The following is a 70,359-nucleotide window of genomic DNA, read 5'->3' as shown; positions in this document are numbered from 1 at the left end:
GTGGTGTATTTATAAAAACTCTTGCTACACCACACATGAGGTCAAGGTTCAATCCCAACTGATCTCATGCTGTAGCATCCTTAAGTAAGGTGCTATAAACGGTATGAACTTCTGCTGAGCCAGCATTTAATCAGCAGCTTAATTATCGGGCAATTATAATCTATAATATCCCAAACCGCGTAAGTTACGTAAGATTTTGCGTAAGTTACGTAAGATTTCGTAAAAGAGAACTCGTAAAGTTACGTAACGTAAAGCAACGCAATGCAACGTTACCTTGTCGTGTGAACAGGCCTTAAAGGTCAAGAAATAATGCGAAGTCAACTATAAAGCGCAAGGGAAGATTAGAAATGGTTTAAAATTCCGTATTATTCCGTATTTAGCGATTTTTTTTTGAGGACCATAGTGTAATTATGTTTTGTGTCAAATTTTTATGTGTTCTTTCTACTTGTAAAAGTGTAACTACTAACATAATAAACATCAGCTATAAATTACTATGGACCGTAGTGTAATTATGTTTTGTCTAGAACCTGACAACATACGTGACCCGCATTTCCTTATAGTAATATTCTGTTTTTTTACTGTTATAAATTACAAGGCAGCAGTGGGAATCGAACCTATGCTACCAAGTCTCATAAAGACAAACCACCACTGCGTTTTCATTTTAAAAATTATTATTTAAGCTTTGTTTGTTCTGCTTTAAAATTATTTAATTTTTTTTTAATGTAGGTTTTTACATTTTTGTGGAATGGTAAAATTCTAAGTTCAAAAATGTTGAATTTTAAGTTATTTTTAAATAATCATTAAATGCCTATTAAACTTTAATTATAAGAAAATTACAAATTTTTACCGAATTTAAAAACCGTTAATATTGAGTCTTATTTAAAAATATAATCTACTAGTAGTCGACATGTTTGGTTAAAACCTTTTGACAACATTTTAAATGGATTGTAAAATATTAATATTCCAGTAACAAAAATCTTAAACTAAAATGGTTAAAACTGTTGTGTATTCACATGGTTTAGTATATAACATATATTAATATAAATAGTAGAACTACATTTTTCACGCTATAACAGGAAGCTTATAGTATTTACTTAACTTAAATTGTTTTTACTTATTTTTTTTCACTTTATTTAAACTACAAACTGATTAGTTACAATATGAACAAGTTAGTTTTAAGTTTGATGATTTTAAGTTTAAATGTTGTAAATGGGCAACAATGTTTTATAAAAGCAGAAAATGGGCGTCTATGGTTTGCGTATGAGAATGAAGAATATCATTTTAGTTTAACTGGGGTTAACTACACAATAGCAGTGACAAGATGTGCAGAAATGAACTCAACGTTGGCAACTCCTAAGACATCGGGAATTCGTGATTTTATTAAACAAACATTATATTTATTTAAAGGTATGGTTTAAAACTTGTTTAAAACTTGAAAATTATTTTTTATTGTTATATGTTTTAAACTAATTTAAAACAACTTTTAAAAATATGATTTAGTTACAAAAATATTATCTTTTATGTTGTAGAACAATATACCTATTACTGGATTGGCCTAAAAAGAACAAACTTCTCTAATGAGGATTCCTTGTGGAGCGATAACACAACTTTGCTGAGTAACCAATCTAACTGGAGAGATGGTGAACCTAATAATAGGGGAGGGAATTATAATTGTGTTCGGTTATGGGGTGTTGATACAAAGTGGGAGGATTATCGATGTAATGAAAGAAACAGATATATTTGCCAACGAGATTTACCAGCATGTAAGTAAATTATAAAATGATCCCAAGTTATTTATTTTATTCTAGTTTTTAATAATTCTAAATTCTATTAAAACTTTTGTTAATTTTTACTTGTAGTTAATATTTTGATATTGTATGTTTTTAGTAATATATTGTATTTAAATAAATATTTAAAATCTAAATATTTTTTCACTTAATCATTAGGGGATACTTTATTAAATTTTTGTTGTTGTACAGCTATAACTACAACCACTATTGCTAGTATGGCTACAGACAAGAAAAAAACAAGTTATGTAACAACTAAAAACATGAAAACAGAAAGCACGAGCAACGATGGGCAACAATGTATAAAAGTAGTAAACCGGCACTTTAAGTTTACTCATGAGAATGTAGAATATTATTATGGTTTAACTGAGGTTAACTACATAACAGCAGTGACAAGATGTGCAGAAATGAACTCAATGTTGGCAACTCCCAAGACATCGGAAATCCGTGATTTTATTAATCAAACAATATCTTTATTTGGAGGTATGGTTTAAAACTTGAAAATTTTATTTTATTGTTATATGTTTTAAACTAATTTAAAACAACTTTTAAAAATATGATTTAGTTACAAAAATATTATCTTTTATGTTGTAGAACAATATACCCGGTACTGGATCGGCCTAACAAAAACAAACTTCTCTAATGAGGATTCCTCTTTTAAGTGGAACGATGGAACAACTTTGCTGAGTAACCAAACTAACTGGGATCGTGGTCAACCTGATAATAGGGGAGGAGATGAGAATTGTGTTTCGTTATATGATCGTAATACAAAGTGGTTTGATGTTCGATGTTATTATAATCGGCGATATATTTGCCAACGAGAATTACCAGCAGGTAAGTAACTTTTATTACTAATTATTTATTTTTAATTAGTGTCTTATTTATTTAGGCTAAAACTAGTTTAGTTAAATTCAATTCATTGTTTTTTTTAGCATTTACATTGTTTAAAGATTTTAAAATAAACTATTGTTGTTTTAATAAATACTGACGACCATTTATAAATTGTTAGAACGGAGCGAATTATATTTTAAAATATATGACGTTTCAAAAAAATATAATTACGAAAATAATTCCAAGTTACAATGCGAAAAATAATACAAAATCAGCGAAACACAAATCACGTGACTTTTTAAAAACGCTAGAAAAAAGAAAAACCCAATAGCCTAGTTCAGGGGTGTGCAACCTTTATTACAGGAGGGCCAGATGCAAATGACTGGGTAAAACCGCGGGCCGCACCTTAATTTAACACTTTTGCCTATCAGCTGGTGCTTTGTCAATGTCTGTGGTAAATGGCGAGGAGAATATTTCGAACAAATGTTTATAAAATTTAAAGTCCTTAAAACAAGCCAAAAATTAATACAACAATTTTTAAAGTTGGTCTGAAAATTCAGTCTTCTTTTCAGGTTGCATTTCAGAGTTTCTCAAAGTTGGAAAGTGGAGAAGATTTCCTGTCTCTATGTGAGATTTCCAAATTCGTAATTTGTTCATAAATGCTTTCATATGACTATACATATTATTCGCACACTGGCTTTTTCGCTGCAGTTTTGTATTGAGTATATTCAGGTGCGAATCAATTAAGAAAGCTAGATCGCACAACCAAGTTTCGTCTTTCATTTTAGTTATTGGGTGCTCTTTAACTTTCAAAAAAATGTGTCTTCTTTCTACTGTTCGTAAAATCGTTGCAACATGCAGCCCTTGCTTACCCAACGCACCTCGGAAAAGTACACTAGATCGTGATGTGTGGTGTTGAGATCACCCAGAAACTTTTAAAACTGGCGATGGTTAAGCCCTCGTGCTCTAATAAAATTTACTGCCTTAACTGGGCTTAATATGTATTTAAATTTCAAGGATTTGCTGGTGGATGATGCAATGAAAAATTTAAATATTGTCATTAATTTCTCTCTCTCTTAATAGACTTTAAGAAACCTCCCAATCTAATGCTAGTTCCTAACATGGATCGAGCACCATTCAGTTGCGATTCCGCATAAGCTGGATAAGTCTAGTCCAAACTTGTCAAAAGCATCTTTAAGTACTTTAGTAAAGATATTAGCACCAGTAGTAGCCTTCATTGACTGTAGTGACAGAAGCTCTTCCGTTTCGTTTAACTCTTTTTCCACTCCTCCGTTTCGTTTAACTCTTTGTCCACTCTTCCGTTTCGTTTAACTCTTTGTCCACTCCTTCATTATCGATACGTCTCGCTATCGTCCATCGTGACAGATTTATTTTCTCGGACTCACTTTTTATTCTAGGGCACATTTCTTCTGCGTCATCAATAAGACACTGCTTTACAAAATTACCGTCAGAATACGGTTTCATAGTTTGGTAAAACAACTAATAATAACATTAACCGGTTCTTCTTTGCAAGTATAAAACAATTCTTAACTCTTTGTCTTTAAAATGCTCATTGCTCAGTTATTGGCAACTGTGTGAATCGCGTGTTGTTCCCAGTGCAAAAGCTTGTGAGGCCATTGTTACGTCTGTAGGGAATGAGGTCAAAAAAATTCTAATCGTAATAAATTCCAAGTATCGACTCCTAAGGGTGCTCTTAAATATAATGGTAGTTAAGTATAAAGTATAGGTCTTTAATGTCTAAAATAGGGTTTAAGACCCGTCAGAAATGGTCAAAAATAGCAAACCGAATCTACAGATAACATCTATTTATTAAAAAAACACATTTATCACATAATTATCCCGAAAATTACATTACACATATACAAAAACGGTATTTACGTACACACAACAAAAACTGGTCTTTAGGTTAACGAGTAACATAACTACGAGTACATTACACACAAAAAACGTCTTTCGAATATCGACTACAACCTTTATTATGGTATTTAACTGTTAACTAATTCTAAATAAAAATTTGGCGAAGTAAAAATAGGTAGGTGTTCTAGGAACTAAAAAAATACACCAACTGTCAAAAAAATAAAATCGCGCGGAAAAAACACAAAAACGGACAACTGTCAATTCACATTTTGTATATCAAAAGGGTTACACTATTAACCCATATTCTATGAAATTTATAAAATAATACAGTCCAACTAAACAGGAAATTAGGCACAGTTTCTATTGACTCTACATAACAAATAGGCACGCGAAAAATACACAATTGGACCATGTTCAATATAATAACGAATAATTTAGAGCGTCCAACTGCCTTATGGACGTTAGACTTGTCCTTGAATAATAAGGTTAATTTGTTTGTACCCTTTATAATCTGTATATACTTAAATATACATAAATACAGTTTTTATGAGTTTTTTCATATTTATAAGTCTTTTGTACAAGGTTTAAACCGCACGGGATGGCAGCGAGTTTGCACTATTTCGGTTCGCCGAACGAAAGTTATTATTGCACCTGTGAAGAGGGGTTTCTTTCGTATTTCTTTTGTTTATCCCATCGATATCAGCTAATTTTGATGGAAAACGTTTTGTTTTTGGTACCCCAGTGGCCGACAGGTGTGTGATTATCCAAGGCCAACAGGTCATACGGTTTTCTTGTCGTTCGGTGTGAACCGGCATTAAGTCTGGTTTGAGGCTAGGAAAGCCTTGGCATTGGAATTGGTGGAGATGCTAAGCGCTTTTCTACACGTCATAGGCATAGATAATACATACGTAATATATTGGACTAAGGTGTAAATTTTGCAACGCAAAGGTATAGAATCACTCGCACGTACCAGATTATAAAATAAATTAAAAACTCGTTTCGTGGGCTGCACACCGTTTAAAATTGGTACTTCTCCGCGGGCCGCACAATTTTTCTTTGCGGGGCGAAAGTTGCACACCCCTAGCCTAAGTGATAAAGCGATAAACACAAATAATGCATCCAATTATGTTAAATTTGCATTCGAAATTAAAAGGAGAAATTGATTTTATATAAACTGACTCAACAAAATGTAAAAACTCCTTTTTTCGATAATAAATTCAAATTTTTTGTTATTATACAGCTACAACTACTCCCATTATGACAACAACTACTACAGCAACAAAACCTTTGACAACAACTACTATGACAGTAAAACCCCTTACACTAACTACCGTGGCAACCAAGCCTTGGATGACAACAGCCATGACGTCAATCACCATGACAACGAAACCCATGACCTCAGCATCGTTTAAATCAACTACTTTAACAACGTACTCTTTAGCGACATCTACCATGACAACAACACTTATAAATTCTACAAAAGTAATAACACAAAAACAGTTTTATAAAACAACGGGAGTATATACTAAGTTTAATTTTAACTTTCTGTTTAGAACAATTCTCAAATAACTGGGTGGATAGTTACTGGAGCACTTCAGCTTGTTGTTATTCTTTTAATTTTCTATCTTATTCGTAGAATGAGAAACAAAACTGCATGTAAGTAAAATTTATTGTGTCATATTATTCAACTTTCAAAAGTTTTAAAAAGCAAATCACATTTTGCCTCTTATTGCTTCGATTACGTCTTGATTTGTCGTCATCATTTTAAGATATTACTAGATTTGTCTTATTCAATAACAGGAATTCACAAGTTAACTTACTTGTTAATATATTTAACAAATAGTTAAATCATTTGCATTTAGGTATATTACATTAATGGTGATGTCTTAACTATTAAGCGACGCTTTATTTAGTAGTTAACAAATTTGTCTAATTACAAAATATTTTTGTTTTATATTTCCCATTATTATTTTACTTATAGCCGGATCGGAACCAAACAATGAAGAAGTTGTTGCAGGTGAATGATAGTGTTTTGTGTGATATTATTACATTTCTTTAAAAAATTGATTTATTCTTGTTAGACTTTGTAGACTTGGTATAGTTTTGGTAACATTAAGTTCAATAATAATCTTAAGTAATGGTATTTGTTCCTTAATCACTTATCCGTACTTAACTAGTTTATTTTTGATTGATTATGTAATAAAGAGTTTGGTTACATTTTTTATTTTAAATTCAAATCTATATTACAGCCAGAAACAGAATACTTAGACCACAAGAACCAGACTATATTGACGTTGTTGCAGGTACCTTATATTTATTGTGTAATATTATTTTATTGATACAGTATATAATTAAAATTAACATTTTATATGATTTTACAGTCGGGCCAGGACCACAGCATATCGATTTTGTAGCAGGTAAATTCTACTTTTTTGCATGATGTTTTTTTATTTCTTTTATATAAAGAAATATTTATATCGTATATTTAAATTTAACTTTTACATCGTATATTTAAATTAAACATTCAATATAATGTTACAGCAGAATTAGAACCACAGTATCTTGACTTTGTTGCAGGTAAATTTTAGTTTTTTGAAATTTACATTTATGCTAGACTTTTTAAACTTATTTGTAGAGTAACTTATTTTCTTACCCGACTTTTAGTCTTAATTTTTGTCGAGACATAATTCACCTTCTCTGTTGTTTATTTAAATATTTAATGACTAATGTATTTTACAGACGAACCAGAATATGCAGAAATTGCAGGTATGTTTTATTTCTGAATGTTTTATGACATTTAACACCTAACAACTAAACCCTTAATGGATTTATTTTAAGGGGGTTTAAATGTTAGTGTTTTATATAAGGGGTTTAAATTTTATGATTAGATAAAAGGGTTCAGATGGATATGTTTAGATAAGGGTTTAAATCTTAGGGGTTAAGATAAACGGGGTTCAAATGTAAGGTGTTCAAATATATTGGGTTCAATTAAAGTGGGGTTAAATGCAAGGGTGTAGATAGTGGAGTTTTATTTGTTAGGGGTTTAAACAAAGGGGTTTAAATGTAGGGGTTCAGATAAAGGAGGTTAAACGGTAAGTGTTTCCATAAAGAAGTTTAAATGTAAGGGGTTTAAATGAATGGGTTAAGTGAAAGTATTTTAAAAGTAAAGGGTTTAATTGTAAGAAGATTTTTTAATGCATAGGTTTTAAAGAAACTTGTTTATTTAGAAAGGGTTTCAACTTCTGGCTACTATTTAATTAATGGTTAGGTTTAGGTTAGCATAGTCATCGCATTAAGTGGTGGTGTTGGGCAAATTAACCACTTTGTCATACTATTGTTTATAAATATGATCTTACATTGGTTATTGAGGCTGTATTATACTATTTTTTGTTTTTATTTTAAATTAATATTAAATTAAACTTTACAGACGAACTAGAATATGCGGACGTTGAAGCAGGTATATATTAAATGTATTTTAAAATATTTTTTCCTTGTTAAAAATTATTTGTTTTCAAGTTCGTGGTTATATTTTAATAATTATCAACAAACATTTGTTGCCCTAACCCAGTTTTGAGTTTTGGTCGCAAGTTTACATATTATTGAATTTTCATTTTTATTAATTTTTTGTTTATCAAATCAACGGTTTATAAAAATGTTAACACCCTTAAAACTTTAAGTGGTGGTGGTATTACCTTACTTAACACCAAGCCACTTATAACTAAATTGCTTCTAAATTAGAAGCAATTTCTAAATTAGAAAAAATTTAGTGAAGTTAATGTTTTTATTTATTTTGCAGGTAGACCAGGACCAGAATATGTTAACCTTGTTCAAGGTAATTTTGATTGTTTTGTATGACAATATTTTATTTTATACTGTGTATTCGAAATTAATATTTAATCTAATTTTACAGCACTGCCAGAATCAGAATACATTGATGTTGTTGCAGGTAAATTTCAATGTTTTATGTCAGATCTTAACGCTTAACTGGCAGCGTGATATAGTGGTAAAAACACTTGCTACACCACCATGAGGTCGTGATGCAATTCTCACTGCTCTCGTGCTGTAGCGCCCTTGAGTAAGGCGCTTTAAGCGATATGAACTCCTGCTGAGCCAGTATTTAATCAGCAGCATAAGTTTCGGGCAATTATAATCTATAATATCCCAAACTGCCACAGCCAACTCGAGACTGGGTCGAAGTAACAGTTGTTACTTTATGTTTAGGTCGCGCATTTGACCTTCCCACATTAAGGATAAATATATATACAAAAAAATAAATAAAAAATACTTTAACTGTAGTTAACAACACTACTGTTTTTTCATTGTTTATATTATTGTTTAGAATAGATTTTTTCGGCGTACTTTTTGTTCTAAGTTAACACATAGGCTGTCACCTATAATTTAATTAGCAAAAAGTAGATGTTAAATTTGTTTAAGTTATTGTTGCTGTGCCTTAAGTAACAACCCATATTAAAAACAGTTATTTAGAAATTTAAAAATAATATTTCAATCGAAGCCTCTCTGTTAAACAATGACTCATGTATTGATAACAGATTTTTAATTGTACAACAAACGGGGGTAATAGTTATGTTCTATTATTTATAGATTTTTTAAAGTCTTAAGTTCAAAAAACTTAATTTTAATTTAATTTTACAGAAAACGCGGAAGTACTTTACTTGGCCCCTTTCAATTGAGAGTTCGTAAAGCAAAAAACTTTATTATTTGATTATATATGAACTATTTTTTCTTTTATTTTGAATTTAATCGATTTATAAACCAATTTTTGCAAATTATGACCTGTCACTAGGTGTTGTAACCTATTAATAACATTAAAAGCAAGTCCGGTAGTGTAGTGAACCGGTCGTAGCGTCAGACTACGAACCGAAATGTTTCGGGTTCGATCCGCACCAATACTACACTATTCGCTCTTAAGCCTGGCGTTCCCGGATAGCTCAGACTTGTCCCAAACTGCACACCCTTACCCGATAAAAACTATTAAAAAAACTTATGAAATTTTTAAGGAAAACGAAAAAAATTAAAAAAAAACAAAAAAAAAACTTGAGGGGATATGAAAAAAACAAAAAAAAAACATTAAAAAAAATTAAATTCAACATTTTTATATTAGATGGAAACTATTTTTGTTATCGTTTCACAATTTCATCAAAACTTAAACTTATATTTTCTCTTTTAATCTTTAACTTGTTTTTAAAATCCGTAGTTTTCTTTTTAAATGTTATTCCACTCTGTACTATTCTTATTAATCAGATATTTATGTGTCTTGCAAGTAGTTATATCACGCCTTGCTGAAAAGCAGTTGTAATTTTGGAGATTTGGATTTTAACATTTTTGTTTTTATCGGTTTTGTTTTTATTGGTAAGAAATTGCCGTATAATATAATTAACTGTCAGTAACATTTATCTAAAAACTTTCCAACTAGGTCGACAGAGACGGCTACAGTGTTAAAACAACTAATTATATTTTTACTAAAAATGTGACGTTACATCAGTAGGAATCGAACCAACGACACAAAGTTATCTAACAACTCGAAGTTCGCATTTTTAACCCCAGCTTTGGCGGGAAAACATTTTTGAATTCTAAAATTTTTTTTTTAAATTATGAACATTTTTCAAGTTGTTATCGCATTGAACTCCAGCAAGTTTATCATCTATTGCATACTACATCGCGTGTACTAAAAATTATCAAAACATGTTGTGATATACATTCAAATAACGAAATTAGAGTTTACTGAATTTGTGTTAGTTTATTGTTTTATTCAATAATGGTTTTGTTATTGTGAATTTTAGGTTGTTTGTTTACCCCGGGCTTGGCTGGGATGATGTAGCTTATATATTTTGTATTACAATATAACCTTAACTTTATATACTTTTCTAACATAAAAATACAAATAAAAACTCGCATAATTATTTTGATTTATTTTATAAATTTTTGTTACACTGTATCTCTTTTTTACTGATGATTTTTTGACAACTAGATACGGGTAAAATTGTTTTAATATCTATCGCATGTATTCGCTTTATGTTAAAACTTTATGTGAACAATATAACAAGATAAAAAAAACTTATGGAGTGTTTGTTATAAAGTTTTAACAAAATATATAAACTACTTTTGTATTTTATATCCTTAGACAATAAATCAATTTAAATACTTCCGCTATATATAAACTAACGACAGGCTAATAAACAAGCAATATTTGCTTAAATTATCCAAAATAACCAAAAAAATACATTCATTGTATGAATTTTTAAAATAAACATAACTTTTACTTTCGTAAATAATATTTTTCGGACATTTACAAGTAATACTTTACATATTAAGTTACAATATGTGCTGCTAGCGATGTAGCCTTGTAAGCAAGTACAATTTACACAAAGCATGAGCGTAGATGCCTCCAGTCCTTCAAGTTTACTTAGGTCGCTGTGCGGTCATTGGTGCGTGTTACTAGTTGTATACACTTTTATATTGCTTGATTTACTGTGTTGTTGAGATATAGATGTGGTTTACTATTTAATATACACAGAGTGTACGGAATGCCTGAAACAAACTGGTGACAATGGTTGGCATCTACATTTAAGAAAATGGAATTATTAGTTTTTATTTACATCAACCGATGACTAAATATGACGTCACAATTTCCATATTATGATGCAACAGATATAAGGTAAATATTTTCCCAAAAAAATCGAATTTATTTTTTTAACCTTTTTTTAATATTTTTAATAAATTGCTTCAAATTAACGCTAACTATAAGGGCACTGCAACGTGGAAGCAGTGTAAAACCCGGGACCTTAATTTTAGTTGAAAATACGACGCTGGTTGTAAAATTAATCAAATATTCTGTCAACTTTAAAACACAATAAAAGTTTCATTAATTTAATGTCGATTTATTAAGCAAGTTATTAATTATCTATTCACGCTATACCAGGAAGTTATAATAGTTTTTACCCAACTTATATTACTTTCACTTATATTGACTAAAACCATCAATTTTCGGCTCCTAGCTCGCTGCCAGCACCGGTATACCACACTACCGGACGCCTATTTTGATTGATTTTCGAAACTTTTTGTTCCCAGTATTAGCCCCTTTTTTCTTATCCATCATTTTAATCGTTTTATACAGACACGTAACAGTTAAGTTCGATTTTTTATGGATTTTGTATTACATTCTATATAACGTTTTTGCGCGCTTTTTATAAACACAATTTAAAAAACAATCTTTAAATATTACATTATAAGCAACGTATAGTGACCATAGCATTAATTAAACAAACACTCATTAAAAAATAACTAAATGTATTTTGATAGGAAAGTAAATACGTAGTAATTACTTTTTTATTTTTTAATTAAAGCCTTGTAAGCAAGTACATTTTACACAAAGCATGAGCTCATATGCCTCCAGACCTCCAAGTTTACTTAGGTCGCTGTTCGGTCATTGGTGCGTGTTACTAGTTGTATACACTTTTATATTGCTTGATTTACTGTGTTGTTAAGATATAGATGTGGTTTACTATTTAATATACACAGAGTGTACAGAATGCCTGAAACAAACTGGTGACAATGGTTGGCATCTACATTAAAGATAATGAAAATATTAGTTTTTATTTACATCAACCGATGAATAAATATGACGTCACAATCTCCATATTATGATGCAACAACACAACAGATATAAGGTAAATATTTTTCAATAAAAATCGAATTTATTTTTAATTCTTTTTTGATTTTTAATAAGTTGCTTTAAATTAACTCTTACTATAAGGACACTGCAACGTTGAAGCAGTGGGAATCGAACCGATTGCCTCAATTTTAGTTAAAAATACGTTGGTTCAAATTTTATATTTATTTAAATAAAAACTGAACAACAATGAAATGATAAAATACAACGTTAAAATTAACTCAATTATTTCTGTTAATATTTAAAACTCAATAAAGGTTCCATAATTATTGTTCGTAGTATTGAACAGGTAATTACATTAACGCTATAACAGGAAGTTTTAGGTTGTTCATTGACTTATATTGGCCTTCACCTGAATTTTTTTTTCACTTTATTTAAACTACAAACTGATAAGTTACAAAATGAACAAGTTTGTTTTAAGTTTGATGATTTTAGGTTTAAATGTTGTAAATGGGCAACAATGGTATACATATGAGAATGTAGAATATTACTTTGGTGTTGATAAGTTTAGCCAAGCAGCAGCAGAGCAAAAATGCGAAGCATTCAATGCCAAGTTGGCAACTCCCAAGACATCGAAAGTTCATGATTTTCTACATCAACAAATTCAAAAGATTGGTATTCATTTCTAATTTTAAATTGCATGATATAGTAAAATTAAAAACCACAACTTACCGTTTTTAACGAACGGTTCTGTTAGTAAAGGCTGTGTTTTTTGAATCAGTTAATCCATTTTAAATTTTTATTTTATCAACAGTGCTTTAATATCATTAGAACAAAATAAATTTGAATTTTATCTTAAACATAAACTCAATAGCTACAAAAATTTTTATTATTTAGGAAAGAAAGCTTTTTACTGGATCGGCTTAAAAAGAACAAACCCAGCTAATAAGGCTTCCTCTTTTAAGTGGAACGATGGAACAACTTTGCAGAGTAGCCAAGCTTACTGGGATGGTGGTGAGCCTAATAACGCGGGGGGGAACGAAAAGTGTGTTTGGTTATGGGGTGCTCAAAGCAGATGGAATGATGCTCCATGTCAAAGAAGTCACCGATATGTTTGTCAAAGGAATTTACGACCAAGTAAATTTTGTTGTCAATTTGTTTTATTTTTTTTAACTTTTTTTACTAAAAAAATGTTAATGTTTTTATATCGTGGGCGATATTACTAGTATTTGTGTTTTATATATTTTTTTAAATATTAAAATAAAACAGATTTTACAGTTCTATATTAACATTATTCAAATTTAATATTTAGAACTCAAATTCTTGTGTGTTGTTAATTACTTTAATTTCTAAACGTTACAGCTCCACCTTTTGTGACTTTTGAGAATGTAGAATATTACTTTGGTGTTGATGAGGTTAACCAAGCAGCAGCAGAGCAAAAATGCGAAGCATTCAATGCCAAGTTGGCAACTCCCAAGTCATCGAAAGTTCATAATTTTCTACATCAACAAATTCAAAAGATTGGTATTCATTTCTAATTTTAAATTGCATGATATAGTAAAATTAAAAACCACAACTTACCGTTTTTAACGAACGGTTCTGTTAGTAAAGGCTGTGTTTTTTGAATCAGTTAATCCATTTTAAATTTTTATTTTATCAACAGTGCTTTAATATCATTAGAACAAAATAAATTTGAATTTTATCTTAAACATAAACTCAATAGCTACAAAAATTTTTATTATTTAGGAAAGAAAGCTTTTTACTGGATCGGCCTAAAAAGAACAAACCCAGCTAATAAGGCTTCCTCTTTTAAGTGGAACGATGGAACAACTTTGCTGAGTAGCCAAACTTACTGGGATGGTGGTGAGCCAAATAATGCGCGAGGCGATGAGAACTGTGTTTACTTATGGCGTGCACAAAGCAAATGGAATGATGCTCCATGTCAAAGAAGTCACCGATATGTTTGCCAAAGGAATTTACCACCAAGTAAGTAACTTTTGTTGTCAATTTGTTTTATTTTTTTTAACTTTTTTTACTAAAAAAATGTTAATGTTTTTATATCGTGGGCGATATTACTAGTATTTGTGTTTTATATATTTTTTTAAATATTAAAATAAAACAGATTTTACAGTTCTATATTAACATTATTCAAATTTAATATTTAGAACTCAAATTCTTGTGTGTTGTTAATTACTTTAATTTCTAAACGTTACAGCTCCACCTTTTGTGACTTTTGAGAATGTAGAATATTACTTTGGTGTTGATGAGGTTAACCAAGCAGCAGCAGAGCAAAAATGCGAAGCATTCAATGCCAAGTTGGCAACTCCCAAGTCATCGAAAGTTCATAATTTTCTACATCAACAAATTCAAAAGATTGGTATTCATTTCTAATTTTAAATTGCATGATATAGTAAAATTAAAAACCACAACTTACCGTTTTTAACGAACGGTTCTGTTAGTAAAGGCTGTGTTTTTGGAATCAGTTAATCTACTTTAAATTTTTATTTTATCAACAGTGCTTTAATATTATTAGAACAAAATGAATTTGAATTTTATCTTAAACATAAACTCAATAGCTACAAAAGTTTTTATTATTTAGGAAGGAAAGCTTTTTACTGGATCGGCCTAAAAAGAACAAACCCAGCTAATAGGGCTTCCTCTTTTAAGTGGAACGATGGAACAACTTTGCTGAGTAGCCAAGCTTACTGGGATGGTGGTGAGCCTAATAACGCGGGGGGGGAACGAAAAGTGTGTTTGGTTATGGGGTGCTCAAAGCAGATGGAATGATGCTCCATGTCAAAGAAGTCACCGATATGTTTGCCAAAGGAATTTACGACGAAGTAACTTTTGTTGTCAATTTGTTTTATTTTTTTTTAACTTTTTTAACTAAAAAAATGTTAATGTTTTTATATCGTGGGCGATATTACTAGTATTTGTGTTTTATATATTTTTTTAAATATTAAAATAAAACAGATTTTACAGTTCTATATTAACATTATTCAAATTTAATATTTAGAACTCAAATTCTTGTGTGTTGTTAGTTACTTTAATTTCTAAACGTTACAGCTCCACCTTTTGTGACTTTTGAGAATGTAGAATATTACTTTGGTATTGATAAGGTTAACCAAGCAGCAGCAGAGCAAAAATGCGAAGCATTCAATGCCAAGTTGGCAACTCCCAAGTCATCGAAAGTTCATAATTTTCTACATCAACAAATTCAAAAGATTGGTATTCATTTCTAATTTTAAATTGCATGATATAGTAAAATTAAAAACCACAACTTACCGTTTTTAACGAACGGTTCTGTTAGTAAAGGCTGTGTTTTTTGAATCAGTTAATCCATTTTAAATTTTTATTTTATCAACAGTGCTTTAATATCATTAGAACAAAATAAATTTGAATTTTATCTTAAACATAAACTCAATAGCTACAAAAATTTTTATTATTTAGGAAAGAAAGCTTTTTACTGGATCGGCCTAAAAAGAACAAACCCAGCTAATAAGGCTTCCTCTTTTAAGTGGAACGATGGAACAACTTTGCTGAGTAGCCAAGCTTACTGGGATGGTGGTGAGCCTAACTCGGGGGGTAACGAAAAGTGTGTTTGGTTATGGCGTGCTCAAAGCAGATGGAATGATGCTCCATGTCAAATAAGTCAAGGATATGTTTGTCAAAGGAATTTACCAAGTAAGTAACTTTTGTTGTCAATTTGTTTTAATTTGTTTTAAATTTTTGGTTCACGTTAACTGTCCGTAACTCAACAAAAAAAAGTTACGTTCTCAAAACCAGTGGATTTAGGAGTTATGTAATATTTACGAGATAGCTCTCTCGCAATGTAGCCTATGCGAATAATAAACATTAGCTATAAATTACTACATTTTAGTGTAATATAATTTAATTAAACTGTAATATAGTTTAATTAAGCAGTTATAAGTTCGATTATGTCCCAAATTAGGCAGTACGCAGACATCATCTTAGTCTTTAAATATATATACCCTTACCCCAAATCTATCTAAGTTTAAAACAAAAAAGGCGTTGCGTAGAAAAGTTACATAAAAGCTTCGAGTAAATTTGGGAGGTACGTAGTGTTTATCAGTTTTGTCTGGGTACGGACAGTTAACGTAAACCAAATTTTTTTTTAACTAAAAAAATGTTAATGTTTTTATATCGTGGGCGATATTACTAGTATTTGTGTTTTATATATTTTTTTAAATATTAAAATGAAACAGATTTTACAGTTCTATATTTGCATTATGTAAATTTAATATTTAGAACTTAATTTTTTGTGTGTTGTTAATTACTTTAATTTCTAAACGTTACAGCTCCAACTTTCGTGACTTTTGAGAATGTAGAATATTACTTTGGTGTTGATAAGGTTAACCAAGCAGCAGCAGAGCAAAAATGCGAAGCATTCAATGCCAAGTTGGCAACTCCCAAGACATCGAAAGTTCATGATTTTCTACATCAACAAATTCAAAAGATTGGTATTCATTTCTAATTTTAAATTGCATGATATAGTAAAATTAAAAACCACAACTTACCGTTTTTAACGAACGGTTCTGTTAGTAAAGGCTGTGTTTTTGGAATCAGTTAATCTACTTTAAATTTTTATTTTATCAACAGTGCTTTAATATCATTAGAACAAAATAAATTTGAATTTTATCTTAAACATAAACTCAATAGCTACAAAAATTTTTATTATTTAGGAAAGAAAGCTTTTTACTGGATCGGCTTAAAAAGAACAAACCCAGCTAATAAGGCTTCCTCTTTTAAGTGGAACGATGGAACAACTTTGCTGAGTAGCCAAGCTTACTGGGATGGTGGTGAGCCTAACTCGGGGGGGAACGAAAAGTGTGTTTGGTTATGGCGTGCTCAAAGCAGATGGAATGATGCTCCATGTCAAATAAGTCAAGGATATGTTTGTCAAAGGAATTTACCAAGTAAGTAACTTTTGTTGTCAATTTGTTTTATTTTTTTTTTACTTTTTTTTCAACTTATTCAACCAAAAAAAATGTTAAGGTCTTATTTCGTGGGCGATAGTTTTTGTGTTTTATATTTATTTTTTATATAATAAAAAAAGGTTAATGAAATATTTTTACATTTAAAATAATAATTTTTAAACTTAAACATTTATAATTTAAATAATTGTGTGCTGTTAATTACATAATTTCGGTTTATTGTTTATATTTATACCCCAAACACCTTGATTTTTCCATGCTCGTTTTGATACATTTTTTTTATTATCTTAATATGCTAGATTTTTGTATTTTTATTGTGTAAGGGTGTGCTATTGTGACGTGTTTTTTAACTATCTTTTAACGCTGACTAAAACCATCAATTTTCGGCTCGTAGCTCGCTGCCAGCACCGGTATACCACACTAACGGACGCCTATTTTAATTGATTTTTAAAACTGTTTGTACTCGGTATTAGCTCCTTTTCCTTATTCATCATTTTAATCGTTTTATACAGATACGTAACAGTTAAGTTCTACTTTCTATAGATTTTCTAATACACTTATTCTTATTCTTTTGCGCACTTTTTATAAGTACAATTTTAAAACAGTTGTTAAATACTACATAGTTAATAATTTAAAATGACTACGGACTGGTTTTCAAAATATAATTAGTATTTTGCATATATTGTAAAGCTTTTAATTAGATCAACTTATTAAAGAAGTACGTAACTAAATTTAAATTTTTTTTACAGACAACCATTAAGGAGATAACATGGATTCTATAATTGAGAAAAAAATGAATATTTATTTTTGGGAACTTTTATGTAACTTTGTGTAGAAATGGAAAAATATAATTTTTAATTGTCACAGAATATTTAAAAAATGTTTGGTTAATTTTTTTTTGTTAATTTTTTAATGTTATTCAAGAGTTTAATTATTATGTGTGAATTATATTGTTAACTGTATAAGAGCGCAACTTGCGTAGATTAAAATATAACGTCAGGTTTTGCTAATTACTGCACATGACTAAACAGAACTTAAATTTGAACAATTGAACTAAAAACCTAACACCTTCTTTCTTAAATGGATTTCTATGCAAACATTCTGTGCGATCTTGTGCAGGAATTAGTGAAACCGCATTTAAAAACTATATAAAAATTCCCAAAAACACTTAAAAAAAATAAAAAAAAATCACAGAAATTTTGTTGTGCTTATGTTCAATGTAATGGTTATGGAAATTTTTTGTTACCCCGGGCTTGGATAAAATGATGAAGTTTAGATATATTGTATTGCTATATAACTTTTAACATAATTACATAACTGAAAACTTAAAATATATAGAGTTGGCCGTCGTCTATTTTGATTTTTTGGCAATTAGATTAAAAATTGTTTTGAAATCTATCGCATGCGACAGCTTTGCGTTAAAATTTTTTATGTAAAGAAAATATAACAAGATTTGGAAAAGTTATTAGGTGTTTATTATTAAGTATTAAAAAAGTGTATACAATCTAAAACCTATTTTTATTGCCATACAATAAATTATTTTTAAATACCAACCACCACATATAAATAAATGACATGCCAGTAAACAAGCAATATTTGCATAAATTGTCCAAAATACACAAAAATGAATGGTTTTTGTATAAAATAATCAATGTACTTAATTTAACTTTTGTATTTTAATAGTTACTATACATAAATACGCTAGATTAAAAAACCTAAAAAGCCGCTAGCGATGTAGCCTTGTAAGCAAGTACAATTTACACAAAGCATGAGCGCAGATGCCTCCAGACCTTCAAGTTTACTTAGGTCGCTGTGCGGTCATTGGTGCGTGTTACTAGTTGTATACACTTCTATATTGCTTGATTTACTGTGTTGTTGAGATATAGATGTGGTTTAATATTTAATATACACAGAGTGTACAGAATACCTGGAACAAACTGGTGACAATAGCTGTGCTCTGTATAGAGAATTGATTTATTTGTTTTTATTTACATCACAATGAATTCATATGACGTCACAATATCTATGGTATGATGCAACAACACAATGGGGTAAGAATATTTTCAATAGTTAACAAAATTAAAAACTTATTTCTTATTTAAATAACTTTACACAAAATTTTCAATTACTGTTAAAACTGTGTTTAAAATTTTTGTATGTAGTAGAAAATATTGTGATAATATTTTATTTACAAACAATAATATTGTTTTTGTGTTTTTATTTTTGGTCTGGAAAGAACGACTTCACCTAAACATAGAGTAACATTTGTTACCCTAACCCAGTCTCAAGTTGGTTCTGTCAGTTCAATATATTATTGATTATTAAAAAAATTCAACCGGCAGCGTGTTGTATTTATAAGAACTCTTGCTACACCACACATGAGGTCGTGGGTTCAATCCCCACTGATCTCATGCTGTAGCACCCTTGAGTAAGGCGCTATTAACGGTATAAACTCCTGCTGAGCCATCACTTAATCAGCAGCTTAATAATTAGGCAATTATAATCTATATTATCCCAAACTGCCACAGGCAACTCGAGACTGGGTCGAAGTAACTCATGTTACTCTATGTTTAAGTCGCGCATTCGACTTTTCCACATCGAGGATAGAGATATATACAAAAAAACCTGATGAATAATTTAGCGATTAGTTTTTGGCTTAACATGAGTAAGTATTGTCACTGCCCTTGCTCAAGGGCGCCAACACGCGGAAGCAGTAGAGATTAATCCAAGGATCCCGTTCCGAAATTAGGAATCTAATTCTCTTCTTTGTTTTATTTCTTGAATTGTTGAGACACAATACCTAGAAAATAAAATAAACATTTTAAATAAAAAATAATTTAAAAATATTTATTTTGTTGTCTTAAAGGTAAATTAATTTTAATTTATTATTTTAAAACTGTAGCAAATTTACTAACACCACTAAGGCTACTGTACTGAAATAAAGGATCAACATTGTTATCCCTTAAATAACCGAAAACCATTTGACTAAATAGATATTGGTCTAAAAACCAAAATTTACAAAAAATTATTTATTTTTCCAAAAAATAAAAAATTAATTATTTTCCAAAAATTAAAAGTTATTTCATAAAAAATATTTAACATTCGGTTAATTAAAGTTTTTGGGTATATGGTTTTCGGTCAATTTTTCCAAACATTTAACGGTAATCCTTTAAAAATGTTGCCAGAAATTGCATTTAAAAAAAAATAATAAAAAATTCTTATTTACAAATTAATCATTTATTATATTTAATTACTCAATAACCCACCTTACATACTGGATTTTGATTTTCGTAATATGGCCGTAACTCTTAACTAATATTTGCCTGTGTTAATTTACCCATGCACCACAAACGAAAGTTTTATTTATTTTGTGGGCCTTTAAATTAGACATTTTGAATCGTCCACTAAACTCCATTAGATGATATTTATAAAAAAAAGTTGCAATTATATTTAAATAAAAACAACCTAGTAGTGTGGCGAGCCTATCATGGCATCCGATTACAAGCCGAACGGTTTCGGGTTCGAGCCGCGCCAACGCCACACTATTAGCCCTTAAGCCTGGCATTTACGGACAGCTTAAACACGCCGAAAGGTTTCGGGTTCGAGCCGCACCAATGCCACACTATTAGCCCTTAAGCCCGGCATTTACGGATAGCTTAAACACACCAAAAAGTTTCGGGTTCAAGCCGCACCGATGCCACACTATTTGCCCTTAAGCCCGGCATTTACGGATAGCTTAAACACGTCCCAAACCGCACACTCTTACCCGATAAAAAAAATATAAAACCTATCACCTTAAGGGTTAATGGAAAAAAAATTACAAAATATTTTGATTATTAATTACTTGAAAAATAGTTCAACCAATATGCTGGACCAATGCAAGTTTTGCGAGTTCTTAAGGCTTATATTCCTCAATAATTTCACAACTGTTTCTATGACGTTTACACTGATCACGTGATCGTCACGCTTCATGATTCTGTGCCGAAACGAATTTGTTCCGCTAATTGCAAGGTGAGATTGAACGTCTCTCCAGTTCTAGAATTAATTAGTTTGTTTAAATAGTTAAATTAAATTAAAAAATAAAATAGCATTTAACACAGAAAAATATAAAAAGGCAAAAAAATTCGGAATTTAACAAAAAATATTCCCCTTCAAAATTTTAACAACTAACTAAATCTAAAAAAGGTTATGGTAATGTGGACTTGTTTTTAAATTTATGTCGTAACTTTTTACTATTTTTTTAAGGTTTTTCGCTTTATCTTCTAATTTTTTTTCTGCTTTAAGTTTTACAGGGAAAAATATTTATTTTAACAAACAATAATTTAATAACTTTGAAAAGGGTAACAATTGAATCGATAAAACAAACATATTTTACTTAAAATCATTTTTGATATTTTTATATTTTTCTAGTTGTACCTAGAAAAATATATATTTTAAAATTTACCTAATATTTTTACAAACTATAGGGTATAAAAATGTGAAGTTATTTTTTTATTTAACTTTTTTTTATTATTTGAGACAAAATTAAATTTAAAACTTTTTACTTTTAAATCTTCTTCTTCAAATCCAAGCAGTAAAAATGTTGCTTTCATAATAAGGTAAACCTCATTAGGCGGAGTTTTATAACTTCGTACTTCTGATACATACTAAACAATAAACTCTTGTTAATTCACATACTATATTAATTTAGTTGTAAAAGTACAAAATTTTTAAAAATATTGTATTTAAATTAGTTGTTTTAATGTTTAATTTTTTTGTATATCTTTATCCTCGATGTGGGAAGTTCAAACGACCTAAACATAGAGTAACATTCCTAGACTCAATTTAACTATTGCAGTTTGGGATATTATAAAATGTTTTAATACTACTGATTGTTTTTTTGGCTTAGTAAACGTTTAATAACTTTACAGCGCCTAACTAAAGGGCGCTTGAAACGGAAGCAGTGTGTAACGGAACACTTGGTTTTATTACATGGGGTCTTGGGTTTAATTCCCACTGCTTTTATGCTAAAGCGCTCTTAAGTTGGATACTACAAACTACTGCCCGACCAACTTTAAATTAGCAGTTTAATTATTGGACAATGGTATTCTATATAATATCCCAAACTGCAAAAGGCAGCTCGAGACTGGGTCGGGGTAACAGATGTTACTCTATGTTTAAGTTGTGAAGTTGACTTTTTCACATCGAGGATAAATATGTAAAAAAAAGGTTAAGAAAAATTAAATATTTACCCTTGCTGGTATTTCTGCCACACTTCTCATGAACGCCTCTCTTTCCTTCAACTTCTTTAAATAGGACTCCGCGTCCCTTATTTCAAATCTTAACTCAACTTTGTATTCCCCGTTCGTAATACTTGATAACGTAGACTCCAATCTAGAAATCGAGTTCGATCGCATCGCGTCTTTGAGTTCTAGAATAAGGAAATATTGTTTAAATTGGAATTTTTAAATGCAAATAATTTAAATTTTGACGAAATTGAAACTTGATTATTTTTAAAGTTTTTAAAACCTTTTTTAAGTTTCTCCAGTTCTAGATTTTTCAAAAATTTTTCTTTTTTCGTTTCATCGGCGATTATTTTGTTAGTTAGTCTCCACGCAGCCGCGACCTCGTTAGCTAAAACGTCTTGTAGATTGTCTTCTTTTATGACGTCAATGTCACGTGTTATTTTGGCGCGATTTTGACTAAACATACTTTTTTGCAAATCTAAAAAACAAAAAAAAAATTTGTGACATTTTTTAACAAGATTTTAAAATAATTTTGGTCAAAAAAACTAAAATCTTTATATTTATTGTTTCTTTGAATTGATTTTGTATTTTTATTGTGAATAATTAATTTTATTTTGGTATTTAGTTTTTGTCTAACAAAAGTAGAAATATTTCATGTTTTAAAGGTCGGATTTTATAATGACTTAAACTTTTTTTCTTTTTTTTTGTATATATCTTTATTTCCGATGTGGAAAAGTCGAATGCGCGACTTAAACATAGAGTTACATCAGTTACTTCCAGTTTGGAATATTATAGATTATAATTGCCCCATAATTATTCTGCTGATTAAGTGCTGGCTTAGCAGGAGTTCGTACCGTTTATAGCGCCTTACTAAAGGGCGCTATAGCATCAGATCATTGGGGATTGAACACACGACCTCATGTGTGGTGTAGCAAGTATTCTTACCATTACACCACGCTGCCGGTTGTGTTAATATGCAATAAACTTACCTTTCTTTCTTGTTTTAATTAACTCTAAGCGCTCATAGTCTGGTGTTTCAACTTCAATTGAAATTTTTTCACTAATTTCACTAATGTCACTAACTGATTCGACTTCGTTGTGTATATCTTAGTACAAGAAATTAAAAATTAAAATTTTTAATTGAAAAAAAATAAAATATTTTTTGAGAGTTTTTTAACAACTAAAATTAAAAAATTATAAACATAGTTTTATAAAAAATATTTACACTTATTTATTATTATTTTAATTGTTTTTAATATCTTAAAATTAAAAATATTTTTTAAAAAATTATTTTTAATTTTAAATCGCCGGCAGTGGGCGCTAGATCTCACCTTCTTGCTTGTTTTCCTGCGCTTCTAACAGTAAAAACAAACCTCTCGCGAAATCACCGTTAGTGTTTTCTAAATTCGCATTTCGAAACTCATCAACACATTGTTGTAATTCAAAAATATCGATGACGTCATTGGTGACGTGGCGCCTCAAGTTTTGGCGGATTTTTTCTTCTTCGAATCTGTTAAAATAAAAACTGTTATCATAAAAAGTCATTTGAAAATAGAGTAGATTATTAAATAAATGCTTAAAGTTCTATATTGGCGATATTTTTATACTCTAAATATAATAAAGTTGGTGTCACTGAACACAAAAATGATTTTAACTTTAAATAATTTCACCTACTTTTTAAGTTATGCAACCAAAAAAAAATAATTTATTAAAAAAAAGGAAAGGGAAGCCCTGTTTGTGATGACGTAGAAAGTACTAGTGTGTATACGTTCACTACGCTACTTAGTACTTTCTACGTCACACAAAAAAATATTGTAACCTGGTTTTTGGTAATGATTATTTTTCAATATTTAAAAGAAATTAAATTGTAAGTACCACATATATTCTTTAAAAGGTTCTAAAGCCATTTTATGATTAAGTGTCAACCATACTAACGTGCTATATACATCACTTACAAAATTGCAAAACTTTCCATTATAGCACTTTAATAAAGTTTTAATTAATTTATTTTACTTGTTTTCTTGGTTATTCTCATGTTGTTCTTTATCTTGAAATTCTACTTGATGGGTTTTCTCAATTTTTATTTCGGGTTCAAATCTTTCGTTTGTTAAAGGTTTCATTTCATTTGTGGGTTTTATTTTTTCAACAGTGTTTAATTCTGTAATAACTTCTTCTATTGCATTTGCTTTTATATAAAAAGTAAAATTTTTAAGTATTTTAATAATATTGCCTTTAATATATTTGCTATATTGCTGAATATAACTTTAATGGATTACCGTAATTTTACCAAATAATATATGCCCGAAAACGCCATTTTTATATACAATAAGACAATTTCAATTAACCTTTATGTACCCTACTTCATTTTTTGTGACATGCATTTTAAATTCTGATAAGATTTGATCTAAATTTCGGTAAAATGCTGGTTTTAAAATTTTTTGGAAATGTGTTACTTTGGTCAAATGGTTTTCGGTAATATGAGCGAATACAATTTAAATGGGAACACACGACGTTACATAACATTATGTAAATAATATCAAGAGATTTAAATAATTGTTTTTAACTAAGTGTAAAAGTTATAAAACCTTTAGTTGGTTCGGTATTCGAAACATGTTTAAATTTGGTTTCTGTTTCTCTGTCTCGTGACGTCACCTTGTAACGATTACGTAGCCAATATTGATCGACTCCAACCCAGTACGAAAGGTTATAACCAGCCTGTTTGAAAAATATGTTTTTAACGTTTTGAATTAAATTTCAATTTACGTTTACGTTTAATTTAAGAATTAAGAGTTTGCGTTTTAAATCAAGAAATCGATGTTATTTTTCTGCGGTACTCTTTACATTTATTCGTGTAGGAAGGTCGACATCACGACCTAAACACAAAGTAACATCCGTTACTCCGACCCAGTCTCGAGTTGCTTGTGGCAGTTTGGGATATTATAAATTATAATTGCCCGATAATTATGCTACTGATTAAGTGTTGGCTCAGCAGGAGTTCATACCGTGTATAGCGCCTTACTCAAGGACGCTACAGCATAAAAGTTATGGGGATTGAACCCAGGACCTCATATAGTTAAGCCCAGTGTTTTGACTACTACACCATGTGAAATCTCCGTTTTTTAACCTGGTCAGGTTGATATTCAAATTTCCAAGTGCTTCCCTTTTTCAATCGTTCTCTTTTCGCGATGTATTCCAACATTCGCTCCGCTCTGCTTAACTCTTGTTTGAGGTCACGTGACAGGGGATTTTTCTCATACACTCGCTGGATCACGTGACTCAGTTTTTCGGAGTCACGTGACTCGATTGCATTTAGAAGTTCTAGATTATTTAGGGTTAAAAAATGTATTTAGTTTTTTTTCGTATAAATTTTCTAATTACATGTTGTAACATTTTGGTTGAATTTTTGAACACATGACATGCAAAAAATGTTAATGTTTTTAGTTTATTAAAAAAAAAATTAAACTCTAAAAATGTTCTTTAAATATATAATAAATAAAATTGTTTTAATTCAATTTTTGTTAAGTTACTGTTTTTACTTTTTCTATATTTTTCTTTATATAAAATTCGATGAGCTTTTAATAAATTGGAGTCTTCTTGATTTAAATTAATTTCTCGATATTCTCTGCTTGTTTTTTTGAGTTCTTGTATTTGGGAAAAACAGAATTTTTCAGTTTCTTGTAATAACTTTTGCTCGAAATAATTTACTTTGTCGTAATCGTCGGCCGACTTTTTTGCTTCTGAAAATTAAAGTTTTTATTGCAAAGGTTAACTATGTTCGGTTTATACTTGATATTAATAATACATCGTTACAAGTTACTTAAACTTAACCTATAGCACGTCCTCAAGTTAGGATTTTAATTGTTGTAATATGGTCACAACTCTTAACTAATATATTTGCCTGTAAAAATTAACTCATGTACCACATATGGCAGTTTTATTGATTTCGGAGCTACAAAATAAACGTGGACACATATCGTTACCTAGGTTCTATACACAGATAATTATTTAATGTAAGGGTTATTATTACCATGTTAAATCTAATTTAAGACTTACTTTTTGAAAAATTAAAACACGATTGGTTTTGGCTCATAGCTTTTTGCTCTTTTTTCAATCGTTTCACCAGCTTAGCCCCTTTTTGTGAAATTAAGAATTGGTTTTCTGTAATTTTGTAATCGTCGAGAGCTTTTTTTAGTTGTTTTTTTAACTTGATAACTTTCTCGTCGTCTACTGGAATAACTTTATTTTTGTTGGTTTGCAACATTTTTATTGTTTTTTATACCTTTAACTTAAAAAAAATATAAGTGTTGTTGTATATTGTTAAGCTTGTATACAGCTTGTACATTTTTGGTTCTGTTAAACGTTACTGCTAAAGCTTAGTTCTGTCTAAAATGTCTTATAAAGGTTACCTATATTGACTAGACATTTAATTTAATTTGATAAAGCCTTTGAAAATTAATTGAATTCGTTTTTATTTATTGCGTAATTTGTCTTAAACCAACAAAATTTTAGAAAACAAAGGGATAAAAATAAAAACAGCGCGAGTAATTTTACTTAAAATAACAGAAACACAATAGTTTTCAGGTAGGGATAATTTAACGACGTTGTTTTCTTTGATTTCTAAAACAATGTTTTGTTTGGTTTTCGTTTTAAGTTTTTTTAAGACTGTTTTGATTTAGCAAATTAAATATAAAAAAAAAACGATTTAAATTTAATAGAATAAAAAATTATAAAATAACAAAATTTTAATTTTTTAAAGTAATTTACTTTGATATCAATATTTCTAAATCAATTTTACGATTTTAAAGCGCCTGGGACATCATAAAGTAACTTGACTTTGATAAAGCCGTTGGGTCTTCGAAAAAAAAAATTTTTGTTATGACGTGTTTTTATAAAGTTAGGAGCGGTTGAAATCGTACTCCACTAAAATCCTAACAAATCCATTGTGACGTCAGAGGTGGCCTTTGGCCTAAAAATATCAAATATTTTGCTGTCTGCACTGTGTTTATTTTAACTTTAAACGTATTTTTAATCAAATATTTTATGAGTTTTTCAACAAAATGTTTAACTTGTAACTCGGCTAGCCTTGCCTACAAAAATAATATCGTATATGGTAAAAAAAAGCATTACAAATCTTATTAGTAGTGCGTGCGCACATTTTTATTCAAAACGGAGCGTAATTGTACAATTGCGCAGTTTACAAATAACAAAAGTTGGCAAATGATTGATTTTAAAGTTTGTTATCTTGTATTTACTACATTTATGCAAAATTGTAAGTTTTAGTTTCGTATAGAAATAGTTTGTTCAACGTGAGGTAAAAAACAAAAAAATATGAGCTACTCAAAAATATTAAAATTGTCACAACAAATCCTCTGTGACGTTAACAATAATTACAAAGAAATACGCAGAGGACAAAATATTAAGAGTCATGGCAAAAAAGTACCTTATTTGGTCTAAATTTAAAAAGTTTCGTTTAAATATTTTGTATTTAATAAAAACTGAAAAAAAAATACAGTGGAAACATATCTGGTCGGGGGCCGTAAGAATGCTGATGCATTAGGCAAAATGTTTAGTTTCCACGAATTCCCGGGAATCAAAAATTGTGCGTCAAAAGATTCAGTTTGTGCAAACGATACGATTTTAAAAGAGTGGCAAACATCATCACGTTGTAAAATTCCCTTTTTTCTAAATATTTATGTTAATATTTCAAACATCTTCGTGTTTTATTATTTCTTTTAATAACTCCAAGATTTTTTTAAATAGCCCTAACCCCATCGCATAAGTTGTCAGTACATGCCTATACTTCTAATAATTAGTAAAAAAAAGGATAAAGCATTCTTTTAAATAAATCTAAATTAAAAACTAACTTGTGATAAGATCCCTTAATTGCATGACACCATAATTTTGTTCTAAACCAAATTGGCTGTTTCTAAAACTCATTGATTAAGGCAAACACCTTTAAAGCCTAGGTGAGCAGTTTTGCAAGCAAGCCCCGTTGTCTTACTGTTCAGTTTTCAAATTTCCCTACAGCATACTGATTGGAAAACTAAACTTATAGAAACCCAGTTGTCACATGGCACTTTATTTACATAAAAACTTATTGTTAAATAAATAAAAAAACAAAAAAGACGGCCTAGCTTCGCTGTTTAGCAGTAAGGCTAAGTGATACTAAATATTTTTTAAATTGTTTCTTAAAAAGCAGGAGCTACTTATAATATGTATTTATTTTAACTGATTTAAGTATTTTGAATAAGTTCACATATATTATAAACATCTTACTAGTTCGTATTTTACACCCTGCCTTCACGCAAACTTGATTTAAAATCCTCAAACACGTGTGTACTAACAATTTCAAATTTGTTTACCCTTCCCAATTCGGCGTCAAAATACTCGGGTTATAACATATATTAAATAAAAGTTCCATTTTCCAAAAGAGATTTATTAAAAGAAACTGAATCATATTTGCTTTCTTCTTGGCAAAACATATTAACGCCGATAAAATAAAAATATTTCTGCACACGCGCTTAAATCAAAAAAAAAAAAAATCTTTCCAAAATGGCCACGTTAGGCCACTTCTGACGTCACAAGTAAATTCACAACGGTTCGTGGGATTTTAACAGTATTTATTTTTAAATTACTGTAACTTTCCAAAACTGAAATAAAATTAAGATATTTTTTGTAAATAAATTACAAAAAAATATAAACTTTTGTCGTAAATGCAAAAATATACTTTTACTAACGTTTGCAAAATGCATGTCCCAGGGGCTTTAAAGAAAAAATATTAATTATTTTTGAGGATAACTAAAATGTAAACAACTTTAATAATAGGGGAAAACTTTGGTTGCCGAAATTTTTTTTACACGTTTGCATATTCTTACATTTTTTAAAGTTGTTTATCGTTTTCGTATTTGTAAATACGAGTTTAACAAGTTTTATATGGTCTATGTGATAAGCATGCCAAATAGCAAATAGTCCTAATATTTATATTTATAATACCTAAAAGTTTCGTTTATTTGTTCAAGCAAAATTTTGTTAATTGGAGTTATAGAAACTATAAAACGGTTTTTTAAAATTAAAAAAAGGGGCTGAATAGGATTTAAATGCAGTAGACCTGACTGGAATTTTATGTTTTAAAATACTACACAATTGAAATAGGGGTTGTAACTAAATATGGGACCGGCAGCGTGGTGTAGTGGTAAGAACCACTTGCTACACTGCACATTGGGTAGTGGGTTCAGTTCCCACTGACCTCATGCTGTGGCGCTCTTAAGTAAGGCGCTATAAACAGTATGAACTCCTGTTGAGCCAGCACTTAATCAGCAGCATAATTACCAGGCAATTATAATCTATAATATCCCAAACTGCCAAAGGCAACTCGAACTGGTTCACAGTAACTGTTGTTACTCTATGTTTAAGTTGCGCATTCGACCTTCCTACATCGAGGATAAAAAAAACGTTTTAATAAATTAATAAAATTCTTTGTTTTTTAGAATGATTACATAAGTTATTTTTCTTAAGTTGAAATTTTACCAATCTTTAAATAATTTGAAAAAAATATTCAAAAAACTAACAAAAATGGGCAACAACGGCCCAGTTGAGAATATGAGGTCGTTTCTATCTTCTCGACCCCCTCTAGTGGTTTTTATTTTTTGTGTCGGGATGATTGCTTTTGCTCTGATTTCATTTGCATATTACATTAAACTTAATAACATTAGAAACCCAGATTCACAGCGGGTAAGTGTAATAAATTGAACGTTTTTTAAATATGTATTTTTCACCAATTGAACCAGCAACATGGTGTAGTAGTTAGAACACTTTGCTTTACTACATAAGGTCATTTGTGCTCTTGAGTAAGGTGCTGTATAGAAAATGAAATTTGCTTATCCTTAACTAAAAATTAGATTTTTATCTGCCAACTGTTCAATAATATCCCATACTGGCAAAGTCAACTTGAAACTGAGTTAGAGTAATACATTGCCCTATGTTTAGACCATGAAGTTGGCCCTTATAAATCTAGGATAAAAGTATTTAAAAATAATTCGTTTGTTATTATTTGTTGGAGTATATATAATTTTGTTGTTATCATAATTAACTATATTTTTTCATTTATATATGTACTAAAAAACAATTAATGTTAATATTACTTCGTGTTTTTTTTTAATAAAAGATTATCTTATATATGTATATATAAATTTTTTAATATTTTAACAAAAAATTTCAGTATTAATTCTCTGCTTATAAGGTTAGCCTTTATTAGGATTAATTAACTTTGAAAATTATTAAATTAAGTTAATTATATTACAGGACTGGAACAATTTTCTGGGCAACATCTCAAAACTAAATTTCTGTTCCACCCCTAACAACAACACAGATTTAATTTCAACAAATTATTCGAATAATTACCAAAATATTTCACTAAGATTAAAAATGTCGTTGTTATTGAAACCGGGGGAAAACCCGGGACTGATCAGCATGTTTTTTACAACAGTAAATGGCTCAGATTTAGGATTTTCAGGTTTGTTATAATACTACTACACAACTTTTCTTAAAGTTAATTTTAGAAACAAGTCGGCAGCGTGGTGTAGTGGTAAGAACACTTACTACGCAACTAGGGTCGTAGGTTCAATCCCCACTGCTCCATGCTGTAGCATCTTTTCATAAGGCGCTATAAACGGTATAAACTCCTGCTGAGCTAGCACTTAATCAGCAGCATAATTATCAGGCAATTGTAATCTATATTATCCCAAACTGTCACAGGCAACTCGAGACTGGGTCGAAGTAACTAATGTTACTCTATGTTTAGGTTGCGCATTCGACTTTCACACAACAAGGATAAAAATATATAAAAAATAAAATTTTATTAAAGTCCTAACTTAATTTTAATAAAGTTTGCTTAAAATCATATATTATAAAAAAACTATATTTTAATAAAGTTTGCTTAATAACAAGTATATATGTATAATAAATATTGTATCTAATAGCATATTTTATTGTTTATTTTATAAAGCTGTTTCTATTTATGCCATTGTGTTTGTTTTTGTTACCTGTTTAGGTCCATACCTTGTTTTGCTTCCACTTTAATAATTTCCATATTTTGTTGTTAGTTGTTAAAACACTTTTACTATTGTTAATGTTATAAATGTTTTTTAGGCCAATTTGCGAATGAATCGGTCAAATTAAATATATTCTTGGATTCACCAATTCAAGTTCAATGTGAAGATGAAATAGAATGTGTAAAAACTTTTTCAACTTGCATTACGTTTATGGCCCCACACACTTTAATTCCATTCTTACCGTAAGTTTTGTTGTGTTAGAAGATTTTTAATGCAACTTTGCATTAGCTGTCAACATGCGGTTGTGGTCAGAACACTTGGCTTCACAACATGAGGTCCTAGGTTCAATTCCCACTCCTCTCATGCTGTAGTACCCTTGAGCAAGGCACTATAACTGCTATAAACTCTTGTTGGGTTAATACTTAATTACAAGCCTATTTATCGAGCAATTATATATAATTTATACCTTTCAAACTGCCAAAGTCAACTAAAGACTGGGTCCGGTTAACAAATTTTACTCTGTGTTTAAGTCAGAAAGTCAACTTTCCCACATTGGAGGATAAATTAATAAAAAAAAATGTACCACGTTATACTTTTATATTTGTCCGAAAGCCCATTTTTCAAGCGATGATATCCGTTCCTTTTTTTCCTGTTACCCCAAACCCTCTTCAAAAATGATTTTTTATTTCCGACGATATTTTGACCTGAATTTTGGGTAAAATGTCAATATCAAAATTTTAGTTTTTTTTTAATTTTTATTTGGTAAAATAGTTTTTGATAGAATGGGAAAATATCTTGTTGCTAACATTCTGTTCAGCTTTTTGGTTTTGTATTCACAGCCAGCTTAGTGTGCAATCTGTGTTTTGTTATCATCTTACCACTAAGAAATCCCAAATTTTAATTCAAATAAAAGAATGGGGTTTTTTGTTGCTTTTATATATAATAAAAATTTGATATTTTTAAATGGTATATTTGTTTAAAATATATATTACTTAATTTAATTTTTTGAATGTATTATTTTTTGTAAGCTTTTATCCAGTTAAGCCCATAGCCCATTAGTTTTTAAATTTATGTTGAAATCTTATTTTTTGTAGTATTTTTTCTTTAAAATGAAGCTTCAATTAGTTTAAGAATGTTTTTTAAGAAAAATTAAAAAATGCTCATTCTTGAATAAGAGTTTGTTTTAATAAAGTTTAATTTTTTTAATTTTAGACGGCCTTCAACATGCTCTATTAATAATAAATCCACTTTATCAATCCACCAACTTGTTCCTAATAGCAATGGACATTGTGATAAATTCAAAGCAAGAATAAACAGGGTTGAAGAAGGACAACTACAAATTATGTTGAGTTTGGTAAGTAGAAGAAGTTTAATAAATTTAGCAGTTTTATTATACACTTAACTTCATGAGATCCTGGGTGTGATCCCCACTGCTCTCATGCTCCAGCGCCCTTAAGTAATGCGCTATAAACGATTTAAATTACTGGCAATTATAATCATTTATATCTCAAACTGCTAATGGAAAATTGAGATTGGGTCAGGGTATGTTTAGATCGTGAAGTCGACCTTCCCACATCAAGTATAAATTAATGTAAAAAATAAGGTCATTAATAATAAAATGGTAATTATAAAAAGCATATACATAATTTATTTTAACTAACATCTTAGAAAGTTAGTTTTTTTCAGAATCCCAAATTTAAGAGAAAAATCAAATTTAAATAAAAAATTTTAAATAAATACATAATTTTAAATAAAGAGCACTAGTTCATTGTCCACCTTACAATTAACATTTAAATTGTCATAGTATGGTCACAACAACTCATAATTAATAGTTACCAATAATAATTTACCTCTGCGCCGTCAGTGACAGTTTTACTTACTAATATATAATTATATATAGGTAATCATATTTAGAATTTTAAAACAACTTTTTTATAAATTAAACTTAATTTGGTAGGAAACAAGGCAACTAGTTTACTTGAGAATGATGCACAGCAGCTATTTCTTATTTGTGATCATCGTAACCGTGCTAATATTTGGAATAATAAGAGGGGGACCGCATCATCACGATAAACATCCTGGTCACCATAACAACGGGGGCATTAGAACTAGTTTACTAAGGTAATTTTAAAGCTATAAAACTGGGTCGTAGATATGTCTTTTTTGCAAATATATTATTTTAGGATATATATTTTAATAGGTTATATTAGATTGCTGTTTTTTAAGTTTTATTTTGGGTAATTTCTGCCCAATACAGTGTGGGTTTGTTAACTATTTTCTGAAGATGTTTAATTTTATTTAATATAAGGCCTAAAAAATTTCATTTAATAATAACTTATTCAAATATTAAATAAATGTGCAAACAATGTGTTTTAAAATCTTTTAATAAACAAAAATATATCTTTTAGTTTTACAAAGCCATTTAATAAACAATATATTTTGTTTTTATTTTTACTTTAATGTTGTTGATCATATTATATGTTTATTATTGTTTTTGTTTAATATTATCAAAACAGAAGGTGGTGTTATTAAGTGCCTTATTTATATGATGTACTTTTATAGAGTGCTGAAAAAGGGGTTTTTATTTAATTATTTTAAAGTTCTTTTATTCAAAACAGTATATATAATTGTTTGTTTTTTATTTTAAATATATGAAAATAAATATAATCTGTATGTATGTATTTAAATTGTTGTATTAAAATTAAGAATTTTTCTAACTATTCTTTTTACAAATTTACAAAACATAATTTATAAACAATAATTTATAAACAAGAGTGTAATTAGTGATTGCACATTGTATGCACTTTCAAGTTAAAAATGTTGTCTTAGTTATATTTTGTAATGTGTAGTCGGTTTATTTGTGCAAATTAAAAACTATATCTTGACTTCTTTTAAATATTTTTATTTTAAGAAACTTTTAATAACTGTAAATATAAAGCAGAATTGCCAAATTGTACAAAAAACGAATATTTTAATAATAATTCAAGTTACAAAAAAACATTTTTCCGTTATTAACATTTTGATAGCTCTTTTAAAAATGGAAAAAAAATGTTTGTAACGACTTTTAAAATGTATTCGAATACTAAAACCTCGATAAAAATAATTTATTAAAACAGTTATTTCAGTTAGGAGGAGGAGTTGTGGTTGAATATTTGTTATATAGTTTAAGAATTTGTAAAATCACATTCCCGACAGCTCCTTCGTACGCCCAGTTGTTTCTTCTCCACGGATTCTCGACCATATCCTCAAGAGCTTCTAATACTTTCTTATCATGAAGCCCCACGTGAATTGTGGGGTTGGATAACAAAGCTTTATATAAATCACTCTCAGGACTTAAAGGCTCGTCTGAATCGGACACAGTTTCATCTTTCTGGTCGCTTAGCAACCATTCACATGCTCGGTTAGGGTTGTTACCGTTGACCTTAAGCGCCCTTGTGCTATCTTCTTTACTAAAACCCATGTCCATTAATGTTGCGAGGTGTTTTGGGTTTGGTTTAAACGAACGTGTCCGAGTTTGAATCCCGCTGCTTGATTGTTGGGATGTATCCATAGCTTCGTCCACAACTTCCGGTTCTGGATGTGTTAGAATCCACTCCATTGCTTGACTGCTATTCATATTATTAACCCTAAATGCATGGGTAGCGTGTGCTACCGAAAACCCCATGTCAGTAAGTTGTTTTAACTGTTCGGGTTCAATTTGTGGAAGTTGTGGTTTTGTTGTTACATCTTTATCGAAATGCATGAATTTGTAAGATAGCTCAAGTAAGGCGAGTAGGACTTTACGTAACGTTTGTTCAACATGAAGAGGGGATGATGTTTGTAAATCGGGGGAGATTCTTTTTGGAACATCAACCTCAGATCCTTCATCATGAACAGGTAAACCCTCAGTTGCCCTTTTAATCGCAGCTGCCGACGGGCCTTCATGTGACGTCACCGCGTCTTTAACCAATGAGCTAACTGGTTTCGCGTTAGGACTTTTTATCAATAAAGCGCAGTCACCTTCAGCCAAATCTTCTTGCTTCGCTGTTTTATCATCACATAACGTACGTGGTGTGTTATTAACCAGTACTAGACGATATAGGGAGAAATTACTGTTACTTTCCGAGTCAGAGCTTAGCAGTTTGATTGCGATTTCTTTAATTTGGTCGACTGAAGTTTCTTTTGAAATGTTGACAACCGAATCGTTGCCGTACAAGTCACTAACATTCATCGAAAACAAGGTTGGTGTCTTTGTATGTGAGCTTGATAAAATACTTGACTTTAAATCCATTTTTAATATTCTAAACTCAGTAAAAAAACCTAAATATTGTGAAAGCCGGTTTGTAAATAAAAACAAACAGCTGAATCATAATTCGCTTGAGTGAATCAATGTTGCGTCATTTATCGGATGTATAATTACCAGCCGAAAACCGCTAGGGAGTGCCCGACGGGGTGTTAAAGTAGTTGTTTTTGTTACCACAACACGTTTACCGATTATTTTAAATGTAAAAGAACAGCTTTTCGGAGTAAATAGAAACTTTTGCTTATTAAATTGTATATTGTTATGTGCTCGTTTTATTATATATAAGTGCAAATACGCAGAGCAAATACCGACGCTGTTGTTGCTACAAAAAGAAATTTTAAAAGTCCGCCAAAATGAAAAACACATAGCAATTAAAAATAATATATTAAGAACGCATTTTTTAAAAGGTTGGCTTGAAATTGATCATAATTTACAACAACATGAACCTGTATTTGATGGGAAAAATTTCTTGTTTGAATAGTTATAATGTATTTTTAATATTTTTGTTTGTTTTTGCGTAGTTATGCGTACTGCTACTTTACGTGCCAAAAAAAAAAAATACCACAACACTACATGAGGTTATAGGTTTGATTTCCAATGCTTCTATAGTGTATAGTCTTTGAGTAAGGCGCTGATAACTTAAAAACTATTGGCAGGTTAGTTTTTGGGCAACTATGATTAATAATATTTCTAATTAACAACGGCAACCCAGGACTGGGTCGGGGTAACAAATGTTACTCCTTTTTTTTTCATTTTCGTAACCTTTATTTCTTCTTTGGCGACTTGTTTTGGCAATTTTTAACGTCCAAACAAACTTCTTTGACGTTAATTAATGACGCAACAATAAAAAACAATGACGTGTACCACGTGATCCACTCAAAAGTATTGAGTTTCTTTGCTTACACTAAAGTGTTGGTTACACATTTCAACAATTGATTAAGAAAATTCAAACAAAATAGGAATTGTTTTTGAATTCTAGTATTGCTTCACCAACAAAAGATTAATTATTCTATAAACTAAAGACTGTATTAAAACCAGTTTATATTTTGGAGTAAAAACTTTGTTAAAATTAAGTTTTAAAAATCGTTTTAAAAGTAATTTTTTAAACAAATACTACATGTCATGTAGATAACGCTAAGCTTGTTAAATAGTTTACAACTTAGCGTCAGTTGTACACGTAATTTAAGTGGCACTACAACTAGCTTTATTCAAGTTATTAGGCGACAGTTGTCAACTAGTTTTTACGTTAACTCAACCGTTTATGTTGATGTTTTGTAGAATTTAAGCTGGGTTAAGCCTAACATGAATTTGTAGAAAAGTATTTTGTACGACAAGGTCTTAAAACTAGATTAAAAGATGAAGTTGGATGAAAATAAAAGCAGTGATAATGGAGAAGAGGTGAAGTAATAAAGATTTACGTTTGTGTATTGTATGGTTGACTGTGTACCCCATGCTATCTTTAATAGATATGGTTTTATTTTGACTGTGTAAGTTAAATTTGTAATATAGAATTATATTTATATCGACATTTTAAAATATTTATTAGTAAGCTTAAGTATAAAGTGTGCAACATCTACTTAACTAGTTTAGATACATTTATCGGTTGTGTAAAAATAAGGAATTTTTTTTGTAATTTTTATGATCTAATATTAATAGTTTATTGTCATTTAATCGAGAGCTATTTGACTAAAAAGACATTTGGCCTAAAACAATATGTCAAAAATTCTATTTTACTGAAAATGTGACATTTTTATTGAATTTCTTCTGTAAGAAATTATTTGAATTTCAAGAAAAAAAGGCTGACTTTAATTTTAGAAAAACTTGTTTCGAAACTTTGTTTTTGGGTATTTGTATATTAAGTCAAATAGTTTTAGGGTATATTGCGGGACAGTCCTACTATTTACTTCATACGACTACACAGGCCATATGACATACAAGCCATACAAAGTAGCACTTTTATCATAAAAGAAAATATAAAATGCAGAAATCGCGTAGACTGTTTTTTGTATTAAGGGCAACTAAAAGCATTTCCAAAAAAATGGTTGGGGTTGGAGTTAATAAAAAGTGTCCCAATGTCAGTATTTGAAGGTCGGTATTCCCGAATAAACAGTCAACGAGTTTGTGTGGTTCTGTGTGACAAATAGTCACTTTCTGTGTGGTCCTATGTTATTTTATGTGGTAATTAGTAAGACCCTTTGCGGATACCACTTTTAGTGTAACAACAACCGGCAGCGGCAGCGTGGTGTAGTGGTAAGAAGAACACTTGCTACACCACACACTGCCACAGGCAACTTGAGACTGGGTAGGAGTAACTGATGTTACTCTATGTTTAAGTCGCGCATTCGACTTTCCCACATCGAGGGTAAAGATATATAACAAAAAAAATTTTTTTTTTAATTTATGAATTACGTTTTTAAACTTAGGACCCTGAACCAATTCCAGAAGTTCGCGAAATGAGTGAGATCGACATTCAAGTACAAGCACAAGAACATGTTTACCGCACTATTCTAATGAAGGAGAAATCGAAATCGGGTAAACACACTTTAGAAGAAGTTGGAAGGTCATTAAACGCCATTGCACAAAGAAGAAGGCAATATTTTTTGGAGTACAAGAATTGTGATAGTATTCGTTGTGTTAGACAGTGGTTCGCATGGGAAGTAAAGGTACAAGTCTTGATTGATTTTATTAAAGAGTTTTAACGTTTTGATAAGTGATTAAAGTTTCAATTGTACTTGTTTTTAATATTGATAAAAAACTTGTTGTACTATTGCGTTTTTTTTCATAATTATTTTTTTTCGTTGTGGGACCTAAACATAAAGTAACATTAGTTTGGGGTAACTCACGTTACTTTATGTTTAGGTCCCACAACGAAAAAAAATAATTATAAAAAAAAATGCAATAGTACAACAATGTTTAGGAAGTTTTTCCTTTTTTTATTTATTTATCTTTGATGTGGAAAGGTCGACTTCACGACCTAAACATAGAGTAACATTTGTAACCCTGACCCAGTCTCAAGTTGATTTTGGGAGTTTGGGATATTATTGATTATAATTGCCTGATAATTAAGCTGCTGATCAATTGTTTAGCAGTAGTTCACACCGTTTAAAGCGCATTATTTAAGGGCGCTAAAGCATAAGGGATCGAACCCAGGACCTCATGTAGTAAAGCCAAGTGTTTTGACAACTATACCACGCTGCTGGGCGGAAAAACCCCAGAGTTAAAGTTTTTGCGAGACTTGAACTAAAAACCTTTTGTGCTGCTAGCTGTACAATGTATTAAAGGATTGTTTATTTTAAACATTTTTAGAGAAATTCTGAAACTAATGCTAGTGAAGTTCGTACTGAAAATGCGGCCACTAGGGGCGTTAAAATGTTTCTGCATCGAATCGATTTCTATGGGACTTTGTTAACAAGATTTGTTGAATATATTTTACGACCTTTGCAATCCCATTATGCAACCGCTCATGCTAGTAATCAAGATTTAGAAAATGTGAGAAGTCAGATGAAGCAATTAAAGGTAAAATTGCTCAATAAATATTTTTTTTATAAATATTCGATTTTTTATTTTAATAATTACTTAATTATTTATTTATTATTAATATTCTTTTTATATAACTTATGTATATGTTTAAAAAAAATTCGTTTAGAAGAGCACATTATTTTTTAATAATTACGTTATTAAGTTTAAGTTAAAAATGCCAGTGAAGATTAACATTTGTTACCCCAACCCAGTCTCGAGTTAGTTGTGGCAGGTTGGGATATTATAGATTATAATTGCCCGATAATTGAGCTGCTGATTAAGTGCTGGCTCAACAGAAGTTCGTATTATTTATAGCGTCTTACTCAAGGGCACTACAATATAAAAGCGGTGAGCACTGTACTCTTTTTAAATATATGACAATATTTTAATTTATCAATTTTAACTTTTTAATTTTTTTTTAATTTAAAGTCGAAATGTGAAAGATTATTATCCGACAATAACGTGGTATATTTGGATAACGTTAATCATTCAGAAGCGGAAAAAAGATTTCCAATTATATCAATTTTACCAAGCGTGCATGAGACTTTACATAACATGGTTATGCTTTCATTTCAGTGGAGGTTACATGCAAGGTCAAATTTTGCTTTTTTTAAAAATTTCAATGTCAAAAGTATAAGTTTTTTTTAATAAGTTTATAAATATCCAAAATCTTTAATTTTTAATTAAATATTATTTCTAATTAAAGTTTTAATAAAATAACTTTGAGCATTACCACAATTTTTTTTATAAAATTACGCGTCACCACAAACGTTAAGATTTTAGTTTAAGCTGGGCTAAATTTTTCTTTATGATGTTCTATTCTTAGGCAGTTACTGTGGGGCCTCCCAACTGCAAATTGGGAGGCACATTCCCATTTTAATTCAAAGTAGGTTGTTATATACTAGTTAGAAGATTTTTACTCAGTTTTAGCCCTATTTTTCATAAAGTTTTGGAAGCGCTTTTAAATGCAGAGTTTTAGGTTATTTTGTGTGCAGTTTATATTAAGTCAGTGTGTTATTATTGTTGTACAATATTTTAAGAAAGAATAGCGTCTTATGGTTAAGTTTTTGTGTATACTAATATGATATATATCCGCCGTTTATTAAAGTATATGGGTTAGATAGATAGAAGCGGTCTTTGAGTTTTATGGCCATATATATGGTTATTAATCATTTTAGTCTAAATCTAAATATTAATTTTGCAGTTAAACTTGAATATATGAATTTATATAAGTGAATAATATTTTGTACAATTAAGACGGTGTTAATATTTTATGTTACTAGATTTTTGGTTACGTTTATAGTTTAGTTTTAGTCAGTTTATTTGAAGTTTAGTGACTGAATGTGTATAACTAAGAAAGCTTTAACTATTAATGTTTTACTATGTATTATGGTAGATGATATAACTTGTGTTAATGTGATAATATAAGTTAAAGTTGTTGTTTAAATTTTAGATTTAATTAACTCAGCCTATACTGTAGCTTTATGGTTTACTTTAAAATTTGTGCTTCGCTTAAAACCTTTTTTTGCCTTCGCGTTTTTGTGCTTTTGCCGCGGGAATGGTTTGCTATGTTTTGCGCTTAAGCTTAAGCCTATGATAAGTCTTGAGTTGCTATTTTATTGAAGTATTTTTAACTTTACATATATTTCTTAAAGGTTTTATATAATATTATATGTTTAAATACTATGTGAATAACGTAAAATATAATTTAAAAAATTAATTTTTACATTTTAAGAAACATTTAATTTGAATAGTCTTTTATAAATTTATATATATAAACTTATACCTATATACCATAGCAAAACTGTATAATTACTACGTTTTTTAAAAACTGTTTATTAATATTTTGGCAATATTAACGAATAGGGTACTGCTTTTATTTTTTTATGGTTCTTACAATTCATTGTTTTAGGTTTTTTGGAAGAACAGTAAACTACAAATACTAAATTCAATATTAAATAAACATTTTAATAATTTATTGTGGTTTAGATTCGAGCAACAATTTGAAAATATTCAGGACCGACGAAAGTTGGTGGATACTGAACAAGATTTAAACGAAAAAAGAAAAATTTTAAGATCGATGGAACACCAAATGAGGTGGAATATTTATTTTTTTAAACAATTTTATTAATTAAATTTTTTATTTTTTATCAGCGCTGTGGCTGTATAAGGTGTGAGTCACCACATAAGGTCTTGTGTTTGATTCCTACTGCTCTCATGCTGTAGCGCCCTTGAGTAGAGGGGCGCTATAAACGGTATAAACTCCTGCTGAGCCAACACTTAATCAGCAGCATAATTATCGGGTATTACATTTTATAATATCCCAAACTGTCACAGGCAACTCGAGACTGGGTCGGAGTAACTGATGTTACTCTATGTTTAAGTCGCGCATTCGACTTTCCCACATCAAGGATAAATAAATATACAAAAAAAATCCGAAATAATAGCCTAAACAACTTTAAACAACCCACTTTAAACATATCTGTAATATGCCAACTAGCAAAGTCAACTCGAGACTGGGTCAGGGTAACTGATGTTACTCTATGTTTAGGTCGTAAAGTCGACCTTCTCACATCGAGGATAAAGATATATTTATAAAACAACTTTTAACATTTAAACCCAACAGGCGGACAGTGCGAGGCAGAGATTTATTAGTTGAAGAAATCGCTTCACGACAGCACGCAATAACAACAAGTAACTTCAGTGAGGTATATACACAATGTACTGACAGAATTGATCTTATTCGAAGAACTTATGAGGAATGCAAATCAAATATTCACTACGCTGAAACGGCTATTAAAACGTAAATGTTGAAATTAATAGATTTATACAATTTAAGATGCAAGAAAAATAAAACAATTTAATTTATTAAATATTTAATTTTTTTAAAATTGTTATGTACTGTTGGATCCTGCTTAAGTGTCTAATTCCACTAACCTTAATAATCACAAAGACAAATGGTAACTATAACTAACTTGTCAGTCTAACTGTGCTTTTTTTGTATATATCTTTATCTTTGATGTGGAAAAGTCGAATGCGCGACTTAAACATAGAGTAACATTGGTTACCCCGACCCAGTCTCGAGTTGCCTGTGGCAGTTTGGAATATTATAGATTATAATTGCCTGGTAATTAAGCTGCTGATTAAGTGCTGACTCAGCAGGAGTTCATACCTTTTATAGCGCCTTACTTAAGGGCGCTACATCATGAGATTACTGGGGATCAAACTTAGAACCTCATGGGAAGTGTTGTGACCACTACGCAACGCTGCCAATCATTAGTGCGAATTCGTCAAAAATACGAATAAACTGTATTTAAATTCTAAATGATTAAAAATCTTTTTTTCTACACTCTAGAGCTCAACAAAGTATTGGAAAATACAAAATAGTTGGCCCCAAACGAAAACAAAAACTTGAATCAAGTATTCTTAAACGCACTAAGAAAGTCGACGAGTTAAATAAATTAAAAACTGAACTCGACCGTTTGGAGGTAACTACGTCATCACTATGTGACGTCATATTAGTGCCGTGACGCCAAACTATTACGTCAACGATTAGTGACGTCGTAGAATAGGTTTAAGTTTTATAATTGGCATTTTGTTTTTATTATTACTCTTATTACTTAAGTGATTTTTAAAATGTTATGTCATTTTAGTATTTTTTGTGATGTCATATCATATGACGTCATAACATATCATTTTTTTAGAATCAGAAAGCCCGATTGGACGAGGAAGAGGTCACGTGGTTACGAGGTGGTTATGACAACGAGATTGGAATAATTGAAACGTTAAAAGAACAGTGTGGAACGTTGGAGGGAAATTTAAGGGATTTGGAGAAACAGAAAAACGATTTAAAGTTGTCGTATGAGGACGCTATGGAGCAGGTTAAAATTATATTTTTTGGGTATTTCGGTTTTACAGTCTGATAGTTTAATATACCGGTATCAAAATTATTGCATCAAATTAGGGAACGAAAGGTTCTGTGTTCGAGTCGCACTAATAGCACACTATTTGCCCTAAAACGTGTTGTTAACCGGTAGCGTGGTGTAGTAGTAAGAACACTTGCTATAAACTAAAAGCTGAAGAAGGTCGTGTGTTTAATCCCCACTGCTATCATGCTGTAGCGCCCTTGAATAAGGCGCTATAAACGGTATAAACTCCTGCCGAGACGGTATTTAATTAGTAGTATAATTACTGGGCAACTATATTCAATAATATCCCAAACTGCTATAGGCAATCGAGACTGGGTCAGAGTAACTGATGTTACTCTATGTTTAAGTCGCGCATTCGACTTTCCCACATCGAGGATAAAAATATATACAAAAAAAAGAAAAAGATAGCTTAAAACGCATTACAACTGCACACCCTTGCCCAATAAGAATAAAAGCCTATTACCTTAAGGTGATACGGAAAAGGTTATATGAAAAAACATACATATACACAAGAGTTACATATTTGGAAAACTAGCTAGGCCAGAAGGTTTCAGGTTCGAGTCGCGTCAAAGCCACAATATTAGCACTAACATTAATCTCTTGCTACTGCATGGCTTTTGTAAGAACAGTAGTCAAGGTTCTGGGTTCAATTTTTGCATCTGCTATATCATAAAATATTTTTTTTTATTTATTTTTAGTTAATGCTCTTGAGTAGCGAATACGATCAACTATCACACAGATACGAGTACGTCAAACGTTTATCCTCAATCTTGGTCAAGTCTTTTTGGAACAATATCGACCAGCAGGTGGCGGTAAAACCCAATAAGGTAAATGTTTAGTATTATATTTCAGTGTGTGGTTAACTAGTGTGGGATACCGGTTTGGGCAACGAATTAGAAGCCAAAAATTATCGGATTGAAGTCCAACCTCTGACACATTATTCGCCAATGAGCTCAGCTTTTACAGATTGCTTAAACACGTCACAACAGCACACTCTTCCCCATTAAAAATATAAAATCTATTACAATAAAGGAATATGAAAAAAAATGGTGTTTCGGGTTTAAGTCGCACTAAAGGCACACTTTTCGCTTTTGAGTCCGGTTTTTACAGATATCTTAAACATTACAATAGCACACTCTTTTCAAATTAAAAATAAAATACTTTAAGGTGATTAAAAAATGGTGTACGGGCCAATAGATCTCAAGTACTAAACCATCATCCCATAACACCAAACTTTAGGCTTAGCTTATATTGGCCAAGTTAGCAGCCTTTTATTATAAACATTTAACCCAAATATTTGTTAATAAATCTGGTTTAACATTTCAGATCAGTATAGATCGAGCAGAACGGGAAAACGCATACGAGATGACGCAACCCAAGGGCGTTGCTATGGTGATCTGTAACGACTGGATTGTTAAATCACCACGACAACAAGCTAACAACAAAAAAAACAACAAAAACAACAACAACAACAAAAAGCACGACATCGGCAAAATATTGGATACCTTATGCGTCCAACTCGGATATTATTTGATCCACAGAAATAACTTATCCGCTTCTGCTATGAAGAACAACATTGTGGGATTGTCGGATCAATATCACGGATACTCCGGGAACCATAACTCTCTGCTGGTAATTGTGGTCGCGCAAGCGAATGAGCACGGCCGTGTGGTGGCGCAAGACGGCAGCGTTGTCAGAGTGAGTGACTTTCTGCAACATTTCGCGAACGTTCGATGTCCAGCGCTGATCGATAAACCAAAAATATTTCTGTTTATTTTGCGGGTGACCGATCGCGAACCCGTTCTACCTTCTGTGATCGAATCAACATCGTCTCAGTTACGTCATAATAGCTTATTATACCCCGGCGATAACCCTGTTTATTTCGAACCGGAGCCTGTTAAAGTTGACGACGACTACATGGTGGCGAGAATCATGTTTGAAGATGACGTCACGGGGGATGGGGGGCCGACTTTTGGGGGGATACAAAGTCTAACAGACGAGGGGCAGACCCCGTGGTTTGTTAATACGATGGTCAAAGTGTTGGCTAATCAAGCGGGGAGCGTTGATGTTTTGAGCATGTTTCAGAACATGAAGAGAGAGTTTGTGGCGCACTTGAGTAGCCCAAGATCAACTGGTGAGTTATTTAAATGGTTTGTTAATTTAAACTTAGCTTTAAGATTTTACCAGCAGCATGCTATAGTGTTTAGAGCACTTGGTTTTACTACAAGGTCTTGGGTTCGATACCCACTGCTCTCATGCTGTAGTGCCCTTGTGTAAAGCACTATAAACGGTATGATCTTCTGCTAAGCAAGCAGTTAATCAGCAACATGATTACTGGGCAATTATAATCTTTAATATTCCAAACTGCCAAAGGCAATTTGAGACTGGGTTGGGGTTACGGTTGTTACTCTATGGGGTAACGGTTGTTACCTTTTTAGGTCTCACATTCGATCTTTTCACATCTAGGATAAATAAATACAAAAAATAATATAACTTACTAAAAAAATATAAATTTTTATTGCAAATACAATGAAATTTAATAACAATTTTTAATTTTTTTAACTTTTATTATTTTATTAACGAAAATCTGTTTTTAGTGATGTCAAGTAACGACACTTCGCCAATGAGTTCAATAATCTCGAAATCATCTCGAAAAGAAGCTCATGTTAATTTATTTGTCGATCAAAAACTTACAAAAAAATTGTATCTCATGCCTGGCATCTGAAAATTTAAGTATTTGTTTCTTTTTTTACTGTAACGTATGGTAAAACCCGGCTTTTAAACTAGAAATAAATAACTGAAACATTTTTTAAATATAATTTCTGTTAGGGTTCAGATTTTTGCGATATTAGGCTTAGATTTCAGTTATGCATTTGTAGCTTATTGTGCATAAGCTAACCTTTTATTCACATTAATAACAATTAAATTTAACTATTTCACATTTGGTGGGAATTATTTTTGTTATCGTTTCTTGATTTCATCAAAACCTTACATTAACTCCTATTTTGATATGTCTTTTAATCTTAAACTTGTTTTTAAAATCTGTGGTTTGCTTTTGACATGGAATTCGATTCTTTGTTATTCTTTTTCAAACGAGTTTTCTTATGCCTTTCTACAAAGTAGTTGGATTTTGGATTTTGGAATTTTACGTTTTTGATTTACCGTTAATGAAATTTGAATTCGACTTTATAAGAAATTGCCGTATAATATAATTATACAGTGAATTCACCTGCGTGGTTAATTTAAGAATTCCTAACCAGCAGACGAGCAATTAGCTAGTTAAGAAAAACAATTAACTGTCTTTAACTTAAAAATAAAACCTTCCGATTGGGTCGACGGAGACCGCTACAAATTGGTGACTGCCCTCTGTGATTAAAGTGTGAGAATTCTAACAATCAGGACTTGTAGCACCTGACTCACGCTGTGAACATCGCAAAATGTTGGACGCAATACTGTTTGGATTTACTGTCTTATACCAGCAAACCCGTGTTGACCATACCAACAAGAAGACCTTCGTCAACGAACAATAAGTACCCTTTTTTTGTGTTTTTATTAAGATACATTTTGGTGTTTTATTTAGTGTATAATTTTATTGTTTTTAACGAATATGTTACCCTCGTTATTTTCTAAACGTAATCGGTCTGATAAGAGGGTTGTGTCTGTGTGTGATAATGTTGATTCTGATTCTTCTGGTAATGATATTGACTTAGGTGGTAATGGCAATAAGAATGTTAGGTGGGGCAACGCGTTATCGCAGGGTAATTTATTTTTGACCGCTGACCAGCCTCATAACCCCACTATGGCATCTACCTTTTCCCTATCTAACTTAGACCAGTCTACTCACGTTGTTAACTCTAATTTTGCTAACTTTTCATCAAATTTACCTCAAACCCCTGGATCTTTAAGTTATTCCTACACCAGCTCTATTTTTTCCACCCCACGAGTTATGCCCGCATCAGAAATACGACCGAGTTTTCCAAATTTTAGTGCTAGTAATCCCTTTAATCAGAAATTTCCAATTTACGATCGAGTTCAACAATCTCGAAGCGAATCCTCTGTTGCCGCGGAAAACCTACCGAACAATCGTTTTTATTTACCGAAGTTTTCGACTACTAGTCCGGCTACATGGTTTATGATGGTGGAGTCCATTTTTGATCAATATCAAATTACAAATGAAAATTTGAGATATAATTTGGTAATTCAAAATTTAGATGAGACAATTTGGAGCAAGTTAACAAGCATTATTCAAAACAAAAATTTTGTTAACCCGTATGAAAATCTCAAGATGCAAGCAATTAACCATTTTTCTGTACCCCGTGCAAGGTGTATGTCGATGTTAAAGGATATGGAGCTTGGCAATAAGAAGCCTACGGAGTTGTTAAGCGATATGATGGAATGTATATCATACGACCGAAGCGAAGGAATGATGGACATAGTGCGTTCCCTTTTTATTGAAAAATTGCCTCCTGATGTGTATATGATTATGGAGTCAAAATGCAACGAAACCTTGGAGCAAATAGCTATTACTGCTGACAATCTTATGACCGCTCGTTGCAATTTAGCAAAATCTAGTAGACTGCCAGCATCGATGACGCCAGGCCCTTCACAACCAAATGAGCAGTTATTAGGCATGGGCATTCTATCTGAGCAAATGGCTGCGGTTAAGGACGAAATTCAAAATCTAAGGGTCGAATGCGGAATTTTAAAGAATCAGCGCTTTTCTGGCGACGTAAGCACAAATCGCAGACCTAATGACTATTTCCGGCCTCGCTACTCTGATCGCAATGATCGCGGAAACTTTCAAGGACCAAAACGTGAATACAACCCGCGATGGTGCCGAAGCCACAATAATTGGGGAAAAAATAGTTATAGATGCGACCCTCCATGTAGTTTTCCTTCAAAAAACGGACCATCACCCGCGGTTCGCCAGTGAATCGTGGGGAAAACGTCGATAATGAACCAGTTTATTCAATTTCTCACCACTTGTTTTATGTATTTGATTATCGCTCACGCAATTCTTTTCTTATTGACACGGGATCTGTAAATAGCATTTGGCCCGTTAATAAGATTAATCGTTCTCGCATTACTCAGTTTTTATCTGCGGCAAATTCCAGTCCAATACCAGTCTACGGGGACAAAGTTGTTGAACTTGACCTTGGATTTTCTATACCTTTTAGAGAGGAATGTAAATGTGCTGCTGTTAATAAGTATATTTTGGGAGCCTCTTTTCTTAAAAAGAACTCACTTTCTATTGATTTTGCTAGAAACCTGCTATGTCACGAACCTACAAAAGAGTGTGTGGAATTGTCAAACATACCTGTAACTGATTCCTGTTTTATTCCGCGTATGTCGAGAAAAATAAGACCTTTTAAAAACTTGGGCAAACACTGTCAGGACTATACACCCCATTGCGTTGATTTACCTTTGTCCAACATCTCGTCATCAAATGACCCATCATGTTCTGATCATTCTGGATGCATACAGATGATCAATGTTTCTAATGATGAAGAAAAACTTACCGAAACAGACGTGAAAAATTTATGCACCGGCAAAGTACCGAGAATGCAAGAGTTAAGTGAGGAGAAAATAACTATTAAACCGGCAAAGGCCGAAGTTACATTAATAAGCACCGGCAAAGTACCGAGAATGCACAAGAAAAATAAAAAAGAAATAAATAATATACCGGCAGAGACCGAAGATGAATTACGAAGCACCGGCAAAGTACCGAGGATGCAAATAACAAAATATCCTAATGAAGAAATTATGTCATTGGCGAATGACAATACATATGAAATTACTAGTTCTAGTCAGGTCAAGAGTCTTACCTCTCCTATGGAAGAGAGCTCTAATGAAGAACCTTTCACAAAGAACACAAATCCTGATTTGTCCACAAATGCAGTTTATGTTAATTGCCCATCTGACGTGTCTAACAGCGAAGAGAAATCACCCGTTAACGACGATAACAATGTTCAAGCTATGTCGACTACAAACATGAACCAACCCTCTATCGACGACGGGTCGTCCCATTGTCAACTTTCAGTGCCTTCTAATGATTTTAATCGTTATAAAAAGAAAACTAAAAAAAATGTTGGACTGCCGAACCCAAATTTTCGGAAACGACGTTTATTACACGATATTAAACATTACATTGATACTGTAATAGGCAGATTTGTGTATTTGAGGGCCTTCTTTACCTTACTTAAAGGAAAAATTTACCCACATTTTCGACCAAACCCCAATCTTAACACTCAACACCGCAAACACCATAGGCGCAAGCGGTCAGAAAGGGGGGCAAAACATGTTAGGGATCAGGTAATTCGCTTAAAATTATTTAAGAGTATGTAAGGAACATTATATTTTTTGCCATTACCGCTTAAGCTTTACTTCGTATTATATTGTGTCGCTCGTATTCGTATGTGTTATTGCTATTGTAATGTTTTCTACTACCAAAAAAATTAAATAAAAATGTTAAAAATCAAATAAAAAATATGACACTGTATATTTTTCTTCACTTTTAAAAAATAATTAGTAGATTGTATTTTTCTTTATGCTTATATCGTGTGTATTTTTTTTTCATTTTTGTTACCCCGGGCTCTCCTTTAGCTGGGATGATGTAGCTTATTGTGCATAAGCTAACCTTTTATTCACATTAATAACAATTAAATTTAACTATTTCACATTTGGTGGGAATTATTTTTGTTATCGTTTCTTGATTTCATCAAAACCTTACATTAACTCCTATTTTGATATGTCTTTTAATCTTAAACTTGTTTTTAAAATCTGTGGTTTGCTTTTGACATGGAATTCGATTCTTTGTTATTCTTTTTCAAACGAGTTTTCTTATGCCTTTCTACAAAGTAGTTGGATTTTGGATTTTGGAATTTTACGTTTTTGATTTACCGTTAATGAAATTTGAATTCGACTTTATAAGAAATTGCCGTATAATATAATTATACAGTGAATTCACCTGCGTGGTTAATTTAAGAATTCCTAACCAGCAGACGAGCAATTAGCTAGTTAAGAAAAACAATTAACTGTCTTTAACTTAAAAATAAAACCTTCCGATTGGGTCGACGGAGACCGCTACACATTTTACTATTTTCGATTTTTTTTAGTGTTTCTTTAAGATGATATTTTTTTGTGGTACGGGTGTGCTGTTGTGACAAGTTTAAGATATTTGTAAACACAGGCTCAAGGGCGAATAGTGTGGCATTAGTGCAGCTCGAACCCGAAATCTTTTGATGTGTAGTCCAATGCCATGACGAGTAACTTAACTACTGGACTACACACTAAAATTTATGCATTTTCTTAATATTATGTTTTGTTACCTAGTAGTGTTACGTCATATAGAAAGTGTCTTATTTATTACCATGAGTTTAGTTAAACTATGTTAAATGCTTAGTTACATTTATAATATGAGTTTAAATTGTGTTTTTCTATATTTTTAATGCAAAATGGTATTTGTTATAAATTAGCCTAATTTAGATGATTTTTTTTGTAACTAAGTTTGTATATTTTTGTAAACTTTTTAATTTCTATTTTTTATTTTTAAATTTTTTATATATTTGTAAATAATTTTACATATTTTTATATTTTATTTTTATAAATTTGGTAACTGAAAAATATTTTAATAATTTTTGTAATTTTGACAAATTTATTAAAAAATTACAATTACAACAAAATAAATAATTTACGAAAAAAAACAAAAACAATTAAACACATTATCTAAACAGAAAGAAAATTAAAAATATTTGTATAATATAAAAAGTCAAAGTGTAATAAAAAAGCTTATGATTAAAAGTGAAAAAACATTTAAAAATTATTAGTTTTTCGAATTTAACAGTAAGTTAAGGACAAAGGGTTTCTTACTATAATACTAAAAAATAAAAAACATTTATTTACATATCTAATTTAATTTAAAAATGTATTTAAATTTCCTTTTTTTTTAATTGTAAGTATTTTTATATTAAAAGAAATATAATATTATTTTTAACAAACATAATTTTTTTATAAAAAAGTTTTTACTCTTAATAAAAGTATTTACCCCAGAAGAAAATACTAAAAAACAAAGTTTCTACTCAGCAATTTCATAAAACAAAAAGTATTTGCTAAAAAATCGTGTAACTAAAAAGTATTTACTTCCCCAAATATATTTTATTTAAAAAATGTGTCTTTAAAGAAAGTGTTTACTTCAAATAGTGTCTACCCTAACAACTGGTGTGTTTAGAACGCATCATCTCAATAAGTAAAGTGTTCTCAGGTAGCATATTACATTCTAGTTGTTGTTGTAGATATTCTTCCAACAACATCGCCAACGAACGAACCTCAGATAATCGAAACAATAATTTTCCGACTCTGAAAAAATGTTAAAATAAATATTTTTATATTTGGCTCGAGAAAGGGTTAAGGTAACTGATGTTACTCTATGTTTTGGTCGTGATGTCGACCTTCCCTTATCGAGTACAAATATTTAGAAAAAATTGTCAAATATAATAATATATGTATTTTTTTTGTTAAAAATAATAGCATATATAGTTTTGGATATAAATGGTAATAGAAAATCATTATAATTAATTAGTTAAAATTGATAATTTATAAAAAAATATGTTTTTGTTACTTTTTTATCTTATTATGGTGCGATTTGAATTGTAAGTGTAAGTGTAAGTTTCAATCCTATATTTTACATTTAAATAACATGGTTTCATATACCAATGTTCTTACTATTATATCATTATTCTTTAATAAATAAGTATATGGGCTTGTATATTAAATTTAGATAGACCTAGTGCTGGTTACCTGTCGTTTTGGTAATTTCTTGAGGCATATTCACACAAAGCTTCGTTAACTTGATCTTGCATATGTTCACATATTTCATTACGTGATTCTGGTAAAATATTTGTGTTAATTTATTTAAAAAAAACATGAATATTTTATTTATTTATTGTTTTAGTTAGAATTTAAATTAAAAAAAAACAGAAAAGAATCAGTCATTCGAACAAAATTTTATAGAATTTTTTTTTAATTAACCTTTGCACCTATAGCAGAACGGTCTTAGTGTAAGTGTGTACTTAATGTTATATTATAGCTAAATATTGTTTAACTTTGATAACATTGTGTGGGCTGTTAAGTAAAGTTTATAGGTATGACCTTTTATAAGAGTAAAGGTTAAAACTAGAAAAGGGATTTTAATAATGTAACAATCAAAAAATTACCCAAAAAGGCCTAAAACTGATTTAAATTTTTTGTTTTAGATTTTTATTTAATTATTATGAAATGATTTTAATATATTTTGTTACGACTATACCTAGATATCGGTTTGATTTCCACTGCTTCTATGCGCACTTAAGAAGCTATAAACGGTATAAACTCCTACTAAGCCAGCATTAATTACCAGATTATAATTATCAGGCAATTATAATCTATATTATCCCTAACTGCGAAATGCAACTCGAGACTGGGTCAGGGTAACAAATGTTGCTCTATGTTTAGGCTGTAAGATCGGCTTTTTAAAAAAAATAAATAAAAATTAATTAGATTGAACAAAATAGTCGAAAGTTATAATTTTACCTGCGTTAAATAGAATCAAATATTTCATGCAAACAAACTCTCTGTAATCCATTTTAAGCATTCGAAATCTGTCTTCAATTCCCTTCGATTTTTTGAGTATTCGCTCGACTAAAGTTGGGTCTTTACTTGGTCGGGTGAAAGGAAAAGTATGACCCGATGCTAATAATATGTTTTCCGAATTCCAAGTTACCTAAATTAAATAAATAAAATGGTAGAACAAAAAATTAAAACAAATTTAAAATAAAATTGTTGTAGACTAGTTATATATACAAATAGTATGAAAAAAAAATTTAAAATGTTAAAATTTTTTTAAATAAATATTTTATAAAATTAAGCAAAATTTAGTATTTTATTGTAAAAAAATGGATTTGAAATATTTATTTTAGTTTAATTTGATAAAATTACTGTTTAAATTATTTCTTTTACAGTTTTTTAAGTCATTTTTCTTACTTGTCTGTAAATATGATCTAAAGCCATTAATTCAATCCAACAGCTTTTTAACAACTTCATTTGCTCAACAATCTAAAAAAAAAAAATAGCATTCAATAATCTACTAAACAAAAACTTAAACATAGTGAATAAGTGACCGGCAGCGTGGTGTAGTGGTAAGAACACTTATTACACCACACATGAGGTCGTGGGTTCAATCCCCACTGATCTCATGTTGTAGCGCCCTTGGGTAAGGCGCTATAAATGGTACAAACTCTTGCTAAGCCAGCACTTAATCAGCAGTATAATTATCAGGCAATTATAATCTATAATATCCCAAACTGCCACAGGCAACTTAAGATTGGGTCGGAGTAACTTATGTTACTCTATGTTTAAGTCGCGCATTTGACTTTCTCACATCAAGAATAAACATATATACAAAAAAAAGTATCAATATTAAATTTATTAAGAGCACAACTTAAATCTGGGTTCAAATAATTACTAGTGTGTTAAATTGGTTATGGCGACGGACTACAAGTCAAAAGGTTTTGGGTTTGAGTCGCACCAATGTCACACTAAACGCCTTTGAGCTTAGCGTTTACAGATAGCTTAAAAACACGTCTTAATAACACCCTTCTTTAATTATAATAGAAAACTTATTAACTTAAAAGGATACGAAAAAGAGGCTGAACCGTAATACGTAAAATGACTTTAATTTAATTTTACTTTATGTTTTTAAGCGTTTAAATGTCAACTTATTAAACAACGTTTTTACAGCTTAGACCTCTAGACTATTTATTATACTTATAAAAAATAACTAATAGTGTTAAAATTGCTTTGTTAGAGTATAATATAACCCTGAAGTTTAGCAAAAAAAGTGTAAATTAATAAAATAGTTTTAGTAAAGATAAATATTAAGCTTACATCTAGTTGTGCAAAAAAAGTTGTTTTTTTAGCCCATTCGACCAAAGTATAAAGACTTTGATCCGCTATTACAGCGACCATGGAAAAAACATTTCTTTGATTTGAAGGTGGTAGAAGCTCTAATGCTTTTAGTATTCGATCCTTCATCTTAAATATAAATATTTTGGGTTAATCTTTACATAAAATATGGTAAATATTAGAATAACTAAAAAAAATGAGGTTTAAAATATAAAGTATATAACCTATTAACTAACAAAATAAGTATCTTAAAGTGATTTTAAAAGCAAATAAATTATGAAAAAACAGTTATTTCTTGTAAAAAATGACTGTTTTTAAACTTATTAGGTAACTAGTGGTTAAAAATATTGGGTATTATCTCGCTAATAAATGATAACAATGTTTGCTTGCGTAAAAACAAAGTTGTCCAGGTTATTTACTTTTAAAATTCAGCAAACTTTATGTTGTTTGTTCTACTGGACATGTTTGTATTTTATCAATTCAAATATGCTTATTGTTTACTTAATTAAAATGATTTAATAACCTTATTTGGTTTAATATTTTATAAAGATTTTAAACTAAAAATGGGCCGTAAAAAACATTGTTTTTTATTTTTGTTTTAAGTATTTTAAATTAATTGTAAATTTGTTAAATTAATTATTATTTTACTTACTTCAAATTCTGATGGTTCGGATTTAATGAGGTCATCAATTAATGACGTCGTACGACGTGGTTGGGAATGCGTAGAACTTGATATTGTATTTTCCAACGGTTCGTGAATTTCTAGTGAGGTTAAATATTTGTCTAACTGTTCAGTAGCCTGCTGCTGTTTTTCGCACCAGCCGCCAGTAACACGGGTAAAATTATAAGGGCCGTCGCGAAACATAACGGGCGGGCAACTATATAGTCTGTGGAGTCCATTTTGAGGGCCTAAACTTTCTAAATTTGGTAAATGATGGCCTTGAACCGATGGTGGTAACAATAAATTCATGTGGTAAGGTTGAGTTAATGTTGGTGAAGTGTATGTGGAAGGTAGAATGGTGTTGTGTGACATCATATGTGTTGGTTGAATGGGGGGCGTTATGACTTCATATTTAGGGGTAAGATCGTTTGATGTAAAAGGGTCTGGCCAGGGTAAAGTGGTCTAAAAAAATTTAAAAAATTAAAAAATAGAAAAAAATAACAAAAAACTTTAAGATAAAATATAGTAAATAGAATTTAAACTTTACACAATTATTTTCTTCTTTAAAATCTTCAACGTGGATTCGTTTATAATTGTTCATATCTTTCAATTTCTTTTTTCTAACCCTGTCTTGTTTATATAGAGGACCAAAAGCATTTCTACCGCCCCGCATTCGGTCTCTTCTTACAGCTAAAAAAAAAAAATAAAAAATAGTTTTTTTAAAGTTAAAATTAAAGAAACTTTTTAAAAGTTTTAACTTTATAAAAATAAGAAAAAATATTTGTAAAAAATAAGTTATATTAAATATAACTTTTACTTTTTCGATATGAAATTGCTAATTTAAAGTTTTTCAGTATTTTTTACATAAAATAGTTTAGTGTTGTGTTATATATTACTAAAAATAAGGGTAAATACTTATATATATATATTTTTTTTGTATATCTTTATCCTTAATGTGGAAAAGTCGAATGCGCGACTTAAACATAGAGTAACATAAGTTATTCCGACCCAGTCTCAAGTTGCCTGTGGCAGTTTGGGATATTATAGATTATAATTGCCTGATAATTATACTGATGATTAATATTGCTATATTATAGACTGTTTTATAATATTTATTAATCAAAAAATAACAAAAAATATTGAGTAATTAGCAAAAATTTTAAATAAATTTAAAAAAATTGTTTAACTTGCATTTTTTAAAAATTGTTTTCAAAATTTTATTATTTGTTTTCTAAGCCAGTAATTATTGGTAAAAACTACTCATACTTCATATAAATCAGCAAATTACTCAAAATATTGATCCACAAATATTGTTTGCAAATCTCTCTGTCTTAAAACAAAAAGATTTTTCAAAATCCTAAACAAACATAAAAAAAACGGCGCGTAAAATTTTCGATAACGTTTACGTTTAAGAGTTAGTTAAACAATTTTTATCTTTAATATATCGTATTACGTTATAATGTTTATTTATTGGGCATCATAGTGGTACGATTAACGTTGTATTTCTTAAAACTGTGCTTACAAAAACTTTGCATAAATCTCAAGGCTAAAGTTATAAATTAATCTAAAATTAAGATATATTTTTTTTTAATTCGTAAAGTTGAAAAAAGATTAATTTGTTTTACAATTTGGAATATAACCTAAAAAAATAGGGTTGCTAAATTTGCAAAAATTATTTTGTGAATCAATATTTTTAAGTAATTTTGCCGATTTAAATAAAGTAAGAGTGTTTTTTACTAGGAATCGCTAGTTTAGTAAATAAATAGTAAAGTTAAGAAAACAATACTTGCTTATAATTCATAAATTTAACTTTAAATTCACTTTATTTTTTTTATTATTACAAATTACGTTTTTACATTCAAAATTTTACTTTTTTACAGGGGGCATATAATACATATTATAACAATAGACAAACTGTAGACCAATATAAACTGTTGACACTGTATAATAATACACCGACCCTATCTAAGAGTAGTAAAGACCTACTAACATTTTTATTGTCACTAAACCACAATTAATAGGATGATAAAACCACTTTATATCTAAAATAAAATTTCAATGTAATACAAATCCACGTTTAATTGGGCTAAAGTAAATTCTGGCTGATAAAGAGATATTTTTACATATATACAAATCCTAGTTTAACATGGTTTTTAAATTAAAATCTTGTTTATATTATATTATGTTTTATCCATTTTAACTGTATATTGGTTTATCATTTTTAGTTTTAAAATAAATGCAAGTTTTAGTCAAAATTTTCTGAATTTTCATTACACAAAAAACATTACAAAATAACATCATTTTTCTATAGTAAATTACTGCTAAATGTTTGTTTAAAGTTTTATTGAAAAAAAGTTAAAAAATATTGTATTTAAAATAGATTTTGTTGTTAAATAGGCTGTTAAATAGGTTGTTGTTAAATAGGAATAAAGTTTGTTTAAAAATTAAGCAGCTGCTTTGTAGGTTTAAATAAAATATTATCTAATTTAAAGCACACTGCATTCAAGTGTTTATGGCTATTTCAATAAAAAGCAATGCCAATAGCTGTATTTAACATCTTAAAAAAAAATTAAAAACCAAATATTAAATCAAGTTTTCACCTTCTATTCGCATTCCAACCCTTAAACATTTCTGATATCTGCAAAACTGGCAACCCTTGCGTTGTGTTTTATCAATCTGACAAGTACTGGTGTTAACGCATGAATATTTCTTCCCGTTCTGAACGGTTCTCTTAAAGAAACCTTTGCAACTTTCACATGTCAGTAAGCCGTAGTGATATCCAGACACCTGTAATCAATAAGCTTGTTATAATGTCATAGAGGCATAAATTTTAGGACATTTGTGATATAAATGTTATTAAAATAAACCGGCAGCGTGGTTGTAGTGATAAAAACACTTGTTACACCATCATGAGGTCGTGGGTTCAATCCCCACTGCTCTCATGCTGTAGCGGTTTTGAGTAAAGCGATATAAACGGTATAAACTCCTGCTGAGCCAGCACTTAATCAGCAGCATAATTATCAGGAAATTATAATCTATATAATATTCCAAACTGCTAAAGGCAACTCGAGACTGGGTCAGAGTAACTGATGTTACTCTTTGTTTAGGTCGCGCGTTTGACTTTCCCACCTCGATGATAAAGATATATACAAAAAAAACAGATTGATAGTCAGCTCTATTAGCTACATTTATAGTTTTTTAATATGTTGGCAACTAATATATACAATATGTAGTTTACCTGCGCACCACAAAAGACAGTTTTTTTATTTTAAAGGGTATAACTTTAAGATATTTATTTTTTCGTTTACTGAAATTTATTATATATAAACAATATTTGTGCTTTTTGGGGACTAGTTGTAAGGTTTGTTGTTAAAATGATTTAACTGATAAATAATGACTAACATACATTAAAGCATTTGTATTTTTCGGTTCTCTTTACTATTATATAGAAGGAGAATTTACGCTAAAGACTCATAGGTTTAATATAATTCTTTTACTATAGTTTTTTTAATTTTCACTTTTTTAGATGCATTAAGATTAAAAATTACAGTAGTAGGTTATAATAAGAAAGTTTGTTAATTAATAGTTTTTGTTTAATTAAACAATTTAAAATTATTTGTTAAGAAATTACCTTGTCTCCACAAACAGGACATTTTTCGTTCTCAAAATGTTCCTTCATATTTAATTAAAATATTAAATTATAAACTTAAAATAAAACAATTTTTAAACCAATCTAAACGTTTTTAAACATATAATTATTTGTATTTTTTATACGTTTTTACGCAAAAATGTATGCTTAATTTTTAAACCTGTATTTACATTATTTTTGTTCTGAATTTTTAAATAAAATGATTATTAACATATTCATTTACTTAAACACAGTAAATCTAAAGTTTAAAAATAAATTTAAACTTATTAACTTTCTGTACATTTATTAAAAATCGCTTCTAAATACTTCAACTATGCATTTAAAAATCTTTGCAAAATTACTCGTTTGTTGCATATCTTAAACTTTGCCTGTTCACTTTACTGTTAATGGTTACACTATGGGGCCGCTGTTCGAGCAAACATTTGTCAATTATTAATTCCTGATTGTTTTAGGTAAAACCTACGTCACTGAGGCTAGCTTAGCACGCAATCAAATATGTGATCGGCAAACAAATAATTACGACACACCGGTTTGTAAATAATTTTGCAATCTTCGGCAATCTGTGAAAAGATTAATTTCGATTCCGGTAATTTGGTATTCTGGGTATAATTTGGTATTTACCGACTATAGTTGTAACTCCTTCTTTTAAGAGATTGGTTTTTTAATTATTCGAAAGTAACTTTGGCTTATTATTTATTTGAAATTAACCAATAGTAGTATTTGTTTTCTATATATTTTTTTATTTAATTCTTTTTTTATTCATAATATTTAGTATGAAAAAATTAAATAAAAAAAATAAATTTGATCAATTTTTGGGTTAATTTTGAATTATTTGACACTAACATTGTCAACTACAGAAGTATATTCTTTATATAAGTTTATTCAATTCTAATTTTTAATATTCATCTTGTTTACTATAAAAGATTTTTTACTTTTAATTAATTAGATTAATTTTTAAGGGGTAAACTTTTTTTCTATTTTAGGCTAATTGTTCCAGACACAGTAGTATTTTTTTTATTTGTTTATTTAATTTATTTTACTTTTATAACAATTTTGTTTGGTGTTCGAGAGTCTATTTAATTTTCATTTTTTGTATTTGTTTTATTTACTACAAGAGGATGTATTTAAAAAACATAATCAGGTAAATATTGGGGTTAACTTTTTTATTAAATTGGAAAAATTTTTGCCAACTACAGTTGTATTTTTTTCTTTGTTTGTTTATTTCATTTATTCTTTTTTATCATTTTTGCTAAGTATTACCTTCTATTTTTATTTTTATTTTATGTTTTAAATTCAGTTTTAATTTTTCTTTTTATCTTTTTTTTACTTGGTTTTTGTTTATTTATTTATCCTGTTTTTTATTCCAGGATTTATTCTATTAATTTGAAGGGTTCACTAATTGTATTATTTAAGCGTAATATTACTAATAGACTTTTACTTTCTATTTTTATTTATTTTTTTAATTGGCATTATTGTTTTATTTGTTTAGTATTCGAGGTTTCATTTTTCTAAAGAAATTATTCTTTACATTTTTTTATTGCAAAATTGAAAAAAACTAAATTAAAGTGTTGCTACTGGTTAATAATAGGTTAACAATAAAAATTTTTAGTAAGAATCTCTAATATTTGCTTATGAAAATATTATAAAGTGATTAGTAATTTTGCCAATTTTTAAATTTTAATATTTGTTTAAAAAATTTAAAAACTTTTTTTATTTAAAGTCTCTCTCTTAAAGTCTCTCTGCTAGAATATCGGTATTTATTAATTGAACTTTGGCTCAGTAAACATTTTTAATATTTTTTACACATTTTTGTTTGTTCTAGTAACACTGTGTTTATTATATTCCTGAAAAGTTTTATGTTTTTACTAGAACTTAGTTGATCGCCCGAATAATTACTTAAAGACTTTGAACCAACTAACTCAAAAGTCAAACATTGACTGAGGTTAACATTTTTATTGCTTTTAAATATATCATAAAATTTCTAGTTTATTTTTGTCACGGGATTTTTTTAGCAAAAATTGGTAATTTTTATAAATATAGCTTGTCGTTAGATAGCGATAAAGATTTTCTGTAAACATTTTTTTAGGGAAATAATAATTAATAGTTTGATTGGTCAAAACACTTGCTACTCTACATGAGATTGTGGGTTCAATTCCCACTGATCTCGTGCTGTAGCGCCCTTGAGTAAGACACTATAAACAGTATAAACTTCTGCTGAGCCAGCACTTAATCAGCAACGTAATTATCGGGCAATTATATTCAATAATATCCACAAATTCAACTTGAGACTGGGTCGGGGTAACTGAAGTTTAGGCCATGAAGTTGACTTTCCCACATCAAGGATAAAGATAAATATAAAACAAATAAAAAGTATTTACTGGTCCAGTATTTTGGTATACTGTTTATATAATCAGACTATGAGACAAAAGGTTTGGGGTTTGAGTCGCACCAATGCCACACTATCAAGTCTAACGCTCTAAGTTTAAAGTTATAAAAAAAATTTTAAAATAGGTACAAACTTTAACTAAACTGTGTAAATAAATATTTTTGGAATTGATTTTAATATTAAAAATATGTTTATGTTTATGTTGTTGTTTAAAATTCCTTAAATTATTCTATTTTTAATAATTTAAAGTACTACACATTTTTTAATAAAATTTTTATTTATAAAAATTAAGTAAATAATGACTAGCATTCATTAAAAAAATTTAATAAAAACATAAAGAAAAATGTTTTTTTTCTAATTAAAAAATAATTGTCGCAAAAATGACCACAAATCAGGCCCCTTTTTTATCACAAAATCCACATAAAAGAACCATTTTCCAGATGCCATGTTCCGTCTCTGGCCTACGCGAAAATAAAATTTGAATAACTGTATTGCGTATATGTTTAAAACGTCATTTTTATTTGGTTATTTCATTGTGACTGTTACCTCGTTTGTTTAACCATAATGTCCGATTGTCTATGTAAATAAAGAACACAATGGCTCGAATTTCACGTCAAACAGATGGGATTGTGACCTGTTAATAACATTACTTGCTCAATAAAAACAAGGTCACGTGCCATATCTGAAAATGTTTTTTTTTGTAGTAAAATAAAATGAACAAATTTTAAAGCATTTTTTTGTGGTAATTTGTGTTATAATACATAATTTAACTATGAGCTATTAGGGAATAAGTTTTGATGACCATGCCATAAAATACTTAAAATCTTTATGTAAACATTAATACCTTTGGCATGTTTTAAATCATTAAATTGATTTTGTCATTTTTTCCCATCGCATTGTTGTAATATTAATTGTATATCGTATTTATTATTTACTTTTATCAATGTGCGAAAAATCTAAATAAAAAAAAATTAAAATGTTGTAATCTATGTAATTTATAGTTTATTATACATTTAAATTTTTAAATATTTTTTTATTCTAATAATCTATTAGAATAAACAATATTTATTGAAATAAAACAAGTAGAAATTAATCTGATCTTCTTACAATTTATTAATCACTAAAAATTAACATCAAAATCTATTTCGTCGAATTTGCACTAACAACAAAAATTGTTCGACATGTGTATTGTCTACGTCACAGAGAGAGAGTCTATGACGTCACGTAGAAAGACATATGGCTCGATTGAGTAACATATGCGCCCGACAGAGGACAATTAAACATTATATGAAATTAAAAACTTGCCCGAATGGGGTCGGACGACGTTTTAAAGAATTAGGTTTCTTTTAAGTTAAAGATTTTGGGCAAAAATTTTAAATATTTCCGCATTTTAAAGTGAATCGATAATTATTCATTTCTATTTTTTATTAAAAGATTTTTAAATTTTAATTCCAAATTTTTGTTTAATTTTTGTTGCCGAAGCAATTTTAAAATAATATTTATTAACAAATATAAGGTAATTTACATTTAAATTAGTTTTTTTTTTTTTTTAAATAATTTGGGTAATAAATATTCATTTAATAAAATATTTTTTATAATTTTGGATTTCTTATTTTTGGGTTATCATTTCTTTTTAATTAGTATTATTTTAAAATGTTAACTATATTAGCAGTTTTAAAGGGTTTAGTATTTCAAATTACATTTAAATTTATTTATTTTTTATATTTTTATTTTTTTAAATAATTTGTTTACCTTTACTTTTAACGTATAAAATAAATATCGATTTTTTTTCTGTGAACCAATCTATTTAAAGCTTTTCTAGAACAAACTAATAAATTACAACAAATATGACGTCATATATAAGTCTGTGACGTCATGGGGAATAACATACATGATCAAATAAAAAAAAATAAAAAAAAAATATTTTTTTTATAAAAATTAAAAAACAGAAGAATTTTATAAAAATTAAAAAATTCGTGTTTTTTTTTTTAATTTAATTTTTTTTTTTATATTATATGTTTTCCAAAATACAATTTTTTATATTTTTTTGCTCCAAAATATATTGTGTGAATATTTTTTATCTAATTAACATCGTGTAAAAAAAAGAACAAAATATTCCCATGAAAAATATCTCTCTCTCTTTTGTCTGTGTGACGTCATAACGAGAAAAAAAGAGAATTTGGAAAAAAAAGGAAAAAAATTAGAATTTCAGGATTCCAATATTTTAAAACAGAACAAAATTATTTTAGTTATAAGAAAACAGTCGCATAAAATAGTCTGTAGAATTTTATAAATATTTTGCAAGATTTATTTCAGAGTTTTTAATAAAAAATAGCAAGAAAAAAAAGGAAATTTATTTTTTAGCTCACAATTTTAATTTAAATTAGATTTTGTTTAAATTAGGCGGATCTGTTATTTTTTGAATTGTTAATTTTAGCAGAATATCTTTGTTTAATATTATTAGTGAAAAATGCAGTAAAATATTAATTAGTAAAATTGTGTTTTTTTAATTAGAATTCCTAAATCAAAAAATTAGAAAATTCAATTAATAAAAATTGAGTAACAGTAACCACAATTTAATTTGTTTCACAACAATCGTTAGTAACTGTGACGTAACAAGTGCATGCCAGAATTCCCCTTGACCGGTAGCATACCTCAAGTGCCTAAAAACAATAACCGACAAACCACAATGGCAACAACAGCATCGGGCGAACTAAACGGGTTCCATTATCTACACAGACATCACCCAGGTTCAGAGCAGTACTACTTACATGAGCATTATCATCACCATTTCCACCATCCTACTTACGATAACTCTTACACTGGACCATTCGCTGACAAACCAGTATCGCCATCTCAAAGCTCCTGTGCCGATGGAAACAACGATAAAGAAAAATTTGGTGATAAAACTTCTGCGTCTCCACATTTTTTACCTTCCATTGGTGACGCTTTGTTAAGGCGGGACCATTTTCCGAAGCAATCGCCACTTAAAGCAGGAAAGGAGAACACACAGTCACCGAATAGACCAGATTGTAATAACTTTAACACATCAGCCGAGCCTACTGAAAACGAGCAGTCGTTGACTGAACTTCATGACACATCGGCTGGTAACTCGTCATTGAAAGACGAACGGGAAGGGAAACAAGAAAACGCCGAAGATTTTTCAGTAAAAACCGAAAATCAACAGCAGCCTGATTTAATGTACCAGTTTAATACCCGAAATTTCTTATTTGCACCGAGCGGGAATCGAACCAGCAACCAAAACCAAGAAGAAATCGGGAATTTGTTGCCATTGGAGACGTCAACTCCAACCGTCGACTCTTTTTTTCGGACAGAGCCAACAACTTCTACAAGCAATGACAACGAATCTCAGTTAGAGAACCAAGTAGGTTCAAATAATAATCAAGAGGGGTTAAGTTATGCGACACTTACACCGCTTCAGCCTTTACCCCCAATCGCAACAGTCGCTGATAAATACATTCCTTCTAACAGCAACACCTATGCCTCACTAATCCAACACGAAAATGATGAAACTTACTCGAAAATGGCGGGAATGGGTCACGCGCTACCGCCATTATCAAACCGCATGATTTTAAACGGACTTGGGGTGCCTACTAGAAGTGAAATCAACTCCCAGCAAGCAGCGATTGATGCTGTAAATCAGGCAGCTGCAGCAGCAGTTGGTTTATCCCACTACAGTAAATCCAACCCTGTCATGTCATCTAATATAATGCATCAGCCCGCACCTTCATCTAATCCCTATGAAGCGCATATGTTTGGACGAATTGATCACCATCATTCAGACGTGACATCTGGGTTTCAAAGTCCTCACGTCTTCCCGCATCGATCAGCCGGATTTGCTCACCAGTATCCTCCATCCATCCAAGATCTTTCAACCCCAAAGTTTCATCAAAATTTTGACACTCGAAGGTTAAGTCGATCCGCACAAGATGATTGCTTGTTGGACACATCCAAAGGTCGCCTTTCGGTCAGTGAGCGAACAAACAACCCCTCAGTGACGTCACAAAGCGCACAATCGAACGCTAGAGGGCAGCAAATGGAGGAGGTCAACACAAAAGAAGTGGCATCAAAAATCACCCAGGAGCTTAAACGCTACAGCATCCCACAAGCAATTTTCGCGCAAAGAGTGTTATGTCGAAGCCAAGGGACTCTTTCCGATCTTCTGAGAAACCCCAAACCTTGGTCAAAGCTGAAGAGCGGACGCGAGACTTTTAGAAGGATGTGGAAGTGGCTGCAGGAGCCAGAGTTCCAGAGGATGTCGTCACTTAGGATTGCCGGTAAGTTCTTCTTTTATTTATATTTTATTTATGTATCTGCAAAACTTATTGTAAAAACTTTACAATAAAGTAAAAAGCTGTAGGTAAAAATTAAAACCAACATTTTTTAAAACTTTTACACTTAGAATAATAAATTTAAGTTTTTAAATGTAACATTCATACCACAAACCCACTAATTATAAGTAGAAAAATCTTATTTTTATTCAAATTTACACCTTTTGATAAATCTATAATTTTGCATTGATTTCTGGAAATCAATTTTGATAAAAAAGTATTTTTGTTCTTGCTATTATATCGAATATTGGTTCGTAGTATTGGAAAAAAACATAAACAGTTCAATAAAATATTGAGTTTGACGTTAGATTTAATTTACAATCAAATCATTATAACCACGTCATTAATAGTACGCGCGATTTATCAAAATAGTCGTAAAAAATTAGCTTTTAAATTATAACTTAAATAAAAAAGAAAATAAAAGTAAAATGCATGGGGTTATATCTTTATTATTACTGGAAAAATTTACTTAAAAATATTTAAAATAAGTTTTTTTTAAATTTTTGCGACGTTTAAAATTAAGGTTTTATTTAAAAATGTCGGGAACCTCGCGCACAAGGAATTTCGCTGCTTCCACTAATTACTAAACAGATGGCGAAGAACTCAGTGGACCTACATTTCGTTGATTATTTCTCTATGTTTATCGCTAATGAAACGAGAACGTCAAATTCTCAAAGGGACGCAGACGGTTTTGGCATAATGAAGCTTCGCGATTAGCTTCACTTCGATGACCAGTGACCACGCGTCGCGCGATTTAATTGTTCTTCTATTGTTCAAGCCGCGGCTTGCACTTGATTAAGCATTATGAGCGAATAAACGACGAAATCGTAATTTCCCGGTTGTTTAAGGGACGGTTTACACGCAAAGGACAAGTGTGGTTTTTTGTGCGAATTCTTAATCTTGCTTAATTCGCTTTTTGTTTTAGTTTAGTGATGACGTAGGTCATGCTAGGAACGGAAAACGTAACTGCGGGACAAAAACAACAAAAACGGGGGGATTTTATCCGAAATTTGATCAAAAATGCGACAGAAATAAAAACAGCGCGAAAAATAATTCACACTTTTATAAATAAAAAAATTAAAAGTTAAAACCCGCCTGAAAATGTTAAAACACTTGCGAAATGCGAATTGCGTGGGCTATGCGTATCATATATTACAAGAACATGTAACTATCTACCGCAATACGCATTACATTTGTGTTTGAATCCTCTGGGAGAACAAAAAATCGATAACTTTTGATGATTTTTAATTTTCCGTCTATATAGGTTCGTGCTTTAAAACCCAAAATCACGCACTCTGTTTAAAAAGCCTTGAATACTGGTGTTACAAATGCACAGATGTGCCTTATAGTTAAGCCATATGTAACTGAAGGCTCTTCTTTTTTATCGCTGCCACGCGCCTTAAATAAGATTACTCGTTCCCCTAATGGAGGAATGGATTAATTTACTTAATTGTTTTAACTTTTTCAACGAAGCTTTTACTGTGCTTATAAATTTTATAAACCCTTAAACGTTTTTGGATTTTTTGCCCTTTTGTGAGCAGGTTTTTAATCTTATTTTAAGTTATTAAAAGAACCGGCTATAGGTAAATGTCCGTAAAATTAACTAAATTAATTGGATAAAAAATGTCATTACATTATATTAAGCATAATATTAAAAACTATACTCCTTTTAAATAGGTTTTATTAATGTATTATCGATAGCATATATATTGTAACTAAAAAATAATATTAAACACAAAATTTTAATTTACATTTTAAAATATTTATAACATAAAATATTAAATTGTAATATCTTTAAAAGAACAGGGCTTTAAAATTTTTGATATAACAACATGGTATAGATACAATATTACAACAGTAGAAAATATGGGACAATTATAACCAGTAAAACGGAGTTATTTGAAGTTTCGAGTAGCAACTTAATTGCTTTTGATGGCCGTATTTCGAGTATTTGTTCACCAGAAGCAATTGTCAGTTGCTTTTTGTTGCTCTAACTTATTTAAAACCAGGAAATATTAATTACTTTTTCAGTAAAAACTGTTGCCTTTTTTAACAAACATTTCTTTGAATAAGCCAAAAAAATGTACTCAAATACTAAAAATATTTTTTACACCATGATATATAAGACAATAAATACTATTTAAAAATTGACATACTTTTTATTCAGCCTTAACATTAGCTATGTTCCCTTGTAAAATAAAGAAAAAATTTTTAAATATATATAAATTCAATATAATAACCCTTAACAATTAAAAACAAATTAGATAATAACAATGAAAGTAACAGTAACAATGCTTTAACAATTAATTAATTGTTTCAACAAACCAAAACATTCAAAACGAGCGAAATATTTCAAATTATTGATTATTGAGGTATTAGTATTCCAATAATCAATGGGCTAGCAGTAATCAATTTTTCGCGTATTGAATTTCGTTTAAAACTGGCAAAGCATTTATATTTTTCTAATTCTTTTATATAAAAGTGTTGCTTATGGTTAAAACATTGTATAAATGATTTTTAGGATATTTTTTTCAATATCCAGGGTCGCCATTTTGTTTTTATTTTTCTATTAAATATTTTATTTAAATTTCTTTTTAAAGTCATTTACCTTTAAAAAATAATATTTTTTTTCAATCACTCAAAAATGATTTTAAATTTAATTAAATCCACCTTATTCTAGAGCCTCGCGACAAAAAATAATATTTGATTTCTATGTCGTAACAATACACACATTTTATTAGCGGATAACATTTGAACAAACAACCATTGTTGGGTGTCTATGACGACATAGGCAGATGGTGGGTTATGCGGGCCAGCTGTAAGGCTATAAGAGTGTAAAGTGTCATCCAGCGTTGGCTAAGTCCCGAATTAAAACTAAAACAATCAAATTCCGTTCAAAAAAAGCAAAATCCTTTTTCCTGTTTAATGTTAGTGTGTTTGTTTGTTTAGGATAATTCCGAAGAATTTTTTTAGTTTTTGTGGTAATTAACAAAAGGATTACATTCGGTTTAAGGTTAATTAGAGTTTAATGTCACCTGCGAATGAGTGATGTGATTATGACGTCAAAAAGAATAGCGTTTGTTTTTTAAAAAGCAAATTACATGTGGCATTTATAGCAAAAAAGGATAAAAATAAACAAATTAGAAACCTTTAAAAGTATATAAAACTTGACATATTAAGTTAGACATTTTATTGCATATAATTTTTGTAAAAAACTGCATTAAAACTTAAATAAAAATGCCCAAAAAATTTACGTTTAGAAAGATAAGAGAAAAAATATTCAGCCACACCTTTTTCTTTAATTTTCGCTTTCTTATTTTCATTCAAAACAGTCTGGCCCGCGATTTTTTTTTCTTAGCGCAAGCTGTTAGTCTAATAAAACCTCCGTGATTTTCCCTATTTCTTTACATCTATTTTCAGTCACTCTGTGCTCAGGGAAAGGCTTTTTAAAACCCGTTGCAGCAAAGTACAATTATTTACAACTCGCGTACCGGTACCTTAGGGACGGAAAAATAATTGTTAGGACCGCACTGAAATTTGTTTCACGGATTCAATGTAAAACACACTTTTACAACAACTTCTGTACATCTTATTCAATAACATATTTATTTAAAGTAGATAGCTATCGGTGGTTTTAACTTATTATAGCAAATTATAAATCTATAACTTATTTTATGTAATTCTAATAGAATAAAATTTGTTACTTTGTTAATGTTAATATATTGTTTTTTTTTTACTTAAACTTTGATGATGATAATAAGATTAAATCACTAACATTTTGTCTAGAATGAATCATATGCTAAAATCATTTATCAGCTAAATACATTAAAGACTGTTTTTTAATCTTTAAAGAAATAATATTTTCTTAAATCAAATTAGATAAAAAAAAATTCAAAAAATAAAACAAAATTGTAATTCAATGAGGTCTGTTAAACCTGCTTCAGGAATTTCGCCTATTTTTTGGGCTTTATTATTTTTATTGTAAGCTTTTCGTAGCTTGACTTATTCGATTATTTTGCGCTAAATTGCCGCCTTACTCGATGTAATTCCATTGACATAAACGAAAAATATTATAGAAAATATTCGTCAAAAATTAGCGAAAAAAACAAGACTTTAAACCGTGTATCGCTAGCTGTAAAATACTTAAATGAGAATTGAAAATAAAGTCAGCATAAAATAAGAAAATTAGAAAATGGTTGTTGTATTGATTTTATCAGCATAACACTTTTGAATAAGATAAAATTAAAATCAAAATTTGGGGCCAAAATAATTTAATTTGATGTTTAGGTTTCAAGTGATTGAAAATGCGAGGGTTTTAACATTTTAATTTTATTGCTACAACGTTTTCTCGATAATGATTAACGTCTGCCTTATAATAATATTTCAATAAAATAAATATTTTGGCGGAAGTCGAATAATAAATACACATTTATGAATTTATTAGCAATTTTCTTTAAATAGAAATATTATTAAGAACACATTTTTTATAATTTGGTTTAAAATTAAAATAAATAAATACAATTTTAAATTAATACGAGTTTTTTTACAATATTTGAATTATTTTTTTTACTTTAAATTATATTTACATTATTTCAACTATAAATACAACCAATGAACTTTTTTTAATTAATAAAACAAAGAATAGCAGATTATATACATGATATTAAACTGTTTAAAAGCGTTTCTAACTGTTTTTAATAATCTTAGTTAATAATTTTAATTTTAATTACTTAAACAAACTAAAAGATAAAAAGTAAAAGTTACATAATTTCAATATTTCTTGACATTCATTTATTTTTATAATTTATTAATTTTTTATAATTTATAATTCAGTTATAACTTATGTTATTATATTTACTTATATGTATAAATAAATTTAAAAGGCTTTTTTATGGAAAAGGGCTGTTGTTATTTTTTACTAATTTTTTTTTAAATTTATAATATTTTTGTTTTACACTTTTAAAATTTTTTTTTAAACTAACTCACTTTTAATATATCTACAGCATGTAAGCGAAAAGAAGATGACAAGGGTTATGAAAGTCAGGTCCCAGCGCCTAAGAAACCAAGATTAGTTTTCACCGATCTACAGAGAAGAACTCTTCATGCGATATTTAAAGAAAGTAAACGACCATCAAAGGAAATGCAGGTAGACGATTATGATAAAGTTTTTTTTGTATATATCTTTATCCTCGATGTGGGAAAGTCGAATGCGCGACTTAAACATAGAGTAACATTAGTTACTCTGACCCAGTCTCGAGTTGCCTTTGGCAGTTTGGGATATTATAGA

The 70,359-nt window shown here is 29.8% G+C and overlaps 6 protein-coding genes across 7 annotated transcripts in view; 3 read left to right on the top strand and 3 right to left on the bottom strand.

Moving 5' to 3' along the window:
* Nucleotides 1-19,688: 19,688 nt before the first annotated feature.
* LOC145763578 (uncharacterized) lies at nucleotides 19,689-25,912 on the bottom strand. Its single transcript, XM_082575044.1, has 11 exons — nucleotides 25,843-25,912; nucleotides 25,431-25,624; nucleotides 24,892-25,021; nucleotides 24,320-24,491; nucleotides 23,638-23,816; nucleotides 23,296-23,412; nucleotides 22,590-22,784; nucleotides 22,313-22,491; nucleotides 21,626-21,727; nucleotides 20,926-21,116; nucleotides 19,689-19,881 (listed from the first exon to the last, which is right to left on the bottom strand). Exons 2-11 carry the CDS (start codon nucleotides 25,503-25,505, stop codon nucleotides 19,827-19,829), a joined length of 1,395 nt encoding a protein of 464 aa, XP_082431170.1. The 5' UTR covers nucleotides 25,506-25,624; nucleotides 25,843-25,912; the 3' UTR covers nucleotides 19,689-19,826.
* A 3,885-nt stretch (nucleotides 25,913-29,797) lies between these two features.
* On the top strand, nucleotides 29,798-34,219 carry LOC145746796 (transmembrane protein 248-like). The gene is made up of 5 exons (XM_082564835.1): nucleotides 29,798-30,037; nucleotides 30,608-30,818; nucleotides 31,454-31,598; nucleotides 32,569-32,710; nucleotides 33,314-34,219. Exons 1-5 carry the CDS (start codon nucleotides 29,879-29,881, stop codon nucleotides 33,479-33,481), a joined length of 825 nt encoding a protein of 274 aa, XP_082420961.1. The 5' UTR covers nucleotides 29,798-29,878; the 3' UTR covers nucleotides 33,482-34,219.
* On the bottom strand, nucleotides 34,213-35,659 carry LOC145746780 (ubiquitin-associated domain-containing protein 1-like). Its single transcript, XM_082564834.1, has one exon. The coding sequence runs from the start codon at nucleotides 35,624-35,626 to the stop codon at nucleotides 34,478-34,480; it is 1,149 nt and encodes a 382-aa protein (XP_082420960.1). The 5' UTR covers nucleotides 35,627-35,659; the 3' UTR covers nucleotides 34,213-34,477.
* A 1,249-nt stretch (nucleotides 35,660-36,908) lies between these two features.
* On the top strand, nucleotides 36,909-46,310 carry LOC145744017 (uncharacterized). Of its 2 annotated transcripts, none has more exons than XM_082562111.1 (11): nucleotides 36,909-37,036; nucleotides 38,062-38,301; nucleotides 38,945-39,154; nucleotides 39,587-39,750; nucleotides 41,147-41,254; nucleotides 41,784-41,960; nucleotides 42,513-42,645; nucleotides 42,862-43,038; nucleotides 43,785-43,913; nucleotides 44,413-45,220; nucleotides 45,684-46,310. In XM_082562111.1, exons 1-11 carry the CDS (start codon nucleotides 36,995-36,997, stop codon nucleotides 45,809-45,811), a joined length of 2,316 nt encoding a protein of 771 aa, XP_082418237.1. In that variant the 5' UTR covers nucleotides 36,909-36,994; the 3' UTR covers nucleotides 45,812-46,310. The 2 variants fall into 2 exon arrangements, with proteins under 2 accessions (XP_082418237.1, XP_082418243.1); XM_082562117.1 differs by having other exon boundaries at nucleotides 37,031-37,125.
* A 4,983-nt stretch (nucleotides 46,311-51,293) lies between these two features.
* On the bottom strand, nucleotides 51,294-58,364 carry LOC145742336 (nuclear receptor subfamily 5 group A member 2-like). Its single transcript, XM_082560121.1, has 9 exons — nucleotides 58,317-58,364; nucleotides 57,286-57,472; nucleotides 55,233-55,375; nucleotides 54,677-55,147; nucleotides 54,007-54,153; nucleotides 53,104-53,175; nucleotides 52,654-52,843; nucleotides 51,883-51,970; nucleotides 51,294-51,441 (listed from the first exon to the last, which is right to left on the bottom strand). The coding sequence occupies exons 1-9, from the start codon at nucleotides 58,362-58,364 to the stop codon at nucleotides 51,294-51,296; spliced, it is 1,494 nt and encodes a 497-aa protein (XP_082416247.1).
* A 5,007-nt stretch (nucleotides 58,365-63,371) lies between these two features.
* The window catches only part of LOC145742325 (uncharacterized), a 7,998-nt gene continuing 1,010 nt past the window's right edge, over nucleotides 63,372-70,359 (top strand). The window contains exons 1-2 of the mRNA XM_082560110.1: nucleotides 63,372-65,018; nucleotides 70,076-70,218. Coding sequence (XP_082416236.1) covers nucleotides 63,410-65,018; nucleotides 70,076-70,218 — 1,752 coding nt within the window. The 5' untranslated portion in view covers nucleotides 63,372-63,409. The remainder of the gene's footprint in view (nucleotides 65,019-70,075; nucleotides 70,219-70,359) is intronic.

This window comes from Corella eumyota, chromosome 1, assembly GCF_963082875.1.
Source record: "Corella eumyota chromosome 1, kaCorEumy4.1, whole genome shotgun sequence".
Lineage (NCBI taxonomy): Eukaryota > Metazoa > Chordata > Ascidiacea > Phlebobranchia > Corellidae > Corella > Corella eumyota.
This window is presented reverse-complemented; position numbering and strand designations above follow the sequence as displayed.

Excerpts from the sequence above, each read along its gene's own strand:
- LOC145763578 (XM_082575044.1), bottom strand. The coding sequence starts at position 25,505 with ATGTTGGAATACATCGCGAAAAGAGAACGATTGAAAAAGGGAAGCACT. Across the intron at positions 24,492-24,891 it reads GAATACCGAACCAACTAAAG|CAAATGCAATAGAAGAAGTT; the intron begins GTTTTATAACTT and ends TTTATATAAAAG. Across the intron at positions 22,492-22,589 it reads ACTGGAGAAACTTAAAAAAG|AACTCAAAGACGCGATGCGA; the intron begins GTTTTAAAAACT and ends TCCTTATTCTAG.
- LOC145746796 (XM_082564835.1), top strand. The coding sequence starts at position 29,879 with ATGGGCAACAACGGCCCAGTTGAGAATATGAGGTCGTTTCTATCTTCT. Across the intron at positions 30,819-31,453 it reads CTCAGATTTAGGATTTTCAG|GCCAATTTGCGAATGAATCG; the intron begins GTTTGTTATAAT and ends AATGTTTTTTAG. Across the intron at positions 31,599-32,568 it reads ACTTTAATTCCATTCTTACC|ACGGCCTTCAACATGCTCTA; the intron begins GTAAGTTTTGTT and ends TTTTAATTTTAG.
- LOC145746780 (XM_082564834.1), bottom strand. The coding sequence starts at position 35,626 with ATGGATTTAAAGTCAAGTATTTTATCAAGCTCACATACAAAGACACCA.
- LOC145744017 (XM_082562111.1), top strand. The coding sequence starts at position 36,995 with ATGAAGTTGGATGAAAATAAAAGCAGTGATAATGGAGAAGAG. Across the intron at positions 39,155-39,586 it reads GTCAGATGAAGCAATTAAAG|TCGAAATGTGAAAGATTATT; the intron begins GTAAAATTGCTC and ends TTTAATTTAAAG. Across the intron at positions 39,751-41,146 it reads CAGTGGAGGTTACATGCAAG|ATTCGAGCAACAATTTGAAA; the intron begins GTCAAATTTTGC and ends ATTGTGGTTTAG.
- LOC145742336 (XM_082560121.1), bottom strand. The coding sequence starts at position 58,364 with ATGAAGGAACATTTTGAGAACGAAAAATGTCCTGTTTGTGGAGACAAG. Across the intron at positions 53,176-54,006 it reads CTTTTTTTGCACAACTAGAT|ATTGTTGAGCAAATGAAGTT; the intron begins GTAAGCTTAATA and ends TTTTTTTTTTAG. Across the intron at positions 51,971-52,653 it reads TTTGATTCTATTTAACGCAG|AATCACGTAATGAAATATGT; the intron begins GTAAAATTATAA and ends ATATTTTACCAG.